The following is a 72,089-nucleotide window of genomic DNA, read 5'->3' on the forward strand; positions in this document are numbered from 1 at the left end:
TCACCCTTCCCTTTATACACATTTACAATTACACTCTTCAGCCAATCATCTGGGACAACACACTCATAAATAATCCTATTTATCAGGTCAGTGACTAAACTCACCCCTATATCTCGTGAGGCCTTCAATATTTCTGCAGTCAACCCAGACACACCTGCTGCCTTCACCACCCTCATCCTGCCTATTGCCTCACTCACAGTAGCAGTATCAATCAAAGGCCAAGGGCCAGACACTGGATCTGCTGGCTCCAAACCTTCTCTGTCCCAGTCAAACTCCTCATTCAACAACCAGCTATAATGCTCTCTCCATGCATCTTTAATATCCTCACTGTTCACCACTACCCTTCCTTCATCATTCTTCACACACTGCTCACCTATAATATCCCGATTATCCCTCTTCACTTGACCTGCCACCCTAAATATCATATTTTTCCTTTCCCCATGATTTAGGTTATCAAGTAATAGTCTCTGTGACTCAGACTTTGCCCTGTATACCTCTCTTCTAGCCCTACACTTGGCAGCCAAATATTCCTCTTTGCTACCACCCTTCTTCCATTCCCAGAAAAGCCTTCTTTTCTCCTTAACTGCAGCTTCTACACCCTCATCCCACCACCAAGTTACTTTATGTCTTGGTTGTCCTCTTGTCCAACCGCACGTTACATCAGTAACTCTCAAGAAATTGTTCTTGAGGGCTCTATACTGTTCATTAACGCCTCTGTCTACAGCTCCCTGTTCAGCCACCACTCTCCTCAACTCGCTATAGAAGGCATCCCTGACTACTTGGTTTTTCAGCTTCCATATTTTCCTCCTAGGTACATAAGTCCTCTTTTTCATCACTTGTTCTTTAAGCACCATATCACAAATCAATAGTTTGTACAGCTGCACACACTCCTCACTTCCTATAACTTTAACATCCCTCACTAACCTCCTATCAGCCCTCCTAACCAGAAAATAATCTATCTGACTGCTATTTCCCCCAGACTGTTACGTTATTAACCTACTGTCTCTTTTCCTAAAATGTGTGTTGCACACAATCATGTCCATTGCCTCCCCAAACTCGAGAATCCCTTAGACCATACGCCCCTCAAATTCAACAGGAAAAATACTACATACTGAATACCATACCATACAGTACTATGACATCTATTTTAATATGCAATACTAATCAAATAATTATATAATTACCTAGCCACATATATATGTCACTTCAGTTCAACTTACATTAAAATGCTATTTTGGCTTAATCCACATTCAAAAATAAAAAAATATTTATGCGGCACAATTAATAACTTCTTCACCCAGCATGTTATATAAATAACTATCCATCTATTTATGTCCAGATGTTGTATATGACCAAACTACTGTAAAGCATTTTTTTTTTTTTTTTTATGGAACTTGGCCACCCCCACAATTCATATATTTATTTATGGGTGTGTTAAATTTGATGAGCTGTAGTTATGCCATAGGAATCAGTGTCCTTGATTATGAATCACATTTTACTCTCCAATCTGATTGCACTTGGCCATCAGTTATGCTGAGGAGTCAGACGGGGATAAACATAAACATAATACAGTACCGGTATAAACTGAATTCCCATGTCTGGTACAAATCATGGTATACTGTATTGTATATATATATATATATATATATATATATATATATATATATATATACATATATTTTTACAATGCAGTGATAATTGGCCAACATTTTGGAGCCCTAAGGGCAATCTGGCCATGTTTAATATATCCCCAGTCATTTAATCTCTACTTACTTAACGTAACAATTCTAACTTAATCAGGGCAGCTTGGATGAATGGCTTTCATGGCCTGATCAATCCGTTACCTGGTGTGCTAGGTGGTGATCTAGCAAGACTAAGACGAAAAACATCCAGGTCACGGTGTGTTTAATAATACTACACCGATCCCAAGAAATGCTCATATACACTAATTTATATACAATAACCAGTATACACTGACACAATGGCCAGTGCAGACATAACCCCCCACATCAGCTGGTACCTGTACTGATACGTTAGTTCTATGCATCCGTAACTTAAATGTTAATTCGAAACTGAAACAGGCAAAGTACAGTACTGTAACCGATCAGACCCACAGGCTAAATGTTAAACTCCGGGGCAGGAGGAAAGTAACTTAGCTGTCATTTACTCATTTTAGGCAACCACATCTCTACCTTTACTACTGCACGTACCGTACATATTATATCAAAGTAATACCAATGTCATGTCGAATAAAACTCCAGTTTCAATACATACAAACTGATTTAATCTAAAAGACCATCGTCAGGGACTACAGACTGCTGCTGACTGCCGTAAAAGAAGGCGCGAACGGCAGCCGCTCACCTGTCAAGGGTGTGGGCCTTCTGCGTCAGGAGGTGGCAGTCGCCCTCAGGTGTCCCAGGACTCGTAACGGAACCCTCCCCTCTGGCCAGCTGAGACGCCGACACCGAACGTGCCACAGGCATTTCTCAGTCACCACCCTTGATTCCTTCACTAATTCACTGATCCACATCGACGCACATCATGGTTATAAGAGCATAAGACACAGAACACTTCCACACACGGCCGAGGCTCAGCTACTACTGTTGTGAGCAGGTGCATTGTGGGTAAACAAAGCCAGACCCAAGCACAGCCGGAGGTTCCATTTCAAATTAAAAATAAACATTTTGAATAAAGAATTTAAACTTGAGTGACGAGAAAAAAAGAAAGGTGTGGTTTTTAAAAAGTAAGTTTTATCTTAAAAACTCAAACAGTGCCAAATTGTCATACTCATTACTGTCCAATATCAGTATTGCTTTATTTTATATCAAACAAAGACAAATACAGAATTTTTTTATATTAAAGTAATTACTTCTTTTTTATCTAAAACTTTTTTTGTAATACAGCAAACGCAGATTATGGCTGAGGGCCTGAGACGAAGCTATTTAGAAGTGACGCTGGATATCGAAATCAAAATTATTAGAATAGTCATCGTATTATTTCATAATACTTACTTGCATTTGACTGAGTATTAATTTTAGGAAATTGATTTAGCTTTTGAGGACAATCTTCTCGCAATTATAACAGTATAGTCGTTTCAGTGTCTCAACATGGCGAAAAATGGCAGACAACTACAGAGAAGATTGCTGCCTTCCCTGAAGCCGAACACAACATTCAACTCGGCAAGGGCACTGTACAGTAGCTCTACCGTAGCAGAGGAAACCATGAGGAAGGAAGGTTCGTCATACGCCGGTCGACACCTTTAACCATTCGCCAAGATCAAGACGTAAAGTTACAAGATCATTGAGTTAATATAAAGTCATATGTAGGTTTTTCTGTTGGTTACTCGATAAACATTCCCATAAAATAAAACACTTCTGTTTTAAGTTATATCTACAGTTTCTAGTTTCATGTCGTGCTTATGTTTTTATGATAAATCGTAGACCATCATCTATTACAAGTACCTTAAAATTTAAGGATGGCAAAGAAGAAGGCTTAACATGGTATACTTCAGGGGAATGTGGAACCACCTCTTAAATGTTAGCAGCTGTTTTAACCTACCTTGAATTGATTCGGAGACTGTACGGTAAAGTGTACATAAGTGTGTTTTTGACTATGAAGCAGATCCACCAATAAACAAAATATGGTTATACAGCCAGTTGCATAGGTTAGATAAGGTCAGCATAAAAAGGTTAGGATAAATCAAGTTAGGTGTTGGAGTTCAAGCAGCAAGTGAAATAGCTCCTTGCATAGGTGAGTTAGAAACTAATTTTTAGGCTTATTTTGGGTGGTAAGCAGCAAGTGAAGTGAAAAATTACCAATTGAGATATGTTGGAAAAACTTGTTTTTAGACTTTGATGGGTGGGTGCCCCATGGCCAAAAATGTACCCCTATTGAACTCATATTGTATGGTAAGTGACTGGATATGCAAACACTCATTTTGTAATGACTTTTTTCAAACATATCGTAAAATGAGGGCATGTTGTACTACTACTGCTACCATACTACTTCTGGTACTAATTTTTAATCTTCACAGACCAAATTGTACCACAGAAGACTCAGTCTTGACAGCCATCTGGAAAGTTGTTCCACCTGTATCGACATGGGAAGGAGTATTGTGTAGCATCAACTCCACCAACTGTTACAGGAGAAACATAAGATTTAGTACTGGTAGGTCATGTTCTTTTTTGTATACAGCTAGGTTTTCTGTGCAGTGATATTTGGAACAGATTGTTTGTCATATATCATCATCATCATCATCACCATATCACATCATTTTCCTACCTGCAGGTGGGATGAGGTAGAGTCCTGAAAGCAAGGAAAAGGAAAGACTGTGATAATGAGGGAACTAATCACCAGCATGCCCAGTGAAATAGGTCACAAACTCATTCACCCATCACGCAGTCCCCCAGAATCCTAGCTCTACCTGATAAGTCTGGAAAGTAAGACAAGGTGATGAGCAGAGGTGGGCACTGCAAATTCAGGAAATTGCCTTCTACAACCACAAATTTGCAAAATTCTTGAAAGTTGCAGTTCCACAAATGCAAAAACACAAACGTAAACCATTTGTATCCCTTTCAGTACCATGGCATCAGTTTCATTGTATTCTGGGTACCATTAGAGAATTTTATTAGGTTTAGGATGGTATTTTTTCTTAATCAAGGGCTTAAAAATCATCTCTAGTTACTCATCCACTACAGTTATATCTTTATTTACTCTACTCTGACTAACAGTACATGACTATGAAGTTTGGAAGTTGTCTAAAGTAAGGAATGGGATATATAAAATTATAGTTATAGTACAAGTGCTTGTGGGCCCTTCAGGCCCCTCGCACTTGCTCCTGTGGAAGGCTCTTGCGCAGCTATAGTTTATGTTAGTTGTACCTATGGGCAAAAAATTCTACTGAGATCCTATGCTGGGCGCCTGGAGCGGCGTTTTTGGGTCAAAATGTGATCGCTCATTAAATATAGTAAAAGTCTTTCAATCGTGATGGGACCAAGTTTTTGCACATCAGCGAATTTTTTGCAATTTTTGTGCCAATTTTGGTGCGATTTGAATGTGTAGTTTCGGCTGCCCAAAATACTGTACACACACACACACACACACACACACACACACACACACACACACACACATACACACACACACACACAGTGCTATAGTATATTAGAAAACTAAAATATATATTTCAGTTATTGTTACTGGTATATAAGACAGCTTTTACTACAAAACAAAGGTAAATCCATCACTATTGTATATAAATGAATTAAATTATTACTCTTCACAGGTCACACTTGACAAGTTGATACACAGTCCACCTCTATTCCTCGGCTCAAACCTCCTCTGTCCTCACTCCTTAGTCACAGTCAGACTCAAACAACAGAGACAATTCCTGCATACAGTATATCTTTCTGTCTATCTGTCCACATTAATAGTGCATGGGGAAAGGTGGTTGTCTGGTAAGAAAAATGGAAAAATTGTGTTCAGTTTCATTTCGTACGCTTCTTGTTTAATCTGTTATGTATCTACCTAATGATTTTTGTTGAGATTGAAATACAGCATTGGCAGTGCTATAAGTCTGACAGTTTTAAATTTAAACTGTAGGTCATATTCTAGGTGGACTGGGAGGCTTTGTAGCACATCTATGTACTTTTCATCTTATTATTGGCTTGTATGCTAAACAAGTCTTTTTAGTATCAGTGTAGTTTACATCAGCAGCATACATTATAACGTCTAAGAATGTGTAAAATAAGCTGATCTTGAATTAGGCATTATATCCATCATCCATCATCATCCAATGCTACAGTGCCCCATGAGGAGCGTAGGAGCCTGGGGCTAGGCAAGTTGGTACTGACATTTAAGATGAGAGTGACCAGCCTCACTCATCCCTGAGTGGCACTGCATGAACCCCAACCACCCCTTGGATATAAACCTTCACCTGCTCAATCCGATTGGAGTGCTGTAATTACCCACTAAACCACCAGACACCAAAATTTGGTTATATGGTTACCACCCAGTGTAGTAAATGGTTTCCTGGTGTACAGGAAACCATTTGGCTTGTCACTTGGTGTAAGGTCAACCACAGGCAGAAGGAAGAGGAAAGAATGAAGGAAAGAAAGACAGAGGAGGGAGTGCAAAGTCACCCGTAGGCAGAAGGACAAGGAAAGAATGAAGGAAAGAAAGACAGAAGAGGATGGAAGGAAAGAAGGATGGAGGAGAGGGTGCGTGCCCCCACCTACCAAAGGCACTATATTTTTCTTTATTTATTGGGGGAAAAAACTTTTTTGCTGGCTTGTATCCTTAGATTCTCATTTCTTGCCCTCTCCCCAGAAAGAACATTCAGTATATCATTAAGATAATGTAGTCAGGAACCCTCCAATGTAAAGTAGAATACAACTTGCTATGATGATGTTACGCTTTATTATTTAAACACGAGTATGAATGTTGGCCCTTCTTGGCTTATACCCATTTTCATGCCTTTCCTGAGAGCTTGGTATGAAGCCAGTGAACATCAAAAAGAAATGAATCTAATCTTCAGCCATTTTCTCCCCCCCTCCTTCTCTCTCTCTCTCTCTCTCTCTCTCTCTCTCTCTCTCTCTCTCTTTCTCTTGATATATATAGATAGCTAGCTAGATGGGTAGATAGATAGATACTGTAGATAGGTATAGATATAGATATACTGTATTTCATTGTGAAAGAACAATACAATTATTGTACAAAATGTGTGATAATGAAAAATGCCTTTGTACACATACCCAAGATGAATTTATGTATATATACAATATTTATCATACACATGGCATCAGTGCGGGAGTGGTGGTAGGTGCTGGCAAGCCAGCAACTTGCCCAGACACCGCGTGCCGGGCTAGGCCAGGTAGATGTTCGTGGGCAGATTTGCGTTTGCGGAAGTGCTTCAGCAAGAGCAGAACCACGAATTTGCATAAAATTTTGTCACAAGCACAAATCCACACAAGGTTGGGTTGAAACAGGGATGTGTCGTGTCTCCATGGTTGTTCAATCTGTACATGGAAGGGGTTATAAAAGAGATACAAGGTAGGTCAGTGGATGTTGGAGTGGCCCTAGTGAGAGAGGGTAGTGTTTGGAAACTCCCTGTACTGTTGTTTGCAGATGATACTGTGTTGTTAAGTGAAGACAAAGGGGAGCTGCAAGGCTTGGTGGATGAGTTTGGGAGAGTGTGTAAGAAATGGAATCTAAAGGTGAATGTAGGGAAGAGTAAAGTGATGGTCTTTGAGAGAGGTGAAGTCAGGGAATGTACAGTGAGGTTGGATGGTGAGGAAATGGAAAATGTGAGTACGTTTAAGTACTTGGGTACTTTGTACCTCTTTTATTACCCCATCCATGTACAGATTGAGCAACCATGGAGACATGACACATCCCTGTTTCAACCCAACTTTCAAAGAGAAAAATTCACTTAGTTCACCATCCACACGCACTGCAGCCTTCGCACCATCGTACATACTCTTCACAGCATTCAACAACTTCCCATCTACTCCATATATTCTTAACACTTTCCACAATACTTGTCTATCCACCCTGTCATATGCTTTCTCCAGATCCATGAAAGCTGCATACAACTTCTTTCCCTTCTCTAGAAACTTTTCCACTAAAGATCTAAGAATGAATATCTGATCTACACAACCTCTTCCCTTTCTAAAGCCTCCCTGTTCTTCTCCAACTAATTTCTCTGTTCTTTCTCTAACTCTGTCAATAAGTATCCTACCATACACTTTTCCTATTATACTAAGAAGACAAATGCCCCTATGATTACCACACACTTCTTTTTCCCCTTTTCCTTTGTACAAGGGAATAATTATACCTGACTTCCAATCCTCCGGGACTCTACCTTCCTCCCAGGCCAATCTGCACATCTCCCACATCCATTCTACTGCTATCTCTCCCCCATGCTTCAACATTTCACTACACACACCATCAATTCCTGGGGCTTTCCCCGATTTAACTTTCTTCATTGCTTCCACAACTTCTATCCTACTGATTTCTTCCTGTCTTCTCACCTCCCTCCTGCTCCCAGCCATTCCCCAGCCACTTATACTCGCATTACTTCCATCCTCTATGTTCAACAATTCCTTAAAGTGTTCTCTCCAGCTGCTCACTTTTTCTCCCTTCTCCACTAGTAATCTACCATTTTTATCTTTCACTCCCCTGCTAACTTCACTTCCACCCTGTCTTACTCTTTTCACCTCTTTCCAGAACATTTTCTTACAGTCCCTCCACTTTACACTCAAATTTCTTCCAAATTCCTCATCCACTGTCTTCTTACTCTCTCTTACTAATCTTTTCACCTCTCTCTTTCTACATACAACTCTCTCTTCCTCCTCTCAACTTCTTCCACGCCCCTATTTCTCATCCATTCATTGTATGCTTTCTTCTTTTGTGCCACAGCCTGTCTCACCTCTTCAGTCCACCACGCTGTTCCTTGCACCCCCTTCCATCTCCTCTTCCTCCCACACACCACATCACATGCTGCACATATTTCTTCTATACATATCCTGCACACACCTTCCACGTCCCCCATCTGCTCCAATTCATATTTGCCCAATCGTTCCTCCACTTCTCTCTTATACTCTGCCTTTTTCTCATCCTCCTGTAACCCTTCCACTCTCCTTGCAATTACTCCTTCCTCTCGTCTTTCCCTTCTTCTATTCCTCTATCTTACTTGCATCCTAATTCTGCCCATCACCAAGTAGTGGTCAGAAAGTCCACTCCCCCAACCTCTATAAGCTCTTGCATCCATTACACATCTTCGCATCCTTTCATCCACACACACATAATCAATCATTGCCTTCCTTTCATTCAGTTCACCACCCACCCTTCTTGTCACTCGCCACATACAGCTCTTCTCAGGAATGTGGAGTCTCAGCTTTTCACCTCATTAGCTGTCCTCCTCTTGCTGGCTCCTATCAACCTCTGTCTCTTCGCTGCACTGTCGCATGTTTATCTTTTTTCTGTTGCTACTTCCATGTTCACTTCTCTGTGCTGTCTGCTTGCATCCCTCCAACATTACGGTAGGTGCATAGCTCTAATCCCCTTTCTGTCCAGCTCTATAATGCAAGAGTTAATCTTTATTCCCAGTCCTTTATGTATGCAGCAGGTCAACTCTAGAACTGTCTCCCTTTCCCTGTATTTCCCACTGCCTACAGTCTCATGTTTTTCAAATGCAGTGTGTCCAGATATCTCAAAATGAACAGATCTTGAATTTGGCTCTCTGTTATCTTGTTTGTTTTTTTACTTGGAGGGAACAGTTTGCAGGCTCCTGGCCTTTAGTTCCTTCTTCCTTGCATTAAAAAAAAAAAAAAAAAAAAAAAAAAAAAAAAAAAAATCCTGGGCCCCAGACACAACAAACTTGCTGGTTTTCTCGCTATTCATCACAAATAGTAAAGAACACTTGCTTCTGTTTTCTTTAATTCTTGCAAAGAAGAATGGATCCACACCACATGCACAACATTTAGAATTACCAGACACCACCACAGCACATGGGCATGTGACATTTGCTGCATATCACACACACCATCTTTCACACCAGACTCAGTCCACCCCATCCCCTCCAACAAATCCTGTACTCTTGTAACTATAGCCACTACAACTCGGCTCCTGTTCCCAAACACTACACCTACAACACAGACGCTTGCCAGACATATACCATCTCAGACCTGTAGCATAAACATATTACAACTAAATGTCATTGGCCTCAGCACCAAAAAAGAAAAATGAGAAAATTGTTCTTCATCACAACGTGCTGGTACACATTCCACTTCTACAAGAAACAAGGCTCACATGAACACAGAATAATCCACACATCAGTCAGTACTCACATATCTCCATAGACAGAACTGAAGACCATATAGGAAGCCTCCTCAGTTACATTTACCCATCTATCCTCAACAATTTCACTGCACAGACAACACATTCACTTTTCCAGAATAACACCACCTCAGAAATACAGTAATCCCTCCAAGATCCGACTTAATAGAGCCAAAGGCATGTCCGGGACTTGGGAAAATGACCCCTGGACAGGTACTTATGGACCCTAACCCAACCTAACTTTGAAAACCACCTTACTAACTCCTTACTGGACCAGCACAGCACCTATTTAAGACCCTATTCATACAAATAAGGGACAGAAACCATGAAATAAATGTAAAGGAACCTGAGAATGAGAAGTTAGAGGTTAGTACTGAAAATATTTAGCAGTGTACAGGGTACTTACGACACGTCTGTGGCTGTCATGAAGATTAACCCGCCTCCTTTATGGCTCTGAGAGTCGTGAAGGTGCACTTGAAGCATGTACAGTAATCCAGTATTGTGCTTCACTTAATCCTTTGCACTGTGAATTATAATTGTTTAACAATGCACAGTCCATTCCTTAAGGCTTAGGAGTGTTCTGTGCTACCTACATACATGTCGCCACTTCACCACTCATATCCATTGTCCATATTGAATACAAGTAAGAGCTTTCTCACTCAGGAATAGTTTTAATGGTATTAACGAGGGTGTTTTTATGACATTACAGTGGGTTGTGTGGAAGATCAGTAAGTCTGTTTTAACAGAATTCAATCAGCAAACTATTTCTGTGCTCCAGCCTGGGATTGAATTAACATCCCTTCAGACAACATCTAACCACTTGACAGTCACCACCCTTTCTTTAGCAGATTTTGAGAGGACCACCAGAATTTGCCATATAATGGAGGAAGAAGAAGGCACCATCATTATAGAAGTGAACAATGCAGACTGGCCAGTGAAAGAGGAGGCTGGTTACCAACAGTATCAGGTAGCTGATTGGGCATCATTGAACTATAATGAAGTGGATGGAGCCAAGAAGGATCAGGTGGGCATTGTGCATGATGCAGTGGAAGGAGCAGAGGCCAGCTACACACAGATCCTTTGTGATGCCAAGGAGATGAATTCCCAGATGGTTACATATGAATACATCCCTACAAGAGGTGAAGTGCATGAGTTTGTTGTACAAAGTAGTGATGTTACTAAGAGTGTAGTGCAGAACAGTGACACATGCACAGATCAAGCTGAAAATGGTGAGGGTGTTCAGAGTTCTGAATGTGAAGAGTGCAGGGAGGTGACAGAACATCCATCAGAGTTTACTTGCTTCTATTGTCCCATGAAGTATACAGATAAGTTATTGCTGAAGGCCCACTTATGGGTCCATCCCCAGCATGAGCCCTTTAAGTGCCAAGTGTGTAATAGCACTTTTAGAAACAAGATGGAGGTTGATGAACATGCCAAACAACACTTCTATAATAAGAATTTCTTTTGTCGATTATGTGGAGCATCTCTGTCTTGCAAGGCATCGTGTATAAATCATATTAGGAGGATGCATGGAGGTAATGACAGCAACATTGACATGTTCATGCTGAAGGAGGTTACAAACAGTGGTAAGATGGTGTTGGTCATCAGAACTGTCAGGAATGGCAAAGTTTACAAAAGAAAGTTTGCAATGATGAAACAGCAGTAAAAGTGTATTCCCTTTTCTAATACCAAAGAGTAAATGTACAGAAATGATTAACCTTAAAAAGCTGATGTAATATAAAATGTTCATAGTGATGAAAAGAAAGCATAAAAAATTATGCAATGCAATTACTAGAACCTGGAAAATCAATGATTCGTAGCTGATGTTAGAAAAGAAATACCTAAAAGAGTAACGAAGATCAAGGGCATTAGTAATGAAATTGTAGTAGTAATAAATGTAGTACACTTACCCAGAATAATTACCATATAATGTACAAGGGAAATCTAAACAGTATTCATGCCGGTACCTACTACAGTAATTTCTCATTTAACACTGTAGATGAGTTCCTAAATAATACTGTCCTAAGTGAAATTGCTTTAAATGAGAATCATGTTCCAGGAAGAAATTTTATCTTCTTCGTTGTTAATAAATCATATTCAGGGCTTCAGCTAAGTACCAGATTGATTGGGTGTCTCTGTATCGTTTCGTTTTTAAAGGCTCCAACATGCTTGCATGTGTCGGCCTTGGTCACCTAATGGCGGCTTTCCAGCTGCATGATCCATTGGAGCCTCCCTGTTCAGTCCCTTAACCCTAAGGTCACACTTAATGACCTCGTCCCATGTCTTTCTCGGTCTACCCCTCATAACCCCACCCCCAGTATTAACACTTCTCACCTTCCTCATCCAATTATCATCCCCCATCCTCTCCACATGTCCAAACCACCTCAATCTACCTCTCCTTATCACAACACCAATACACTCCAGTCCCATCCTACCTCTCAACTCTTCCATTGTAAACCCAGCCCCTCCAGGCCTTGGACGCAGGGACTCACTGCACATCCACCTAATCATTGTCATTTCTGTACGTCTGAGCCAGCGGATATCTTCCTCCTTCACTGCCCAGGTCTCACTGCCATACAGCATTACACTCCTAACACATGCTGAATACAAAGACCCCTTAGCAAGTAGGGAGAGCCCTGTCAATGTCAGGAGAGGCAAGAGCTCCCTGAACTTCTTCCAACCACTTCTCACCCTAGCCACAGAGCTAGCTCCAGCCCCACCTCCAGCACACAACATGTCTCCCAAATAACAAAACTCTTCCACACACTCAAGAGATTCACTAGCAAGTTCAATCCTTTCACGTCTGACAATCTCCACCTGCTCACCCCGGCAAGCCGTACACATAAAATCAGCATTATCTCGCAGTCTACCTCTGATACCGCTACATCTCTTATGCACCCATTTATCACACACACCGCACAAGATGGAATTACTTCCCACGCCCTTGTGGCAAACTGCACATGGCCACTCTCCCTCGTCTTTGACAGTACCGCCTCCAACCCTAGATATCATCACTTTTGTTTTATCTGCATTTACCCTTAAACCCTTTTGCCCCATACCATCTCTCCACTTCCTAAACCTTTCCTCTGCCTCCCTTTCATTCTCTGCAATCATCACCAAATCATCAGCATACAACAACTCCCATGGGAGTCCGTTTCCAAAGTCACATGAAAGGGCTTCAAGTACCATGATAAACAACGTGGGACTCAAGACTGACCCCTGATGCACACCAACATTCATGGAAAACTCATCACTCAAATCTCCATTCACTCTCACCTGGGTGTGAGCACCCACATACATGGCCATAACCACCCTAACCAGCCACTCCTCCAAGCCAAGCTTTCTCATTACCCACTTCACCACCTCTCTAGGGATTCTGTCAAAGGCCTTTTCCAAATCAACAAAAACAAAATAAAGATCCCTTCTCCTACCAATATATTTTTCCTGAAGCTGTCGAACAATGAATATGGCATCAGTGGTCCCCCTACCTGGCATAAACCCAAACTGCATCTCATCAATATTCACTCTTTCTCTAATCATACCTTCTAAAACTCTCTCCATTACCTTCATTATCTGATCTAAAAGCTTTATACCTCTATAATTTCCTCTTTCCAGGGCATCACCCTTCTCTTTATACACATTTACAATTACACTCTTCAGCCAATCATCTGGGACAACACACTCATAAATAATCCTATTTATCAGGTCAGTGACTAAACTCATCCCTATATCGCCTGAGGCCTTCAACATTTCGGCAGTCAACCCAGACACACCTGTTGCCTTCCCCACCCTCATCCTGCCTATTGCCTCACTTACAGTAGCAGTATCAATCAAAGGCCAAGGGCCAGACACTGGATCTGCTGGCTCCAAACCTTCCCTGTCCCAGTCAAACTCCTCATTCAACAACCGGTTATAATGCTCTCTCCATGCATCTTTAATATCCTCACTGTTCACCACTACCCTTCCATCATCATCTGTATGTATTAAATATTAACATCCATAAGCATGTCACTGAAAGAAAGTTACAGGTATGTATTGTATTGAGATAATGGTAGTGGTAGTGGTAGGTGGGGATGTTCACCATCCACTCACTCGATGTAGTGCTGCTCTCGGGTGTCTGTCCTTTCCTCTCCTCCATCATTCTTTTCTTCCATCCTCTTCTGTTTTTCTTTCCTTCATTCTTTCCTTGTCCTTCTGCCTACGGGTGACTTTACACTCCCTCTTCTGTCTTTCTTTCCTTCATTGTTTCTTCTTCCTTCTTCCTGTGGGTGAGTCTACACTGAGTGACAAGCCAAATGGTTTCATGTACAACAGGAAACCATTTACTACACTGGGTGGTAACCATATAATAGAATTTTGGCGCCTGGTGGTTTAGTGGGTAATTACGGCGCTACAGCCAGATTGAGCCAGTGAAGGTCTATATCCAAGGGGTGGTTGGGGTTTATTGCTCACATAATGCCATTCAGGGATGAGTGAGGCTGGTCACTCTTATCTTAAATATCAGGACCAACTTGCCTAGCCCCGGGCTCCTATGCTCCGTATGGGGCAACGTAGTATTGGATGATGAATAATGAATGAATGTGAATTGTATCAGCCATGATCCTTCATTAACCTACACTTCATGAGTGCTTAATATCTGTAATGAAGTGTCATACTATGTGAAAAGTGTCCTTATGTTGTTTATCATGTTTATAGTGAAAAATGAGTTAAGCATATTAAATGAGGAATTGCTGTTTTGTAATGTGGTACCTACACTCAAAACATGTGAGGTGTGTACCGTGTGTGCTTAGTAAGTGAAGTGTGGTTCTGGCTTATATTTGATTTTTTTTTTTTTTTTTTTTTTTTAAGCAACTTAACAGTTTTTCAGAAATAAATTTACCCATTAAAACAAAGCAAAATGAGATTCTGGTATAGCTGCCTGAAACAATTTAATGTTAATATTAGCTGTTAAAATGAAATACTTTGCAAAGAACTTTTTTGTTAGTTCACCATATTGAGATAGGTGCAGGTTTACAAGTTACCGTATTTCCTGTATGATAAGGCGCTACAAGTGCTAAGACACACCTTATAATACTCTTGGTATTTGGGGGGGAAATATTTGAGCTTACCGTACCATCAAGTCACGGCTGTGATTATACCCCTGTACGAAAATAAAGGTGAGAGAAGTGAGTGCAAGTATTATCATGACATAAGTTTATTGAGTGTGGTAGGGAAGGTGAATGGAAGAATTATTAAAGAGAAAGTAAGAGAGAGATCAGAAGTTGTAATGGGTGATGAACAGGGTGGCTTTAAGAGTGGCAGAGGATGTGTGGATCAAGTACCGGGTATTTGCAGTGAGACAGATAGTGGAGAAGGCTTGTGAGAAGGACTATAAGGTGTTTATGGTATTCATGGATCTGGAAAAAGCATAAAGTAGACAGAGAAGGATTGTGGAAGATTTTGTGCATGTATGGTGTAGATGGTAGACTGCTAGGTGCCATCAAGATTTTATGATGGTAGTGAAGCATGTGTAAGGGTTATTGGGCATCTAAATGAATGGTTCATGATCGGTTTGGGCGTGCATCAAAGTTGTGTGATGTCCCCATGGTTGTTTAATATATACATGGATGGGGTGATGAGAGAAGTAAAAATACAAGTACAGTAATGGAGAGGGGGATGGCATTGGTAATGAATGGTGATGGATGGAATATCTCAGATTTGTTGTATGCTGACGATGATGTACTACTTGCAAATACCAGACAAGAACTTGGTAGACTAGTGCAGAGTTTTACTGATGTCTGTGAGCATCGTGCCTTGAGAGTAAATGTAGAAAGGAGAAAAGTGATGGTTATTGAGAGAGAAGGTGACTCCCAGTGTGATGTTACAGTGAATGGAGAGAGACTGGAATTGGTGAGAGAGTTCAAATACCTTGGTACAGTGATAGAAAAATGAAGAAAATGTGCAAAAGAAGTGGAAAGTATAGAGTGACACAAGGAAGGAAAGTAGCTGGTGCACTGAAGGCCTTGATAAAAAACAGAGGCTTGAATGTTGCAGCTGCACAAGGCTTACATGAAGGAGTGTTAGTGCCAGCTTTAACATATGGATGTGAGACTATGGTGTGGCATGAAAATGAAAAGTTAAGAGTGAGAGCAATGGCAATGGGACTGCTGAGGAATGTATGTGGAGTACAGAGAGTGGATAGGATATGAAATAGTGTGATTCATGAAAGATGTGGAGTGCAGAAGTCTGCTGACACCAGAATGGAAGAGAGTGTACTGAGATGGTATGGGCATGGGGAGAGAATGGATAACAATAGAGTGGTGAAAATGGTATATCTGAGCGAATTTGAAGGAGGAAGGAGGCGAGGTAGGCTAGGGAGAAGTTGGAGGGATGTGGTGGATGAGTGTGTGAGGAAGAGAGGTTTGGAAGCCGGTGAGGCTAGGGAACTGACAAGAGATCGAGCTGGCTGGATGAATATTGTGAGGAGAAGTGCATGATCGGGGATTTGGCACCCCTTTTTAACGTGACAGCATCCGGACTGACTCTGTCGGATACATGTATGTAAAGCTACAGAACGTGGTGAATGTTTTTGGCGTATCAGATAGAGCCAGGATTCCGGGGTCTTGAATGATGAGTGAATGGAAGCATGGCCCATTGGACTGGGCAGATTTGGGCTGTCTGGACATTGCTACTCCTCACCCTGCCCTAAAGTAGGAAATGTGGTCCGGATGATGATGATTATGGTCGTACCATTCTAAAGTGGCGGTTTGGGTGGGGCACGAACCTCTGCACAGTGATGCCACGTTTTCCATACTCGCAATGCCTCTCTCTCTCTCTCTCTCTCTCTCTCTCTCTCTCGTGGGGGGATGTGTATCACCTTAGGGAATTTTGTTTCTTTTATGTCTTATAAACTTGTGCTTTCATTTCTTTATTTTGTTTTTAATTATATTATTGTTTTACATATGACGCCAGATGACCTAAGTGTTACGGCGCCTTTTCATACAATCATTCTCGCCCTCCTTCCTTCCCTCCCTTCATCTTTCCCTCAGCTTGACAATGCACTCAACACTGCCTCTTGCCTGCCTTCTCTCTCTCTCTCTCTCTCTCTCTCTCTCTCTCTCTCTCTCTCTCTCTCTCTCTCTCTCTCTCTCTCTCCTGGGGGGAGATGTGCTTCACCCTTGGGAATTTTGTTTCTTTTATGAGTGACTTATAAACTTGTGCTTTCATTTCTTTATTTTGTTTTTATTATATCTAATTATGTTTAAAAATAATATTGTTTTACATATGGCGCCAGATGACCTCATTGTTGTGGCGCCATGATTTGTTTTCATTCAGTCACTCTCTCCCTCCTTCCTTCCCTCCCTTCCTTCATCTCTCACTCAGCTGCACTCAACACTTCCCCTGGTCTGCCTTCCCCCCCCCTCTCTCTCTCTCTTTCTCGTCTGTGGTATTTTAGGATACATTTTGGTTATTTTCTTTTACGTTATAATGTACATATTGTAAATTTGACTTTATTTCCACACCACCCAGGAGGTTAAAGTCTTGGTGCGTTTTTTTTAAGAGGTGTCCCCAAACAGGCCTATTCCTCTATCCCTCGCAGATGACCAGGTTGGACTGGGTGTGTGTGTTGCCGCTCACGAGGGTTTAATGTATATATTTTTTTTTACTAAGAAACTGGCATATTTTTGCTTATATTCCTGCACATTATCTTATAATCATAATTGTGACATTATTACCAACCCCAGAAATACGGTAACAGCCAATAAAAGTGACTACTTTTTTTTAAGCAACACTGTAAAATAATTATGCCAATCATGCATGACCTGCTGTGACAAAGCATGGCCAAACTCTCTCAATCTACGGCTCTGCTTAGTATGTACCTACTCCCCCTTTATGTATCTCTTCCACTCACTTGCATATAGGATAGTATCTTGAGCATGTGTACCTGTTTTATGTAGATATTCAGAACCTGTAGTAGTATAAGTCAGATGTATAGTAAGGTACAGTAAGAGTTTAAATACCGTGTGTTTTGCCCACTTAACTAGCAGGAAAGGGAATCCCAGTTCACTACGGTCGACTGGACCGAGATGGTAGTCATAGCATCGTAATAATATACTAAGCAGCATGCCCAGTGATATGAACCACATCCATTCTTTCATCATTCAAGGCCCTGGAACTCTGGCTTAACCTCATAGGTACACCTTTCCATACATAGCTTTATAATGATCTATCAGGTTCAGTCCGGCTAATGTTAGGTTTAAATACGGATTCCAAATGCATGTCATGCATTCCTTCATGGAAAACTCATCCAACCAACTTGATCCCTTGTCAGTTCCTTTATCTCGTCAGCCTCCATACCTTTCTTTTTTACACATTCATTTGCTATATTCTCTTTATGCTTGGCCTACCATGCCTCCTCCCACCAGTAGACTCACTCACATATACCATTTTCACTACTCTACACAGCATACACCCATTTTCCGTATGGCCATACCATCTAAGTACGCTTTCTTCAACTCTCTTGGCCATGGATTTCCGTACTCTATCATGCTCTGCTATTTGTTCACTGAATGATGCAGAAATTTGAAATATTATCTGGTGCTGGTTTGATTTAAAGCAGAGATTTGGCCGAAATACCGTCTTTGTTATTTTTGTACCATTGACCATTTTTAAACCTCATGATTCAAAGAGGCCTTCCTTTTGATGGTGAGAATTATAATTGACAAGATAATACCGTGTTAGAAAGTCATCATCTAGTGAAAGCTTATTCATCATCACTTCTAACTCAGGGTCTAAGAGAGCCCCTCTATCTGGAAGAAAGTAAATGAAATACAGAAATGGTCATCACTGTGAGAGGATATTATAACAAAACAGATGTTGACCAGATTTATCATGTATACCTGAGAGATCATCTCTACATGGAGAAGTACAAACACAATTGTTATCGTATATGGTAAGGTATTAAAGTACAAACTGTACAAATATGGAATGGTAATCATGGAAATATAAAGTAATGATGTACTATAATTCTTTTTACATTACATAATACTATACATATATACATTGTTCCATAACCAGCCGTTTTGTTTCTCACAAATCTTTGTTATAAACATTCATTTGTCACAAAGCTAATGCTACCAAGCTAAAAATGAGAGTATCACATGCAACAAATAACAAAATATAAAGTATATAAATATATAAAAATAAAGCATATTTAGCCTTACACATTTATATTAAAAGTTTGTCTGTCTGTATCATTATTATTTCTGTCATTACTGTCTTCCTGAAAGGAAGTTATACTTTTGGCATTCAGGCTTGACCATTTGAGACATGTAAGGTTCAGCTTAACATCTCGCCAGAACTGCTCCAAGTCCTCCAGTTTTCTATTCTGTGTTTCTGGCAGTGACAGGGTAAAGATAGCCAAAATGAGGCACCCAGCTGCATAACCCCAGAAGCATACATTAAACCGGAAATCTTCTCTAGACGCCATGTACGTGAGGCCAAACTGGATTGAGCAGAGCAGAGCATTAGAGATCCCGGATCCAAGGCCACGCACTGCACCAGGAAGCAACTCTGTGATCAACAGACTGACAGGCGGGCCAATCCCACCTCCATAAGCTACCACAAACATCAACAAAGAGACAAAAGGAATCCATTTAGGCCACAACTCTCCAGATTCAGTGGCATAGAAATAATTTGCAAGAATAAGCATAGCAATACCCGCTGTAAATGATGAAATGATTATAACATAACGGCGTGGGAAGCGGGTGAGGAAAATTAAAGCTATCAAGTTTGCTCCAAATCGGGCACAGCTAACCAACACAGACGTCCAGAGTGGTGACAGTCCCATATCAACCTCCCTGAAGATGCGCACAGCCGTTACGACCACCATAATCTGACCTGTTGATTCCTTCAGCAGCACCAACACCAAAACAACCAGGATAGGAAGGAAAATATGGATCTGTTTTAGTAAACTGCTCAGAGGAGTGGGTTTAAGCTCAGAGGAGCCACACAACTGGATACTCAGTATCTCTTTTTCCACATTGGAATCACTGGATCTGATGTTTCTGAGGACGTCGTTTGCTTCTCTAACCTTGCCTTTGTGGATGAGCCATACTGGAGACTCGGGGACAGCATAAATGATCAGGACAGCAGGAAAAATGAAGCAGACGGGGATGATGAGCAGAACAGTGGACCAATGGAAGAGCGAGGCCAGCAGATGTGCCAGTAGGAAGCCCAGGGAGAAGCAAGCATCAGGGAGTGAACCGATCAGCCCCCGCCGTTCTGCCTCCACCACCTCGCAGGGATACACATACACACCAAGCCCACAACTTGACACCAACACACCCTGCGGGGAAAATCATAATTCCTTTTTGAGCTCTTATGCAATAGACAACAGCAAAACAAAGTTTGCACTGGAAAAAAAATATATTTGCACTGGATTTTAAAAAATGTCTACTAGACTGCTCCCTTGCATGTTGACCTACACGGCATTTCACATTCCAGTTAATAGCAGAGGGTGACTGCCATCATCGTAAGCAGTACTACCACATACCTAAGTGCAGAGTGAGGCTGAAAGTTTGGTAACTGATCCCACTCAACACACCTTGTCCCTTATGCAGGATACATAGCCACATACTTTCAGCTCAGAAATTCCTAGTACAGAGACTTGAACTATCACCCCTTATATAGATAAGGACGGAATGTTTAAGTAACATAATTAGATGGCCACTACTGAGAGGTTGCTTTAGACCATATACATGTATCAAACCACACCAGGTCTTACAGTGACTCATAATTGTTGTCATAGACTACACACTGTGCCACTCATTGTACTACGTAGTTATAATTTCAGTTTTACACAGAGTCCAAGCTGAGTCTTGTATCCTGCTGAGTTGCCTGTTGGACCACATGGAAAAATATAAAAATTTATTGACCGACATCTTTGGACCCATATGTTCAAGTACAGTTATCTCGTCGTTACGGTTACTACTGCTACTATTTCTACAACTGCACTGTACAGTTAGATCTCTGTTTACTTAACCCTTCGTTAGTCAGGTGGGGTGTTTTGGCACCCCAAATTTTTTTAAAAGCTCATATTTCCTAGCCGGTAATTCTAATATTTCTCTCCGTTCCAGTACTCTCCTGATTCAGTGAGGGGAGGGAGCATATGGATAGGTATAGTCCTGCCTATGTTGTAGAGAAAGAGAGGGGCACTTCCCCCCCCCCCTGGGGTGTCCAGTCACCCCGTCAAACTAACCATTTACATCATATTGTGATAGATTGTTTTTTTTTTAAATCTTATTTTTGCATATTGTTTATTATTATACTGATTTTAAAAATAACAAAATGTTTTTTCCTGTGCGTGTTTACCTGACAAATGAGATATGAGTCCATTTGTTATTTTTTTACTGATATTATAATTTACTGTATTTCATTATTATAAATTAATAAACACCACATACAAGGCATTCAATCTTTTCATTAGTGATTGCAGACAGATGCTGAAGCGGCAGTATGAATATATTTTACATGTTAGTAACACTACAAGTAATTTATGTATTGGGATGTTGTGACACCCCACCGGACTAACCACGTTTGAATGCCCCACAGGACTAACGAAGGGTTAAGTTTGGCATTGCCAGATTTGCAGTAACATGGCCGACTAGCTCATACAATTTTACCGTTCATTTAGAAAGTGCTTAATATACTTGTTTCATATACAGTATTAAGATATGACGGGGAAGCACCACTAGCAAAATGCTGGGAGTGTGTTTGGTTGAGGTCAGTCTATGGGAACCTGGCCAGTTGCCGAGGTCTGACCCAGCTTTTGCAAATGTTCATATTTTTGTGAATTCATCATAGCCTAAGGTATGCTTGCGAAGCACAAGGAGAGTGATACTGGACATTCTCCCACGCAATACAGTAAGTGTATTTTATATGAAAAGAAGGTGGAAGGAGAGTGGAAGGAAGTGAGAACGTCTGTGAATTGATAAAGTTTAGTTGTGTCAGTAAGTCTATAATGTGCAAAACAAGAAAGTTTTTGCCCTTCTTATCTACGTTGTTATTACAGATATGCCCTGTCCCACAAGGTATAGTGAAAGCTGTTAGTTGCACCTCAACATGGTGACACTTTAATTTTGATGTTGTAAAACGTAAAAGCCGTTACTGCCGACATTAATATGGAGGTGAAACAAGGACCAGACAACTTTCTACCTTATAGGCTGTAAAACAATGCAACTACAAACATAATCAGGATGGATTGGGCAAATAACAGAAATTAAATATATCTGGGGGAAAACAGAAGACAATATGGGGTAATATGTAGAACTGCCAAATGGACGAGGTGTTGAGGTGATACGGACACATTCTGAAATGGTCGAAGACAAGATGGCAAAGAAAGTCTTTGAATGTGATTTTGAGCGTAATGTTGGAAGAGGAAAACCGTAAAGTGGTGGGCAAGGAAGAGGAGTGGCAGAGAGAGAGAGAGAGAGAGGTATTATGAGGACAAGATAGCCTGGAGGGGGTTCTCTCACGCCTGCGTACTGCTGATACGTTCTTGGAATGGCGAGGTGTTGGTAATAATAGTAATAGTAGTAGTAGTAGTAATAATAATAATAATAATAATAATAATACAATTACAACAATAATAATAATATAAACAACAACAATAGTAATAATAATAATAATAATAATAATAATGGTGGTGGGTGGGGGCGCCCATCATCCACTCAATGTAGAGTGATGCCATATGAGCTCTACACTGAGTGACAAGCCAAATGGTTTCCTGTATCCAGGAAACCATTTACTACGCTGGGTGGTAACCACATAACCCAGATTCCCTTATCCAAAATCACTTAATCATGGCAGTCGTTTCAGAGAGCCTCGGAGGGCCCAATGCCTGCCCAGTGCCCCAACCAAATGGGAAGATTCGCGTGGCCATGTGGAATGTGAGAGGTGTGAATGAGGAGAACAAGAAGGTGGAAGTGGTGAATGTGTTCAAGAGTGCGAGATATGCCGTGATGGCATTGTGTGAAACGAAGATGAAAGGGTGCGAAGTGGAAGCGTGGGAGGGTGTAAAATGTGTAAGATCGGGCATGCATGGACGAGGAAGATGCAAGGAAGGAGTTGCTTTGTTGATGAATGAGGTGTGGCAGTGTAGAATGAGAGACTACAAATGTGTCAGCTCAAGGTGTATGTATGTCAAGTTCAAGTCTGAGAAAGTGAAAGTGGTAGTGATTGTAGCATATGCACCGTGTGAGGGCAGGAGTGACAGAGAGAGAGATAGATTTTAGGATGAGCTGGATGAAGTAGTGGGAGAAATGCCCAGGAGCTACAAGGTGATCATAATGGGGAATATGGATGGAAGAGTAAGCACTGGTCCTGAGGATGACATAATGGGTTGTTATGGAGTACCAGGAGAAAATGATAATGGGAAGTGACTAAAGGATATGTGTCAGGAGAGGAGGTTGTGCATTTGTAATTCGTATTTCAAACACAAAGATGCACATAAATGTACATGGTATAGAGGAAACGGGGATCGTGTTGAAAGAAGCCTGATTGATTACGTGCTCGTAGAGAGGTCGATGATGGGAATGGTTGCTGATACGAGGGCCGTGAGAGGACGATGTGGAGGTCTGTCAGATCATATGATTGTGGTATGCAAGATCAAGCTGAGAGGAGTGAGGTGGATCAGGAGAGAGAGGAGCAGTCAGGGAGAAAGACTGAAAATTGAGAAGCTGAGGATCAAAGAAATGGCAGATGACTACAGGACCAAAGTAGAGGAGGACTTAGAATCAGTGAATTGGAATGAAATGGATCTGGACAGCCTGTGGAATGGATATAGAGACTGCTTACTTAGGAATGCTAAAGTGGTGTGTGGTGTGGCAAGAGTAACAACAAAGAAGATAGGTACGGCATGGTGGGATGAGGAGGTTAAGAGAGCGGTGGAGGAAAAGAGGAAGAAGTGGCTAAAGTGGTTACAGGACAGGGGTTCAGTTGAAATAAGAACTGAGTATACTGAGAGCAAGAAGCACGTAAAGAGACTAATGAGGAGGGAAAAGAAGTAGGTAAATGATGATCTAGGAAGAAAAATGAATGCGAACTACTCTGAAAATAGAAAGTTATTCTGGAAAGAGGTGCGGAAATGTAGAAGTGAAAGCGGAAAGAAATGTGATGGTGTGAAAGATGCAGGTGGTAGATTATTAATCCATGGAAATGAAGTAAGGACCAGATGGAAAGAATATTTTGAAAGCCTGATGATTGGGAATAGAGAGAGCAGAGCAGCTGTAAACATGATTGGTTTTGGGGGTGTGCAGAGAAGGAATGCAGTGCTAGAAGACGTGACACTCACACAGGTGAAGAGTGCTATGAAGCGGCTGAAAAATGGGAAAGCAGCCGGGGTTGATGAGGTGTATGCAGAGAGTGTAGTGAAAAGAGTGGAATGAAGTGCTTGTTGGAGATATGTAAGAAGGCATGGATGAGTGAAACTGTGCCTGCAGAGTGGAAAAAGGCTGTGGTTGTACCCCTGTACAAAAATAAAGGTGAGCGAAGTGAGTGCAAGAATTATCGTGGCATAAGTTTATTGAGTGTGGTAGGGAAGGTATATGGAAGAATTATTATAGGTATAAGTAAGAGAGATATCAGAAGTCCTAGAGAGTGATGAACAGGGTGGTTTTTGAAGTGGCAGAGGATGTGTGGATCAAATATTTGCAGTGAGATAGATAGCAGAGAAGGCTTGTGAGAAGGACCATAAGGTGTTTATGGCATTCATTGATCTGGAAAAAGCATACGACAAAGTAGACAAAGAGGGATTGTGGAAAGTTTTGCGCATGTATGGTGTAGATGGTAAGCTGCTAGGTGCTGTCAAGAGTTTTTATGATGGTAGTGAAGCATGTGTAAGGGTTAATGGGCATCTATGTGAATGGTTCATGATCGGTGTGGGCGTGCGACAAGGTTGTGTGATGTCACCATGGTTGTTCAATCTGTATATGGATGGGGTGATGAGAGAAGTAAAAAACACGAGTAATGGAGAGAGGGATGGCGTTGGTAATGAATGGTGATGGATGGAACATCTCAAATTTGTTGTATGCTGATGATACAGTACTGCTTGCGAGTACCAGACAAGAACTTGGTAGGCAAGTGCAGAGTTTTGCTGATGTCTGTGAGCGTCGTGCCTTGAGAGTAAATGTAGAAATGAGTAAAGTGATGGTTACTGAGAGAGAAAGTGACTCCCAGTGTGATGTTACAGTGTATGGAGAGTGACTGGAATTGGTGAGAGAGTTCAAATACCTGGGTACAGTGACAGAAAAGAGAGGAAAATGTGCAAAAGAAGTTGAAAGTAGAGTGACACAAGGAAGAAAAGTAGCTGGTGCAATGAAGGCCTTGGTAAGAAACAGAGGCTTGAGTGTTGCAGCTGCACGAGGCTAGCTTACATGAGGGAGTGTCAGTGCCAGCTTTAACATATGGATGTGAGACTATGGTGTGGCATGAAAATGGAAAGTCAAGAGTAAGAGCAATGGCGATGGGACTGCTGAGGAATGTATGCGGAGTACAGAGGGTGGATAGGAATCGAAATAATGTGATTCGTGAAAGGTGTGGAGTGAGGAAGTCGGTGGACATCAGAATCAAAGAGAGTGTACTGAGATGGTATGGTCATGTGGAGAGAATGGATAACAATAGAGTGGTGAAAAAGGTATATCTGAGCGAATTTGGAGGGAGGAGGCGAGGTAGGCCAAGGAGAAGGTGGAGAGATATGGTGGATAAGTGTGTGAGGAAGAGAGGTTTGGAAGTCAATGAGGCTAGGGAACTGACAAGAGATTGAGCTGGCTGGATGAATATTGTGAGAAGTGCATGATCAGGGATTTTGGCACCCCTTTTTAACGTGGCAGGGTCCGGATTGACTCAATCGGATACGTTTATGTGAAGCTACAGAACGTGGTGAATGTTTTTGGCGTACCGGTATCTGATAGAGCCAGGATTCCGGGGTCTTGAATGATGAGTGAATGGAAGCGTGGCCCATTGGATTGGGCAAATTTGTGCTGTCTGGACATTGCTACTCCTCACCCTGCCCTTGGGTGGGAAAGGAGGTCCGGATGATGATGATGATGATGATAAGGATGATGATGATGATGATGATGATGATAAGGATGATGATGATGATGATGATGATGATGATGATGATGATAAGGATGATGATGATGATGATGATGATGATGATGATGATGATGATGATGATGATAATAATAATAATAATAATAATAATAGTAATAATTCATTCATTCATTCATCATCTAATCCACTGTTGCCCCATGAGGAGCGTAGAAGCCTGGGGCTAGGCAAGTTGGTCCTGGCATTTAAGATAAGAGTGATCAGCATCACTTATCCCTGAATGGCATTACGTGAGCAATATACCCCAACCATCCCCTGGATATAAACTTGCACAGGTTCAATCCGATTGGAGAGCCTTAACTGGTCACTAAACCACCAGGCGCTATAATGTGGTTAATAATAATAAAAATAATAATAATATTAATAATAATGATAATAATAATAATAATAATAATAATAATAATGACAAAAACAAAAACAACAACAACAATAATGATGATAATAATAATAATGGAGACGATGGTGATGATGACGATAATGATGGTGATGATGACTGTAAACCAATTCATGTTGAAGAATTGGGTGTACAGTATATTGTCAGCTAGTTAGGTGGTGAGAAACAAAGGCATATGTGAATTCTTGCTTATCAAGGCAGAAGACCTGTACTGTAAGGAAATGTTAACCTCACACATCGTGTAATTTCATCATCTGTTTGCAAATCACGTTCCCTGTTACCAGTGATAAGCTGCCGGAGAGTTTGCCTTGAGCTTTTTTTCTTTTTTATTCTCTGTGTCTACAGTTGTGGTGTTGATAAGTGCTACCGTTGTTACCTTATGCTACTTTTACTCGTAATACTACAGCTATTGTGCTACTACTAATGCTGCTGTTACTACTACTACTACTACTACTACTACTCCTGTTAATGTGGAAAAAGTATGAAAGCTTCACCCACGGCCACCCCTGTAACCCCTTAGCAACAGCTTAATGTTACTAGATCATTCTGCACCTTCCTTTTATATCCTCCTTTATTTTATTTTGTATTATGTATACCTCGTTGTCCAACCCTTCAGCTGCTTGAACCGCTGGTCAGTATGGCATGCGTATTCATGGTAATCCCTTCAGCCCGAAGAAGTAATTTTGTCAGTTATTCTTGTTGGTACCATATTGCTTTATTCAGCTTAGGAAGGCCATTGCTGAAGGAGTTACTGAACGTTTTCACTCCGAGAAGTCTGTATTACGGTTAATAAAATCCCCTGGTGAGAGCAAAAATATTAATTCTAAAAAATGCGCCATTGAAATGAGTGGTTAACTGTAGTTTGCCTGAGTCCCGCACTCACCTGGATAGCCCTGAGTGTGAGGAGTGCAGAGGCGTTGTGCGTGGCGAGGGTCAGAGGAAGCCATGAGAGGGCGAGGGCAGGCAGCAACAACAGCAGCAGGCGGCGGGGACCAAACGCTTGCATCAGCACACCTCCAACACACGACCCGGGGATCGACGACAGGTACACCACACTCCCTATTCATATGTATTACAGAAAGTGAAAATGTAGCAGTGGGAATATATATATATATATATATATATATATATATATATATATATATATATATATATAATCAGCAGTAGCAGTAATAGTTACTGTAGTGGCCATAATAAAACAGTGATAGCAATATATAAATACTGGTATAGAATAAAAGGTTACAGATACATTTCCCGCCCTATATAGTACTACAGTTACATTATTGAAGACTTTGATCATGTCAGCATGTGTATGCTCTGGTTACCTGATGGTCGCTCCCCAGGTTGCTGCATCATTTCATCATCTCTGGTTTGTCTCCCTACCCTGAGGTCTTTACATAAGGTTCACCTTGTGTCTTCTTAGGTCTCCCCATTTGCACCCTTGCCCTCAACATTTACAGTATATCCAACATCCTCCTCATCCAACCACTTCCATTCTGTCATTATGTACGAACCATCTTGGTCGTCCAGGACGTACCTCGTGGCCGGTACTGTTTATACCCTACTCGCCTCATGCACCACACTTTCACTACACACACAATCCTTCAATATAACCTCAACAAAAGATTTCTGAGAACGACCGGTTGAAGTGTCCTGTTTCCTGCCCTCGATTGGCTTTACATCCAGGTGAGCCTGCGGTTGCAACAACAGCAACATTACCAAACCGATCCCTCCGTTCCGTACTGTTCAACCTATCTCTCAAAGAGGTATTTTTCATCCATCTCACCAAGCAATAATGAAATAAATTACGACTGACCGTAGAAATTGTATTTTAGTCAAGTAATATTTATTGTGTCCTGAAAATATTATCCTATTCTTAAAGAGGTTTCTGTCACATGCATTCATAAGGTAAGGCCAGGGAGGGTGAGTAGTTCCCTCCTAATATCCCAGTATTTGACTCGCTTCTTTGCATCATTCATTCATTCGTGAGAGAGTACACACAGATCACATGTTCACCTTCTGTGTTACTAAACTAGTAACTTGACCCTCACCACTGCCCCAGTGATGACCATATACAGCTTTTATATTCCAGCAAATCAAATACAAACACGGTTAGAGGGTGATTGACGGGACTCGAAGCTTCTATGGTTCACTGAGCTCCAGTTCGAGATAGATTTTTAAAAATGCAAACATCTAGAATAATATGCTTGAAATCTAGTTTTGTAGTGATGTACCCTAGTTCTTGATGTATTATTATTTACTGAACCTGGTAGTTGTTTACATCTTCACCCACATTTGAAACACTATAGGAACAGTGTCTCTGAAACACTCGGGTCAGACTTCTGTGCAACTTTATCATTAATCAATAGCAGGCTTGAAAGAAAATTGCCTGTCTCATAATCTTTGCCTCCCTCGGAGTGCAGGGGACACAAGCTAAGCTACTGTACTCCAGAACATTTAAGGATAGGAGACCTCCCTATGTCCGTGGTAGCTTTTTAGATCATAGGGAAACCTTCAGTCATCTGGGACTTGAAACAACGCGTAAGTCACAGTCAGTTCAAACCAAAAAGTTATACCACTTGGCCACGAGGCATTAATTCATCAGCGACTCAATTATTAATCAACCAAAATGAAGCAACCTTAAATTAAGACCACCTGCATTGTACTTACCAAACCACTGAGCCTGTGTGAGTGAGAGCGTGACGTCACCTTGCACCATCCAAGCGTCCAGGGCCAGATTGGGGTAGGCCAGCACCACCCCCAGCACACACCCGACCCCCGCCACCACCACACCCACCACTACCTGCACCGCCACAAGAAGATGACTTACATTAATGCCTATCGACCACACGATGATCAGTAAAGCAAACTTCTGTTACTCTTTGAACAGTTGGCTCAAGTTTTGGTTTGTCATTTCCCTGAACTGATGCAAACATTGCAGGAATACATTTATATAACCATACTATATAAAGATCAGTATAGTGAATCTCAGCAAGGACTTTCAGAGTTCGTATCATAACGTATCGTTTTTAAAGTACCCAACACACTTGCATGAGTCGGCCTAGCAATTTCAAAAATATGAAAGTTCAGCGTTGTTTAATGTCTATGTATTTTGATGTTCATTGTTCAAAATTTTTTCACTCAGTAGTTGTTGAAATGGAATACTTTGAAATCCATCCACAACACTAAAACTTTTACACACAGACTCACGCTGTGAAAATTTCTGGGAAGCTCCAGATACAATGAAGTACCCTTTTAGTCATGCTAAATTGTTAAAAGTGTTGAATTTATTATTATGAGAACACCTATGTATGTGACTCAACGTTTTCTTTCATGAATATAATAAAGAATAAGAAGAGCTGTAGCCTCAGCCAGGATCGTCTGGGGCATTAGCACATGAGTTTGGAAAAGATGGCCAGGACAGTCCGGAGTCAAGGGTCTTCCTGAAGCACTAAACTAGAGAAGCAGATGTGGACACAGTTTAAGAAATGTAGGGAATGTGTAAGATGTTTATATACATATGGAAGATAATGAATCCTAAATAGGATTTTTAAATATCTGATAATTATTTATTTCACATAACGTGTGATATCATAAGCAGTATATTATATCATGAGGGATGTAAGATCTGTAACTGAAACACAGTACACGTAAATTACTTTAGTCGCAGTATTTACATTTCATTTTATTGGACTGAGTATTTCATTTGAAAATTTATAACGATGTTTTCTAAATATTTCGGAAATGATGGGTGTTCATCTTATTCAGAAGTCTGGTAACCCCTTTCCTAGAGTAAGGTACGCTAGTGAGGCAATAATCGAATTTAAATCCAGGTCCCCAAATATACCCAGCCATCATCACAACTGCGTTCACATTAAGACAAGAAGGCATAGATCAGTGCCCACCTACTACACGAGGATCAGCCTCTTTCATTAAGTCCCTGTCTTCCTCTCGAATACGTCACCCAGCAATCGAACCTACACTGAGGTCACCAAAAGTGTTATTGTATGGTGAACAGGGGCACAAGGGAACGATACACCGACTTTGAGTAGGATCCACCCCAGATGTGAGTGGGAAGAACGAGTGTTTATAACGGCGTACTGTTATCAGGAACTTTTTTTTTCCCATGATCTTTCACTCAGCTTCAATCATTTTAACTTGGCGGAGATTTTCGTCCTTTGCAGCCCATTTCACGTAGCTCAGTGTCAGAATAAAACAGTGCTACGGCTCCTTATCCATGCCACACCACTTGTTCGTCACTAGCACCATATTCTAGTGTTAAAGGCTTATTACAGCTCAGCATTGAAGATGGAGAAGTGACAGTTTTATGCCTAATTAAAAAAGAACAAATTATAGTCACTTTAGTTTGGTTGTAAAGTGTGTATGGTTGTTGCACGAGATAACACAAAAAAGTATTAACATTGGTACGCACTACTTAAGGTCAATATAATGTGTAAATGCGGATCTACATAAATGTATCCATCACACGCACACCTTAATTCTTCCACAGCAACTTGACAGAGATTTTCACCATTTGCCACCTTCTCCGGTATTTCACTGGCAGAACAAGACAGCACTTCTTCACTTCACCCTTTCCGTAGCACTTAGTAACTCGTATAATATTCTGATGTTAATATTTGATTGTGGTTCAGTGTTGGGGTTGGAGAAATGGCGGTTTTAGGCCAAGTTAAAGTGGTCTGAGTATAGTTATTCTTGGTGTTATTGTTGTCGTGGTCTGTGATTAACACTGTCTTGACCCCAGTGCAATATACCGGCCATTTTACATCAGACACTGTATCTCATTTAAATGTTTAATAATAGGGTAATTAGTTTTGGAGAGAGAGAGAGAGAGAGAGGATGATGATGATGATGATGTTGTGATGAACAGATTAATGGATGAGGTTCTGTGGATGGGAAAAACATTTCTCCAGACCAACTTATTCGTACAAACTCCAGACGAGTTTATTTATCTTAAAAGACACTTTTCAGACTCGAGGAGTTATGTATAGCCTTCTTATCCCCAATATCCCTACACTCGGGGACGCCTCCAAATGTAAATAAATCGTCTGACAGTAGCAACAATAAACTTCATAGTACATCATCGGACTGATAGTGTTAAATGAGTCCAAGTGGACTTATAGATTTTTTTTTTCCCATGCAGCCAATTAAAAGGTTGCTATGACAACCTTTTAATTGGCTGGTCGTGAGGGTATGGTGGCTTGCTTGCGTGAGGTGCGGCCAGTAGCAGGATGCAGTATTTAATGAACTATGTCTTGATACGGGATTTTTGCCTGCGTTGAAGGCTGCCGGGGATATGTGAGCAACGCGTCTTATCTGCTTATGGCTGTTGGAAAAATCTTTGAAACGAATAAAACAAATTTTCACGGGGTAAACTCTCATGGCCCCTCCTCACCCCCACCACAGTTCCAGCTCTTCCCATTGATTTCTTTGTCTCCCACACCCATATCCTTAACCCCCCTTTTCACATATAGAAGATATTTTGAATTAAATATTTACAGCACTCGTATCACTAATCCTACAACATCCACATTCACCGCGAAGATTTTCATACTGCAACACCACTATCCACTAAATTTCCAGCCCATTCCACGCATTCCTTTGACCACCACGACCATCTCTTTATTATTTCCCAATAAGTTATAGCTTGTTGGGGGGAAATGCTGATCTCTTCATATTTTTCTGCACGGCGAGAGTCACGTGTGTATTACCCGAGGGAATGACAGATGACCTAGCAGACTCGTGGATGGTCAATTTTCTTGCAAACCAACTTATATGCAGACACAAAGAGGGCTGTATGATAACACTGAAACTCAAACTGCTCAACATAAATATTTAACAGTGTTCAAGGAAGAATGATTAAAAAATGTACAATTGAAACTTAAAGTACTCATAAAGGCCAATGCAAGAACTCTTCGTCCTTTCATTCTGAGCACATCATTTTTGCTATACTCTTGCTAATACCAGGTGAATTATTCAGGTAAGAGAGAGAACTTTAGTACTGAAGGAGTGAATGAAGACTATATCCAGCCACTTCAATTCGAAAAAGTCTCCCTAAGCTGAATACAGTGGCCTGGTGGTAGAATAGAAAAAAGATAACATCATGAGAAAGAAAGGGTTAAAAATGATTATCACTGTCCAAACTGCATAAATGACCAAGGAACAGAGAGTTGGTGGATGGGAACGGAGGGAATGAGACACGCTGGGGACAAAGGGAAACACACACACACACACACACACACACACACACACACACACACACACACACACACACACACACACACACACACACACACACACACACACACACACACACACACACACACACACACACACACACACACACACACACAGTCTCTTGCATACTTACCCATTTCAAGGCACCATGTTCACCAGAAGAAAAGAGAACACAAAGAAACAGTCATAGTTTTCAGTGTCACTCACCTGTCTGTGCACGGGGGAGAGGACAGGTTCACCCCTCCGAAGTTTGCCTAGCAGAGCAAACACGTATCTAACCAAGGCCAAAGCACGATACTCTGACTCTGTGTTGAGGTATTCTTCATCTTTTCCATATCCCTCAATGTCCACACTTACATCCATCAAATTTGATCACCTATTAAATTAGTTATCGGTACTTATTTTCCAGGAACACGCTTATAAAACAATATTACTAGTCTTCTTTGTGATGTTACAACCGGTTACTCCCCCGTGTGATGGAGTTTTATATTTTCCTAACAATATTACAAGGAAAACTTTGTACCTGTGTGACTTAACCAGACACGTAGGCCAAGTTAGAGATGTATGAGAAATAAATAGTGCTATGAGTAATGATAAATGATACTGCTTAAGCTAATTTGGTGGTATATAAGTTTTTCCTAGCCTTAAAAATGCTTTACACTGCTGGTGGGATGGGTTTAGGGGCAGTGCAGCGTTGTGGCCAGGTGACTGAGGCTTTATACCCTCTGGCACAACCCCCCATAGGTAACGTACCCCCTTTACCATCCCTGTCTGCTCTTCTCTAGACTCCCCTCCCTCTTCCCACCTCTCCCCTCACTTACCTTTCCCCTCCCTCTTCCCACCTCTCCCCTCACTTAACTTTCCCCTCCCTCTTCCCATCTCTCCCCTCACCTTTCTCCTCCCTCTTCCCACCCTTCCCCTCACTTACCTTTCCCCTCCCTCTTGCCACCCCTCCCCTCACTTACCTTTCCCCTCCCTCTTCCCACCTCTCCCCTCACTTACCTTTCCCCTCCCTCTTCCCACCTCTCCCCTCACTTACCTTTCCCCTCCCTCTTCCCATCTCTCCCCTCACCTTTCCCCTCCCTCTTCCCACCCCTCCCCTCTCCTCCCTCTCTTTCCCCTCCCCTCTTGTTGACTTCTTCCATCTCTCCTCGACACTTTACTTCCCTTCCCTCCTCTTTCTCTTTCACCTCCCCCTCCCCAGTTTCCTTTCTCTGTCTCTATGCCTCAGTGAACTTACCCCCCCCCCTTCTCCTCCTCTTTCCCTTCCTTTCCTCACTTTTATTCCTCCCTTCTATTTTCTTCCCCTCTATTTCTACGTTGGTTCTGGCTTCCCTCCCCCCTTTCCCTTACCCCTTTCCTCTCTCCCCTCCCCCTCCCTCTTGCCTCACTCATGTCACCCCGCCTCCCTCACGTGCCTTCCCCTCCTTTCTCTCTCCCTCCCTTCCCCCTGTTTCCCTCTTCCTCCCCTCCCTTCCTTCTGTTTCCCTCTTCCTCCCCTCCCTCCCTCCTGCCTTAACCTCTTCCTCCCCTCCCTCCCTCCTGCCTTAACCTCTTCCTCCCCTCCCTCCCTCCTGCTTTACCCTCTTCCTCCCCTCCCTCCCTCTTGCATTCCCCTCTTCCTCCTCCCCTTTTCCCCTTACCCCTCTCTCGTTTCCTCCCTAACTTTGCCAGCCGTCTTACATATACACTCCCTTCCCCCCTACTCCCCCTAACCCTCGTTCCTCTCCCTCCACTGTCCCTGCCCTTCCCTGTTGCTCTATCCACCATCATCCTTGCTCCACTTCCTTTCTCTCTCTCTCTCTCTCTCTCTCTCTCTCTCTCTCTCCACTGCATCTTTGCCTCCCCTCACCTCTCCCCACCTCCTGCCAAGCACCCCTCCCCTCTACCTCACTTCTTTCTTGTACCTTCCCTTTCTCCCCACCCCATTACGTTTCCTCTTCTCTACCTTTCTCCTTCTCTTCCTCTCCCCTCTCTTCTTACTTTCCACTTCCCTTTTTTCTTACCCACTTTCCCTCCTTCTCTCATCCTCCTCTTTTCTTCCTTTCCCTACTTCCCTCTCTCCCTCCTTTCCTCTCATTCTTCTCCTTCCTTCTTCCCCTTCTCTTCCTCCCCACTTTTCTTTATTTCCGTTTCCCTCCCTCTCTGCCTGGGTTATTGTCCTTGTTATGGCTCACGCACCATCCACATTAATTATCACCTATTCCTTATCAAGCATCCTTGTAAGTGTGTTTCTCTGTGCTCTCCTTTGTACTCCTTCCTTCACGCCTTTTTCCCCCTCCCATCTTTCCTTCCCCCTCTTCTTTTCTCTTTCTTCTACCTCATTTTAAATTCCCCCTCCCCCCTCCGCACGTAACCTCTCTCTCTCTCTCTCTCTCTCTCTCTCTCTCTCTCTCTCTCTCTCTCTCTCCACGAAAGTTCCCGCAGCCTCTTCAGTGAATCTCTCTTGTCCCCCCCCCAGTCCCCCTCCATTCGCTCCTTTCTCGTCAGTAATGTGTGTGTAAGAGAGAGAGAGAGAGAGAGAGAGAGAGAGAGAGAGAGATTCTGGCTACCACTCAAAAAGCGATATTCTTGGGTCAACCCTGCCAGTAGTGAGGCAGGTGGTAGAGCATGAACGTAATTGCGCAGGCACTCGCACTCTCTCTCTCTCTCTCTCTCTCTCTCGTTTACCGCATTAATTAGCTTTTCTTACCCATACATTCTCCTTTACCGTCTTTGTCCATATACTGTATTATCTTATCCATTCTCTTGTTCACTATTCGTCCCTTATGTATCACGATTCCTTCTCTATCTATATCCTTCATCTTCAAACATTCCTTCATCTTGCATCTGTCCAATTTGTATTTTACAGCAAACAAGGCAAATAACTACTTCTGTTCGATGACGTGATGTTTTTTTTTTTCATTTTATTGTTATTACCGTCAAACCATGTATTCAGCATAGGCTAGACTTCTCTTACTGGACTGGTTAAAAAGTCTCCATCAAATTACCGTACCTGTATTATTTCTATCCTCCCTCCAACTCGCTACAGCTTTAGTTAGAACCTTTGTGGTAGCCAAACTCTTATGGGAGTGCAAGGGCAAGGACAGATCATAGACGATGACACACGAGACCGTGGCAGTACACAGCGTATGGTACAGGTTGGGTTATTTAATTGCTGCGGACAGGTGCTAACTTGTGAGCCTCCACTCCAAAAACTCGGTGGCAGTGGGACTCGAACCCACGTCAGAGCATTGATATCAGTGCCAAACATACCAAACAACCGAATCGACCCCTGCCTTAACGCCTGCAGTACCATGATGTGATTTATTCTATTGCTACAGACAAATTACCAGTCCCAGTTATTAGAGGGAACTGCGGGGGATAACTGATGGATGACTGATGATGGATGGAGTGATGGATGGATGGATGATCGATGATGGATGAAAGATGCTGATGATAATGAGTGAATGGATGGATGGATAATGCTTGGATGATGGACTGATGATGCATTAATAAGTTGATGGACTGATGACTGGTGATAGAAGAATGATTCGTGGTGGATGTATGATGATCGTGATGATGATGATGGTAATGATGAAAATGATGGGTGCTATTATCATTTTCTTTTTCTCAGCAATGGAAAGGTACTTCAGGGACAGAATATTTTTTCTTTCTAGCCTCCCTGACCTACAAATGTCTGTTTCCTCAGTATTAACATAGGAACAAGAGTTAGTCCCGGAGTTTCTAAGCTACTGAACTTCCTATTCGCTTACGTATCCAAACATGTCTTTTTTGTGTCAGGTTCTTGTCAATGTCAGCAACTAAACTTCACAAATAATTATCTATTCCTGTTGGCCTGCTTCTGGTGATTTTTTTTTCTTAATTATAATGATAAGCTTTTACCGGATGTTTGATATGCAGCCTTGATAGAGATTTGCAAAAAAAGTAGGAACTGATCCGGTCGGTACTTTGGCATCTGTTTTGCTTTATTGTTGCTCCTTCCATACAGTTTTATTCAATTAGGGGAGACTCTTCTGACTGGAGGGGTAAACTGTCTCTCTCATTATCGCATCTAAATCACACTGTTTGATCCGTTCCTTCAGAGGACATCTGTTGTATTTTTTTCTTGGCACTGTCAGACGCTTTCATTCCACTTAAAATTGACCTCTAGAAGTGAAACGAAGGTTATATCAAGTCCTTACGGTTTCAAAAGTATCTTTGAAATAAAGGTTAATCATTAGGAAATACTAAGAATGAAATATATAAAAAAGAGGCACTATCTGTTTGAACAGGTTGAAGAAAGCAAGGACAACAAAGAAAAACATAGGCGTTCGTCGTCCACCAATCTGCCTCATGGTGTGAAACAAACCAACGCTTGAAATTATTCGTTATTTCAGCTTTACCTGGTAATCTGCATTTTGTTGTCTTGTGATTAGCTTGTGAATTTCTGTTGGGATTTCATATCAGGTCAGTTCAGGCTTAGTCAGGTTAGTTAAGGCCTCGTAGCTTCAGTTAGACCAGTTCAGTCAATAAGATCCATTTGGGCTGCGGCAGTTCCGTTCAGGTTCTGTTAGGTTCACCATTCGTCACCCCAGACCCAAGTCAGTTAAGTCCATTTAGGCTAACTCAGGTCAGGTCCGTTCAGGCTATTGCAGCAGCATCCAAGTTTACTTACATTCATGCAGGTTCAGTCAGGTCAGTTTAGGTCCATGCATGTCACTCTAGGTCCATTGGTTCAAGCAACGTTAGTGGAGTTCCTTTCAGGTCATATAAGGTCGTTAGATCAAATAAGATCTAGTTACGTCAGTTAAGATAAATTTAAGTCACTTCAGGCTCAATCGATCACATCCATTGAAAGTGAGTCAGGTCCATGAAGCCCTCTCAGGTTATGTTAGGTTCCTAGAGGAGTGACAGTATAGAAATGTAGATGATATATGAGTGACAGCACCTTGTAGGTTAGATCTTGTTGCTCTCATTATAGGTTAAATAGAGCTGAGGAGAGTAGCCTGTTTGTTGTTAGAGTATGGCAGGAGATTTAATGAAGGACTTGAATGTGCAGATGTTCAAAGAAAATGACAAAGATTTTTGTTTTGTTTACTCTTATTTAGCAACAGACAGAAAAAACTAAACAGGATGTAATCATAGATATCCTCGAGCTCTGAGGATATACTCGGAGGGGTATTTGCAAGAATGTGACTACCTTTAAAAGATTTTCACTGACTTAATAATATCCTTCCTACTTCAGTCTCAGAGTGAAGAGCAAAGCCATGGCAATTAACCAAAGAACAGAATGCACGATAAAGTTTAACAAAAATAATGGTTCCCAGAGAACTGACTGTCACAGAATGTTTCCCGCATAATGTATGAAACAGGAACAAAAGTAGTGAGAACTGCCTCTACCACGACTAGGAGGCAGGTGAAGCGTTGGGGGGAGGGGAAGATGGTCAAACAGGGAGAGCCTAAGGAGAGTGTTTTATTGCGTAGCATGTTGTTGTTGTTGTTGATCAACACCAGTCTGTCTGCCCGAGCAGACCCATCAACCACAGGGAAGCAAACGCCCGTGCATGGCTGTTCCGCTCAGCGAACCAATGTTTTCTTGCGGTTAACAACGTCTCGCTAAGTGAGGCGCGAGGAAAAGTGTGGGGGTTTGGTTCTTGGGAAGATGTCCCATTTGCATCTCTCCATCAAGTTAACAGGGGCACCATAGTGCACTCCACTTCACCCCGTGATTTTGGTTAAATAGTTACCTCCCAGCGTTAATTGCTTCCTGAGTTGAAGGGAACTATTAGACTTGTCACTCACTGTAGAGCCACCTGAAGTGAAAAGAGAAATAACAAAAGACAGGAAGGAATGGGAGAAAAAAGAGAGAAAGGCAAACACAGGAAAAGAATGATAAAGGTGAAGGAAGAAGTGAGTGGATGATGGTCGCTGCCACCCATCACTTCGTGTACTATGTAAAGACTGAGTGATCGTATAGAGGAGAATCAGTTCAATGAATAGAAAAAGGAATGAGTATAAATACTGTATGTTCTTAAGACATTTAATTTAAATAATGCAAATGTTAAACATAAGTTGGATACTGACCATAGAACTGACTGGTAAGAAGCTAACCTCATTATATATGACAATTTTATATGCAAGAGCAGGTGCTTAGAATCTGCCTGTACTGTACTGAGACATTTGATAACTTGAACAAAAATAAAGGATTTTTTTTGGTTATGTTAGCAAAAACGACTGAGATTCTTTTTAACTAAGGGGAAACCAGACTAGGTCAATTACATTGTTTCGTGAGCACTGTTGTTATGGTTTTTGCCACTGGTGCCCCGAGTCACGACTACTGAAGCCGTCTGTTGCTACTACTGTGCGTAATTCCTGAAGAAGCCAGCTTGGCGAAACGTTGAATAAAACGGGCCTCTTCTCTGCATTTGATGCTTTTTCTACATAATGTCACTGCCAATACAGAGTATATATACTATCAATTTAGGTTCAGTCCGACCACCTCAGGTTCAGCTAAGTCAATCTCATTTAGGTCACTGCAGGTCCGATTAGGTCAAATGAAGTTCTTTCAGGCCACTTCAGGTTCATTTAGATCAACCTAAGGTCATTCACATCCATTTAAATCCGGCCATATAATTTCAGACACACGTTAATCAGTACAGTCTGATCAGGTCCAGTTCATCATCATCATCATCACTATCAGCCGTTTGAGTATCCACTGCAGGACCGGCCTATCCCGATCGAAGTGGGGACGATACAGTTTATGTTTCTCTACCAGATGGCTTAGGCTGTCTGGTAGAGATTGTATGGTGGGTGAGAAGTGCTTGTAAGTGTAATTATAGTGTTGGAGCGGCTTTTGATGTGTGTGTAGTCTGTGAACCGAGTGTAATCGGCCCGCGCAAGCCGACTGGGTGCACGTACTTTATAGTATGTGACACTGGTTCAACCACCACCCCTTATGTCCGCCAAAGCAGTAGCCTACGTGGTCGGAAGAACGCTCCCAAAGTTTATTACCCTGGCGGGGCGAGCACTCTCGTTCTCCAGTGTACGAAAACGCACACTTTACCACTGTACCACAGAGGCTCCTAATGTTGGGTCAGTTTAAATCCCCGCTTGTCATTTCACATCATTCAAGTAATTTACAACCTTTTTGGCCAAGTCAGATCCACTGAAGTCCATTTAAGTCATCCACTAGCTGTCATTCACATTCGTTCAGATAAGCTCATATCCAATTCATTTCAGTTAGGTCAGATCATGTCCAACCAGGCCCTCCACACTTAATCTGGTCATTCCTGCTCCATTCAGGTCGGCCCAGGTCAGCCCAAATCTAGTAAGGTCACCTCCACTTCATTCTACTCGAATCTGTTCCTCCCTCTTTTTTTTTTTTTTTTTTTTTTTTTTCTGCAGGAAGGCGTTGTATAGTCTTCAGTTACCCTACAAAACGAGGTCTTTCTCAAGGTGATCTAAATCGCCTGGAGGTGGCAAACATTAATCATAACATCACACGCCATTGGATTGAAAGGACCAAGATATTTTCAGGCCCATCCAGAGCCATTTGCATCCGTGCCGGCTTGTGTAGGTTTGCTTAGGTTATTTCAGGTCAGGTTAGGTCAGTGCTGGTCCAGTCAGATCATTGCAAGTCCAGCCAGTTGTCACATCGTCATCACCATTCAGGGCATCCTAGAACCAGTTTAATCATATTACGTCGTTTCAGCTACAATCAGACTCTGCTCATTCCTGTCACTACAAGTCCGTTAATCTGTTTACTGTGATGAGGTATGTTTGTGGTTTCTTATTTGTGGGGCCAGACGATTTTATTCAGCTTAAAAGACCGTCCCTGGTAAAGAAGAGTGTATTGACCGCTGCATCTAACTACACCAATTCCTAAAATCCCTCCTGAATAAAATTGTCTAGATATTGCTAAAGTGAAATAAAAAATACGTCATCGTATTAGACAAGTTAAGGAATCAGTTCAGGGCAGACGGCATCACATTTTCATGATATTTAGTCCGAATTAAGCTGACTCTGCTCTGTGTAAATTCTCTTGTTCTGTTAGATCCTTTGAAGACCTTTCAGGTTTATCATCCATTCAGGTTTGTTCGGATCTGTTCGAGTCAGTCGTATGAGGCCATATGAAAATATCACATCTATGCAGGCAGTGGTTTCTGAGACATCAAGCCTGTATATATTTAATTATTTATTACACTCGCACGCCAAGGCGAGAGGAGGTTATGTGTTTGGTTCCACTTGTTTGTCTTTTCTGCTGTCAGTTATTCTGTTTGTTTTGCTATCTGCTTGTCTGTCTGTCTGTCTGTTTTTAGAATGATTAAGGAAGAACTATTAGATGGATATACACAAAATCCGGCATAGTGGCTGAGGATCATCAAGGGAACATGTGACCAATTTTTGACCGAAAAAGGTCATAGGTTATAAAGCAAGGTCAACTCACACAGTTTTGATCTGATTTAGACCAAACTTGATGGAAAGCTTGAAGGACAGGAAAGGAAGTGAGTCAGTTTTGAGAAAAATCGATCTGAGGTAAAGGTCACAAGCAAGGTCAAAGTTCAGCCCATTAAGTGAAACAGTTTTAATTCAATTTCGATCAAACTTGGTGAATGGGTTTTAGGTTAGACAAGGATGTAATTATCTTATCTCGCTTTCTGAACAAGAGGTCAAAAGTCAGGGTTGCTGGGCAAGGTCAATTTAACACTTTTGATTCGATTTGGACCAAACTTGGTAGATGGACTGAAGGTCAGGTAAGGATGTTTCGATTTTGAGAGCAATCAGTCAGAAGTCATGGGCATAGGTCAAGGTCAGAGGTCCTGAATTAAACCGATTGTAGGGCGCAGGAGCTGCACTCTCTGGATGAAAATTCTTGCCTTTATTATGATTTTTTCAAGGGAAGGGAGAAAGAAGGGTGGAACGGTAAGAGAGACAGGCATAACAGAGCAGGTGGAGGAAGTACACGCTGTGAGGATAGCCGTTATAGATGTGAAGGGCTGGCGGGATGAAGATGGTGTAATAGCCTTCGCCAGCATCAAGATGTATATAAACCTGCACCGCCAGAGTACAGCCACACACAACTCTCATTTATACCAGGAGTCTGTTAACGAGTGTGTCAAGAGAACGAGGGAAGCAGAAGTTATAAATGGATCTACAGTTGTTATTCTCTCTCTCCCTCTCTCTGGCGTAGAGTGGGAGAGAGTGGGGAGTATGAGGGGTTGGGAAATACCATGAGTTGTAGTCAAGGTGCGCAGTGCTTCCCTTAACTTACCCATCTCTCTCTCTCTCTCTCTCTCTCTCTCTCTCTCTCTCTCTCTCTCTCTATCTATCTATCTTTCTCTCTCTCTCTCCACCACTTACGGCGTATATGTTCATGCATCCCTGTATGTGCACATGTAGCCTACTGATACGTATTTATGTGATCAGGTATGTTTATTATTATAAGTGCCTATAGAAATAGATATGAGGAAGCACTATACGTACTTAAATGCATTAATAAGTGAATGTCTTTGTGTGCAAGTATGAATGACACTAAGCCTGGAAACATTTGCACTGTGTATAAGCCCATGAACAAGATTCGCCAGGAAGTTACTTAATGTTTAAATTTTTTTGTACCTCTTTGTATAGTGTAATGTACTCGTTCGTAGGTGTATTTTTGAATGCATTTGTCTGTATGTTTATGCATTTCTTTGTGTTGTTTATTTACATTACCGGTATGTGTGAATATGTATTTATTATGAATATGTATTCTTGCATCCCTCCACCTCTACGACGGGAGCGGAGCACCCGTCTAGCAGAAAACTCTCATCCCTTTTCTGTCCAGCTCTCTAATGCAAGAGTTAACCGTTACTCCGAACCCTTCATTTATGCAACAGGTCAGCTCTGGAACTGTCTCCCTCTGTCTGTATTTCCTGCTAGCTTCGATATTCAGTCTTTCAAACGCAGTGTGTCCAGGCATCTCGAAATGATCGGTTCTTGAATTTGGCTCTCTCCTGTATTTTGTTTTTCTCTTGGAAGGAACAGTAATTACAGGCTCATGGCCTTTAGTTCCATCTTCCTAGCATAAAAAAAATGTATGAACGCGCTCATGTGTATGTATAAGTACTCGTATGTGTGTCTTTGTGTGCATGTACAAGTACGTTTACACATTATCCATATATATATATATACATACATACATACATACATATATATATATATATATATATATATATATATATATATATATATATATATATATATATATATATATATATGTGTGTGTGTGTGTGTGTGTATGTGTGTGTGTGTGTGTGTGTGTGTGTAGCTGTGTATGCATATGTACTACTAGTGAATAAATGTGTCCATGTGTGTAGGTATGAGAAATTATACTGTATAACATATTGTATGCATGTGTTTACATATGCATGTGTATGTGTGTGCGTGTGTGAGGTCGTGTACTTTGCCAAAACTGTCCCGGGGCCGCGGAGTAGGTCACAGTACAAAGGGTTAAAGTAAACAGGGAGAGAGAGAGAGAGAGAGAGGGGAGGGGGGGGGGATAACCAGCTGTCTTACAGTTTAGAAATAATAATAAAAATAGTAATAATAATAACAATAATAATAATAATAATAAAACAGTTACCGAGCGTTTATTTTTATTGCTTCTATAGTTTTTATGGAATTGTAATCCAGCGTACTCAGCATACATGTGCGTGAATGGCAAACCACTATTCCCGATCGAGACTACATGATGAATGCCTGATGTGGCTAGTATATAACTTCACTATCAGAGTATCACGTCATTAACATAGGAAAATGCTTTAGCCATGATTGTTTGCACTAGGCGATAAGTGCGTGTAATCGTTTGCATTGAATAATATTGGTGCGTTAACACTTTGTCAATGATACTCGCGTTCTTGTTACCAGCCGCGATTGCGAAGCTGATATTATTTTCAGTTTATCTGTCTATCTGTGTGTCTGTTCACACGATAACTTGGCAGCCGCTCAAGATACCATCACAAAATTTTACAGATGTGTAGAAAGGATGCAAATCTCCTTCGAGTATTGTTTTCAGTTTGTTTGTATGTCTGTTAGCACGATAACGTCACAATCACTCAAGATATAAGCACACAATTTTGCAGGTGTGTAGTAGGGATGAAAATCTCCTACGAGTTAGAATTGGTGAAAGTAGGTCAAGGTCAAGGTCAAGGTCATATTCCGAGCCGCGGTAGATATATATGGGCCCGCGGTTGGTGTGATTCCCTCCTTGGGGGAGGGGAGGGGCTCCAGTTACTAATTGATGTCGATCTAGATTATTCCTGAATATGTATGGTGATATTTTCTACAGTAAATTCACAGAATTTGTTTTTACTGGCAGATTATAATTAGAAAAACAGATAGTGTCTGAATTTGCTTGGTGCACCCTATGTGTCAGTCCAATCTCACCAGACACCGCGGGGCGCAAAACAGCCCATCTTGGGGCCGGTCCCGAGTCCGGATAAATGGGGAGGGTTGGCGTCAGCAACGTCATCCGGCCGTAAAACAGGTCAAAATCAGAATGACAGGACCAAGCTGTATGACGAAGACTGGCCAAACACACAGACCCCATATAGAAGAGGGAAGAGATAAAGAAGAAGACTCTCTGTATCAGACCACTGCCTTGGGTTGGAAGCGATGATGCAAGAGTAACCGCCTTTCTCTCATTATGTTTGTTTAACCTAGACTAACGTTTTGACAGGGTAAAGGTCGAACTCATTCAGTATCACGACAGTGTTAGGTTCTTGCATGCTTCACTGAATTTTTGTGAAAATTTTTGGTCGTGTGAATGTTACCACATAATCTCTGAAGCAGGAATTATGTCTGAACTATTAGCACCATCATTTCGTACCTGAATTTCTCACTAAGGTTCCCCGTCAGGGGAATCTGATACTAGCTAACGTTGGAGTGGTATATCCCACTGTGTTGGCCGTTAATGACTTTTACGAAAGTCTTGAGGCACTGACAAGGAGCTTACATATGGAGGCACTGTGCATCCTGAGTGGAGCAGCTGCGTTGTCCACTCGGGAGCAAAACCTCCCTTGCACCTCGCGTGGGGAAGGGCCCTGGTCTGACCCTGGTGGGGCAGTTTACCACAACGAGGCGCCAGATCCTTACACAATGTACTGTATGTACTATACTGTACATGTAGGACGGCCCCATAGAAGAAGTTGCTCAGCTGTGGTCGACGAGTCTGCACGGGCAGACAGACCCGGGTTAAGCAGCAGCAACATCAATGATCACTGAGGTCCTGTAACATAGTTTGACCGTCTAAGTTATGACTACAGTGCCTTGTTCTGTCATAAACAGAACTTACATATATATATATATATATATATATATATATATATATATATATATATATATATATATATATATATATATATATATATATATAATATATATATATATATTACTTTTTTTTTTTTCAGAGTTTCGCGCACAGGATGGAGATCCAACAGGCAATGCAGATGATCACACTTACCAATCAGGACTTCCAGATCTGCCTCCAGAAGTGGAAGGAGTGAATTCATCACTGCATTGTGGCCACTGGAGATTATTTTGATGGTGACTAAAGCTTCACTGTAATCCCTAGAGAAGGGATTTTATGATGTAAATCAGTTCATTGATGTACTTTACTATTCTTGTTGCCACTAGACGATTTTTTATTACTTAGAATACCGTTCGAATTGTGAAGGAGTTAACCCCTCCAGTATCTCGAAAACTGGATGAAATCGCCTGATGGTCTTAGTAACAGAATGCAAAAAAGGTCATCGGATTGAAGGGGTTACTCACTGCACTCCCGTGAAGCATTCTGTATTATTATTGCTACCATCAGCCACAGTTAAAGGTTTTAAAAAATACCCGAATTCTGTCATGCTTTCCTACAAGTAAGGGTAGGTGAGTAAGGTAAACAGGTCGTTAGACCTGGTTCATTACATCTAGTGTAGATATATGATATTTCTTACAATGTAGCGGATTCCTAGTTGCCGCTAGTTTGAAATAGCTGCTTAAACTCCTGCAGGCCAGATGAGTGATTTGAGAGGAGCATGTACAGTTACGTGGAGGGACAGGCAAGAAACAAATGACGAAGCGAAGGAGCGTTGTGGTGATGAAGTGGGTGTCACTGAAATCGGTAGGTTAAATTCTTTGAAGTGGGGTGGTCATGTAGAGAGAATGAAATACTATCTAGAGGAGGTATGTCGACGAGGGGGAGAGGGAGAGGGGGAGACTAAGGATGAGATAGGGGGACTGAGTGGAGATATGAGAGAAGGAGGTGTGAGTTGGAGAGGGGACGACCAAATGGCATAGGAGAAGAGGCATGAAGTTGTTTGTGGCCACTGTTTACGGGACTGAGTCGTCTGGCTATAGATATATGGATAGGTGGATAGACAGACGGCAGATGGTTGCTGCTTTCACCTCGCATGGCAATAGACAGGGGTGTGATGTGTGTGTGTGTGTGTGTGTGTGTGTGTGTGTGTGTGTGTGTGTGAGAGAGAGAGAGAGAGAGAGAGAGAGAGAGAGAGAGAGAGAGAGAGAGAGAGAGAGTTCCAAGGTTATATAGGTATGGTAACATAAGATCTGAATATAACTCATCAAACATTGTTAAATTACACTATCCAATTTTTTCTTTTCAATATTTCTTCGTGTCACTCGTTTCGTTGCAGTCGACACACACAGACAGGCATTCCCGAAGCAGTAAACCTGCGTGCCACGGCTCCATCCACTAACTTCCTCACCTCATCATTCTCGCGTCTCCTGCTGCCTGGCTCCGCCCCTCTCCCCCCAAAAAACGATAAAAGTATCATCTCTTGCTGAAAATTACTAAGGTGAGCCTGAGTACTTATGTCTTAGACTGTATATATAGGTCTCATTAACCCTTTCACTTCCAGAGGTCTGTCCTAAGTTTAATAAAATCATCTGGTGACAGCAAGAATTAAAAGAAAATGCATCCTCTGATTGAAGGGTTCAGTCAGTGTATCCCTTTTTCTTGTACATGAGTGGAAGTGTTAATGGATGCATGTTGTTTTTCTGAATATTATAACTGAGTTTCATCTTTTATTCTAAAGGGCAAATGGTAATGTTTCGATAGTGCAATGCCACACAGGTCATTGGCTGGTCATCTGAATATTCTGGATTACGATGGCTTAACTTCGGGCCTTCTCATCTGGAAATGAGTAAGATGAGATCGGTTGTAACTATTTTGCAGAGTTGTAGTTGGCGCAAATCTTTCAGCTTTTTTTTTTTTTCCGATTCTGGGCATAAGCTTCATAGGCCGTTCCCAAGGCTCAGTAGTCCTCCTACATACCATACACCACCACATGTCACCACTTCGACATTAACACCCACCGTCCATATTGAATACATGCTAGGGCTGCCTCATACAGGAGTGGTGAATTGGTATTAGCGGAGGCATTTGTACATGTCGGCGAGTATTCTGGTAGATCAGTAAAGTCTGCTTTATGAAATTCAAATCGTTAAACTGTTACCATGTTATCAGCTGGTTAGCCTGAAGCCTGATGTTACGAGTAGTTTATTTAATTTTGGCGAAAAACGATTCTGTTCATCACTGGAAACTTCTCAAAGTCTGAGAATGAAAATAAATTGGTTCAATGTATGGGGAAGGGAATGCAAGATGGTCCAAGCCTTAGTGCCCTTACCGTCCTCTTCTCAGTTTACCGCTACCAGTCTGGAGTTGTACTGAAAGTGGCTTTGGAGAGTCCGTAGCATCACTTCCTTAATGATTTATGGGGCACATTATTCCTAAATATCCTATGTATTACACTGATGCAGACTTTGTCGATATTAGAACGATACAAATAAGATGCAAGAGAATGTTAAGGTGATATATGCCTAATGAAATCACTATTGCACTGGTGTTACGATACCGCCCATAATATTCAGAATACTGCCGCAGGTCACGATTCACTAACAAGCTCCTAGTCACGTCCCCCTGGTAAGTGTAATTTGTTTTCCCAGGAAGGGCAAGGACTAGGGAGTATAGACCCTTCCCATGTCTCTTGTTCTTCCTGCTAATAAACGGCTATCAAAAATTCCATGTCCATTTTCAGACTGCTTGGTACAATATGATTTATAACACCGACGTGGGACTGAGTGTATTGACGTTTCGCCTCACGGCTTCATCTGAGGAAGCCGTGAGGCGAAACATCAATACACTCTTAGTCCCACATCGGTGTTTCTTTTTTCTCCAATTTGTCAACAAAAAGTTAATCATGATTTATAACACTATTAACATTATATTTAATTAAATCATTTGATATAAAATAAAAGTTAAATTTGTTGTGCCCTTGTTAAAAATTGTAGAATTATGTTTCGGTGTGCAGTACATTCAGGATACTTTTTCTTCATATCACTTAATGCAAAATGCTACTCAAGTGCACAGCGGCTTTTTATTCACCCAATATTAGTATATAGCAGAAGAGTAAAATTATCAAGCATCTGAGTGTAATTTCTGACGGAAGGTGAAGGAAGAGAAAGTGCAGAACTTCCTTAGTATCCTGTTGTTCCTGCTGATTTAATCAAGGCTATTTGAGGTCCCTTAGTAGGCATCGAAGCTCCTCTTCCTTAACGATTTGTTTTGTATTTTATGCGTGAACAGTCTCTTGTATGTGTTAATATATCGTTTTAATATGGACATAGTTTGCAACGATAACATGTAAGAGGATGATGAGGCGCAGTATGCATAATAAATCGCTAAGAAAGAAGTGTTACGAAATCTCCAAAGTCAACTGAGATCTGACAGACACGCATGACTACCCAAAGAGTTGGTGAGCTAAGCGGAGAAAGTAAAGGTGATAATACCATGATTTTGTCAAGTTTAATTTTTTCTTCCTAAGATGCTGATCGTGTCACTTTCACTTATTTTTGTACAAAACTGCAATTGCCAGTTGAGCGGCAGGTGGTTTTTAGTGAGACGGTGAGGTACCCAGTATGTCACTCGTTATAATTGTACTCTCAGTAGGTCAGTCGGTCAGTAAAGTAGTCAGTTCTTCAATCATTGTTTTCCATGGTTCTTTCACCTTAATGTGATTCATATTTTCGTCCTTTTCAAGCTTATTTCATGCAGTTCATTGGCAGAAAGAAGATAATACTGTACTACGGCGCTACATCTTTTCCTTAACATTTATTCATAGCTAGCTTCATTTTCTAGTGTTAAACTGTTGCTCCAACTCTTCATTCCTTGTGGAGATATAACATTTATAGGACAAGTTAAAGTATAAAGAGTAGAGTGGAAAGCATACCTAATCAGCTAATTAGTCAGATAATAATCCTTTGTGCCCGAGTAAGTCATTTAATTATATTCTTGGAATCACCAGATTACTATACTCAGCTAAAGAAAGAAATTACAAACTGGAGGAGTTACTTGCAGCCTTCATTACCTCCCTTACAACAGGAAATCTTCCCTAACTAAACATTTCACCGACATGAACGCACCTTTGCATATTAATGAGACTAACCTTAAATCAGTTTATTCAGTTGTGGATAAGAGACAGTTTTCAACCCTCTGACCACCAGAATTTCCCTCAACTGTACCGTCATCTTGTGGTAAGCCGAAGAAAACAACTCACTGCGTCCAAAGAAGGCAGAAGAGTTGACCCTCTGGCTGCGATGAGTTTCTGTGGTAGGAGAAATGCGTTAGCAGTTAGTGAAACGTTTAGTCATTTGGTCAATTATTAAGGCATTCAGTTAATCATGGAAATATGGTCAGTATGTTTTCATCGGGCAGAATTGTACCATTCCCCCGACATAACTACTAAGACGTAGTTGCATGAAACTCACTGAGCCTAAGTTATGAGACAGCAAATAGTCTTCTTGACTGGTACTTAAACTGACCTTCCAGTCTAACGACACTTGGTCAGCAACTGAGCTGACTGGCTTAGAGTCTTTGTCAGGTTAGAACAGATTCTCCAGAGTCACTTTGCGACTCATCTGAAAATATATGACAACAGTTAGTAACTAAACCCTTCAAGTCGATGATGTATTTTTCATTTTGTTCTTACTGTCTTCGGACCATTCTATTTAGCTTTGGAAAAAGGGAAAAAAAAAAATAGTCTTCATACCCCTTCACTACAAGATGCTCCCAGCAGCTAAAATCAAGTCGTCTGGAAACAGCAAGAATAAATCAGTAAAAAAAAAGTCTATGAAGCGTTAAAAGAAATTCTAAGTCACTGACGTAATAGAACACAATCCTCTGAAGTCTAATATAGCATTGCTGATATCTCGGAAGGAACACGGATTTGACGTTCTAAAGAAGTTTGTGAATCCCGGTGATCAGTGAAGTCATACCAGTCAGATGCAACCATACTAAATAGACTCACTATTAGGGCTTAGATGATAAGCATTCCCCAGGCATAACTACCAGGAACCAGCGACGCCAGGTATAGGCTCAACCCTCCTCCTTAATCAATTTACGTCCCACCAGTACATCATTATTTAAAGCTGCCGTACCAATCCTCCCCCTCCCTCTCTCTCTCTCATTCAACTACCTAACTGGTAATAATGAAAATATTTTCTTATAATAACCATTATTACTGTTGATCCTGTTATATTGACCCCAGGCTCAAGAGAACTATCACGCGCGCTTTAACAGAAAGGAAAGTGTACCACGCGTAAATGTTACACAGAAAAAGAAAAACAGGTATAGGTAATCCACGTGTACTTTCCATCATAAGCCAGTGGTGATGAAGAAAGTCACAAATTTATGAAGAAACAATGAAAACGCATGAAAAACAGCATATATCTGCCATGAGACCGTTTAACAGAGATATACGTAGGACATAATTAGGTGATGCAGCAGAAGGGCAACTGACATTAGATACCCTGATTCCAAAAAATGATAATGCGAATGATTTGGCAGAAATGAACAGCCTTGTAATGATGGGTATCACTAATTAGAGGAGAGATAATAGAAAATGGATTTAGAAAGAACCAAAAGGTGGCACAATGAACAAAATACCTTTCACCCTCATTGTCATATCCCATACAGTTAAAAAATGTTGTTGCAGTGAAGAGAGATGTTTGAAGTGACAACAGGATGGTGATAAATCAGGCAGTATGAGGCTGATCACTTCTCCCATGCAAATCCAGCGAGAGAATAACCATTTCCCCTCCCCCCCCAAAAAAAAAGGATGAGGTGGGCGGAGAGAAATTATCAAAACTGGCTGAGATGGTATTGGGTGGTGGAGGACAAGGATTCTCTCTCTCTCTCTCTCTCTCTCTCTCTCTCTCTCTCTCTCAACATAGAGAAATTAAGCAAGCGTTAGCCTACATTCTACATTCATACACTTGACATCTTGCTAAGGAGATTAAAAGTAAACACAACAACCATCACCATCACCACCTCAAGGACTACTGCCACCACACCCACAACCATCACAACCACCGTCACAGCCACCAACTCACCCACTACAGTCACCACCACAGCCACTACCACCACAATCAAGACATCCTCCGCCACAGTCAGTAATTACCACCACAAGGCAATCACAAACAAAAACATCAGCCACAACCATAACCACAGATTCAATCACAACTACTTCCACAACAATCACAGCCACCACTACAGCAATTACAGTCATCTTCACAACAGTCATAACACCATAAGTCACAGCCATCACCACAACAGTCACAAGAATCACCACAACAGCATTCGCCACTACCACCACCACCACCATCGCAATAACAACCACCATAACCATAGCAGCATCTGTCACCACAAAAATTGCTACACTTACCACATCATTGCAACAAGAACAACAGCCACCATCACAGAAACCATCACTGTTACAGCCACCACCACCACATCATCAATACAACCACCACCACCACTGCAGAAATTATCAACATCGCCACCACCAACGGCAACAGTCGCCAGGCAAAGTGACCCCAACTCGTCCTTGTAACCTTACCGACGACCTTTACTCCCCGTCACTGGGTCACTCGACTAATTGCACCTTTTGCCCAAGTACCTATTGACCCATGCACTGCTAGGATTTATTTATTTATTTTTTACTCGTGCTGCCGCCAAGCGATGTTATTCAATTATGAGCAGAATTCTCCACTAACACCTTAGCAAAGACGTTGTTTTATTAGTCTCCACCCACTACATAGGTGGAGACTATTGTTTTTGCTGGTATTGTTATTCCGGCCTCAGAGTCTCGCAACGATTTCAGGAGAACCGGAGATTGTAGAAGGAATCTGAAGGACCCAGGTTATGTTTCCAGGCATGGGTCATTGCTGATAGAAAAAAACAAAATCCAAATCTTTTACAAGCAGTGGAAGGGCATGGCAGAAAGAGTCATATCAGTATTATGAGTGAAGTTGGTCGTGTCTACTGGAGATTTCAATTCGCCCTGCACAAAGAATCTGAAGACGAAACATAGCGAACCAATTCTAAAAGTTTATTTCGTTTTATTATTAGTCTCCAGCTACTATGTATGGGGAGACTATTGTTTTCGCTGGCATTGTTAGTCTCCACCTACTACATAGGTGGAGACTATTGTTTTCGCTGGTATTATTGTTATTATTACTCCTCCCTCAGAGTCTCGCAATGATTCCAAGAGAACCGGAGACTGTACAAGGAATCTGAAGGGCCCAGGTTCTGTGTCCTGACATGGGCCATTGTTGACAGAAAAAAAATCCGAATCTCCCCAAAGGGGTCAAGTCATTGTAAGAAACAGTAGGTGGAGTTTAGTGACTGTCCACAGGACAGTTACAGAGTTCTATTTTCATCTTGTTACCTGCAACCTATTTAACTTAGCTTTGAGAAGACCTTTCGAGAGAGTTCATTAGAAACAGTGACTTTTTAGTCCTTCAGTGCGATAACGTCTCATCTCTTCGTGCTGTAGCTGGACGATGTCACGGAATTTAGCCCTTGCAACCCAATGACGTCTTTATAAGTATATTTTTGTTCAAGCCTATTATACTTAGGTGAAGAGAGAATTTGCGAGTTTATTGTATGATATCCCCTCTAAGATGAATAAAACTATCTGGTATTACCGGTACACACACACACACACACACACACACACACACACACACACACACACACACACACACACACACACATACATACATATATATATATATATATATATATATATATATATATATATATATATATATATATATATAATGGATGTCCATAACCGTTTGATGGTAAGATTGCCCAAATAAAATATTATAAATAGTTATTTGCATACATTAATTTAAAAACGGGGCCTCACAAAGTTTATCAGATGGCCTAGATACGTGTGAAATTTTGAATTCTCGGGACACAAAACACGTCCATGTAAAGTTTTATGAATACCTTGAGTTCCCTCCCCCCTCCATGTTCTGGCAAATTAAGGTAAATTGCGTCATTACCGCAACACTATGTAAAATCTAACCTAGTAAAACATCGGAGTTTCAGTGAAAAATGGCTGGTAAACACCGGTGAAGAAACTATGTCACCGTCACTTTTAAATATCCTGCAGCCCATACCTTGTCACAACTCTGTTGTAAGTTGTAACTAGATATTCGAAACTAAAAAGATAGAAAACTTACTGATGATGCGAAAGAACGAGTAGAAAGCATATAATGCAAACTGATGTGACAGCAAAACACTCTCATGTAAATCTGAATATTCGTCTGCTTAGTCAAGTGGGACACCCCATGAGCGACCTACCCCCTTCCCCATCCGTCATTCATCAAGATTCAGGGCGTATATTATATTTCATTGTACTTCTGTTTTACTAGGTTATATTATACAAACTATTGCAGTAATGGCATTACTTACATTAATTTGCACGAACATGAGAAAAGAATATCAAGGTACTCACCAAACTTTGCCTGAACATGAGCAAAAGCAAGAGTCTTGTCAAATTTTACCTGGACGTGTTTTTATAGGTTCCGAGAATTCAAAATTTCACATGTATCTAGGCCATCTGATAATCTTAGTAAGTCCCAGTTTTTCAATTAATCTATGCAAATAACAATATATAATATGTTATTTGGACAATCTTATCATCAAACGGGGTTATTAACACCGGTATAATGAATATAATTTAAAATGCATCGTTAATAATGAATGCACCCGGACAACCAATTAGCTGCCAGCCTTCAAAAGCTTCAGGCTCGTCTCTTCTCAGATCATATTAAATAGGCTATAGTGTGGAGGTTTGGTTCTTGGATGGACACCTCATTTGCGTCTCACAACTCAGATAAGAACACCAATAGCAGGATCCACGTCACACATTATTTGGCTATATGGTTAACACCCAACGTTGTAAATGTCCCTTCTGAGCTACAGAAAATAATTTGGCTTGTCACTCAATGCAGAGCCACCCAAAGTAGAAAATGTGACAGGAAGGATGGGAGATACAGGAAGAGAGGAGGTCAGGCACAGGGAAAGAATGATAGACATGAAGAAGTACAGTAGGCATCGCTACATCAGATGGGCGCCCCCACCTACCACCAGGTTATGAGCTGTATGTTGGCTCCGTAAATGAAGTTAAAATACACAAACGATCTTACGCATAACTTTGGCTCAAGAAAGTGTGTAGAAGTATGAACTCTCTCTCTCTCTCTCTCTCTCTCTCTCTCTCTCTCTCTCTGACTATGAAGCACCCGCTGTACCCTAATATGTCACCTGTACACACACACACACACACACACACACACACACACACACACACACACACAAGCACGCACGCACACACACACACACACAGAGCACCTGAAGCGATCCGGTTTTTGTGGGGGTCAGCTTATATTGGGTAATTGGGTTTTTGTCGCACCCTGCCCTGCCCTCCCTCGTACACACACCCGGAAAAGTATCGCTACGCCTCTTGCACCAAACAAAGTGACACCACGAGCGAAAGATTTGATACCAGGCCCACGAGGAAATGTTCTCGCGGGCGTGTTGTCAAATCTTTAGTTCGTGTGTCACTTTGTTTCGTGCAAGAGGCGTAGCGATACCTTTCCGGGTGGGCGGGTACATGGATGGTGACGAGAGAGAGAGAGAGAGAGAGAGAGAGAGAGAGAGAGAGAGAGAGAGAGAGAGAGAGAGAGAGACCACACCCTGTTGACGAGGCTTAATGGGTGCTTCGGCCTAAATTCTAACACTGTATCATATCGTCATTTCACAGATGTCTAAAAACAGCATAGTAAAGGAAGGACACACACACACACACACACACACACACACACACACACGCAAAGGCAGACAGGGTGTAGGTGAGACGGAGGCAGAACTATGAATAATAAGAGGGGTAGGGAAGAGGGGTAGGGAAGAATTTACTAGACAGGTTCGGTCTTATGGGTATTATGGGTATTTGCTGAAGTGAAGCACCACACGGCAGTCGCTGAAGTGAAGAATCTTGCCTGTGAATATCCTTAGGGGGAGACAGTGAAGCACCCATGATACTTTATTGGAGTGAAGCACCATATGAGGCTTTATTAGAGTGAAGCACCATATGAAGCTTTATTGGAGTGAAGCACCATATGAGGCTTTATTAGAGTGAAGCACCATATGAGGCTTTATTGGAGTGAAGCACCATATGAGGCTTTATTGGAGTGAAGCACCATATGAGGCTTTATTGGAGTGAAGCACCGTATGAGGCTTTATTGGAGTGAAGCACCATATGAGGTTTTATTAGAGTGAAGCACCATAGGAGGCTTTATTAGAGTGAAGCACCATATGAGGCTTTTTTAGAGTGAAGCACCATATGAGGCTTTATTAGAGTGAAGCACTGCATGGGATCATCCTTAGGGTGTAAAAGTGAGGCACCATACAGAGCTGTGTTAGAGCGAGACAACTAGCATGTGAAAATCTTTCGGGCGTGGCTGACCGACTGGGCCGCTCTTGAGATGCACCCGGATCTAAATATCGAGTCAGAAAATGGGTTAGACGTTAAAACTGAGAGAGAGGGAGAGAGAGAGAGAGAGAGAGAGAGAGAGAGAGAGAGAGAGAGAGAGAGAGAGAGAGAGAGAGAGAGAGAGAGAGAGGTGGCGTGACAGGTGAGGTGAGAAGATGGGTCAGAGGGAGGGGGGGATGGGAGAGAGCCAAAGGAGGGAGGGATGGTGGCGTGAGGGGAGAGACAAAGGTAAAAAGGGAGAGGAGGGGTAGGGTGGGGAGAGTAGAGGGGAGAGGGAGGGTTAAGATGCCACAAAGGGACGAAATAAGGGGAGGGAGAACAGGAGGGGAATGAAGGAGGGAAGAGGGAAGGAAGAGTACAGAGAAAATGAGAGGTGGGAGGAAGAAAGAAGAGGGAGCAGCAGGGAATGGAGAAGAGGGAAGAGAGAGAGCAAAGAAGAAAAAGAGAGGAGGAATGAGGGTGGGATGAGGAAGAAGGGGGAGGAAGGGAGAAGAAAAAAATAATTGGATTGCTATTGTTTGCTTTCCCTTATACTCCTTTGAGAGGAGGGAAGAGGGAGAGGAAGAGGGAGAGGAGGGAGGAGGTAATAGGAAATGGAGAGGTCAGAGAAGGGAATGAAGGAAGAGCGTGAAGGAGAGTAATAGAAAGAGGAGAGGGTAGGGAAGTAAGAGTGCAGAGGAAAGAGGGGGGCTGGGGGTGGGGAGGTGTAGATGATGGAGGAGGGTAGGGTATGGAGGAAGGGAAGGGAGAATATGCAGGGGAGGGGGGCAGGGAGCAAACCGGTAGTCTCTGGTTATAACTGCACCTGTGAGTATGGTGTGCCAACTGCTCACCTTCCCCCCTGCTGTCCCCTCTCCCTTACGTCAGGCTCTTCCTCTCGTCACCGCCTCGCCGTCCCTCCTCATACTGTCACTCAACTTCCTTCTGGCTGTTTCTGTGTTCTTCTTGTCCTTCTCTCATCCCTTATGTGCCCTTTTTCACCTTTCCTTTCTTTCTCATATTTCTTTTTTTTTTCACCCTTCCCTTCTGCTGTTCTCAGGCTTTATTTTCACTCAACTCATTACACACACACACACACACACACACACACACACACACACACACACACACACAGCACTGGATATATATATATATATATATATATATATATATATATATATATATATATATATATATATATATATATATACAGTATATATATAGTGAAGAAATGAACAGTCCACAACACAATCGACACATAAAGGTAATTGAAAATTTTAGTAATCATCATTATCTTCAAAGATCATAACATTACACTACAGGACGGACCTCTGTTACAGAGTGGTCCACACTGGCCTACAAGGTTTGAACTGAACCATTAATGAGGTCGGTATTTGATGAGAGAAGACTAAAGATCTCCCACACCGCTGACTATAAATCCAGACGACGCAGTTACGCTGTACTAAGCAGGCAACGAGGTGTCTGCAAGAAATACGATAGCTTACTCATTATTAACACCAGAACGTAGAGAATGTTGGTGGCACCGGAAACAATGCAGACTGGCCGGGTAACCTTTGAACCGGACCCAAGCGATGTGATGAAGCGCATTGTACGGTACTATAGCACTGGGTAACTCAGGGCACTTTTTACGTGTTAGTTCCCTGCTACCCTAGTTTGTTCCTCCTTTAATTATGTAGTCTTCCTCGCTCCCTGACTTCCTTGTCTCTCGCTTCCTCATTCTACTTCTTTCCCTCCTGCTCTCCTTCACACACACACACACACACACACACACACACACACACACACACACACACACACACACACACACACACACACACACACACACACACACACACACACACACACACACACACACACACACACACACACACACACACACACACACACACACACAGAGCACTTTTCTTCTACTTAAACTGTATATTTATATAACCTAGAAGTCTCTCTGCTTCTTCTCCACTTCACTGCGTTGTTTGGATAACTTAAGGTCTCTGCTGATTAGTGCACCTAACTCTCTCTCCATGTAAGTACTGCTAATCTCAGTTCCTAACAAGGAGTAGCTGGTTCTTGGAACTGCATGACTGATGTGCATCACCTTGCACTTGTTCAGGCTAAATGGCATTTGTCATCATTCAGATCACTCCCTGATTCTAACCAAGTCCTTACATGGTCTTTTTATCTTCTCAGATGATAAGACATTACCTCCCAACTTTGTGTCGTCCGCAAATATTGCAATCCTTGTGACGATGCCTACATACTATATACAGTATATCATTAATATAAATGATAAACAATACTTATGTTAGAAATAAGCCCTGGGGAACTCCACTCTAATGTTTAGTCAGAAGTTGTTCCATTAACTACAACTCTCTCGCCCAAGTCAGTCAGCCAATCTAAAATCCATGAAGCTAGTTCTCCCTAATTTCCCAGTGCACAAGTTTTTTCCATCAGCCTATTATGAGGTACTTTATCGAAAACCTTCAGGAAGTCAGTATTATATATATATATATATATATATATATATATATATATATATATATATATATATATATATATATATATATATATATATATATATATATATATATTTATTTAGAGAGAGAGAGAGAGAGAGAGAGAGAGAGAGAGAGAGAGAGAATAATAATAATTTTGAGGCATCTTCCTCATATCCTCATCTCTACCTTTCCCTGTTACTTCTTCCTTCGTTCTGCGTGTCTTTCTCAGTTCTCACCTCATGATTTTTCGATCTCCAGACGAATTTGTTCAGCCTTGGAGGATGTGTAATACTGCAACGAAAAGAATATATATTCCCGGAGTGAAGGGGTTCAACATTCAGAGAGAGAGAGAGAGAGAGAGAGAGAGAGTATCCGGTGTTACCAATTAAGTCTGGAAACAATAAGGCCGAGGACAACACAGATCATCAGCCTGTTGTATCAGCTGCGCCAGGGAAGACCTAAATCAGATGAATATCGTCAAACACTTAATTTTCGATCTACTCTTATTTTCCCGGCAGCCTGTGCTTCTTCTGAAACGTTTTTGGAGAATTAAAATTTACTTCAAAGGATGATAGACACTCTTATCAGCGCTATATGACCGTTATTATTTCACAGGCAAGAATTTACAACGTACACATCCCAGAAAACAGATTAGAAAGTATAATAATGATAAAAACGAATGGTCTGCAAAATTTATCGCTTTATTACCAGTTTTACGCAGCGTATAGAAGTGAAGTAAAGACTCTTGACATGTTCATTATTTTGAGCGAAAAAATCTATATTCTACCGACAAAAACAGACGAGATGGTAATACAAGGAAACGTTAATGAAGATGATCAGTGGATGGTTTGTGAATACGTGTTGTTGCTGTGCGTTTTATTATCATCCTTATCAAGTTATCATCATTATTAAGTTCGCCATCTTTATAATATCTGCGAATGAAGTTAGGAGGAGTTGTCACTTTTGCATGATTGCATCCATACGCCGTGCGGGGATATTCAGCATGTCTGTTGTCTGGGTCTTCACATACCCAAACGACTGAATGGCTTTTAGTGGAACTCCAAGACAGCTGTCGTTCATCCGTCTGCCATTAGAATCTCTCTAAGAAACTTTGTGGGTATTAACGAAACCTGGGATGCAGAATGAGTTACCTAATCGTAGTGTCAGTCACACAATTCATAAAATCCCTTCAACGCCCTGCTTGTCCTCTGAATTTCTCCTATTTTATGCCTTTCATAAGTTTTTTTAAATTTTATTCAGAAGTTTAACCAGATTTTGGAGATATATGTTTGTCGTCTTAAAATGACTCGAGAGATTATAATTATTATGTTAGAAATAAAGGTTGGAGGATAAGGTGAAAGTTTATCGCTTTCTGTTGTCATTTTACCATTTGTGGGGATGGAAGCTTTAGTCTCTCTCTCTCTCTCTCTCTCTCTCTCTCTCTCCACACGCCTCCTGACGCCTCACAAATAACTCAGCGTCAGCAGGTGTAGAGCGATCTGTCTGGCCCACATCATGACAGCCGTAACAGGGTGCATGGTATTCTGTCACCAGCCATCTGCGTCGGGAGATGCAAAATGACGCACCTCGCTCACCACAACTCACCCTTTGTGTTTGTGTTCACGTTTTGACACATATTCGTGGAACTGAATTTTGGGAGGCTCCTGATCCTGATACTAGTTCTTATATTCGCATAGCTTCCTGTGGTTTACTTAGAATATCATTTGGTGTTTCCAGTCAGAATTATTATACTTGTATCTGTATGTATATCAGTCAATCATTCAATGAACCAATCTTCTTACCTCTCTGTCTGTTTATCTATATGTCTATCTATCAGTCTGTGTGTGTATGTATATATGTATCTCTCTCTCTCTCTCTCTCTCCATGTATGTCTATGTATGTATGTATGTATGTATTTATGTGGAGGGGGAGGGAGTGACTAGAAATATGGCGCTAAGATATAAAAGTGGGATGCATCAATATATCTGTATCTATCTGTCTATCTATTTACCTGTCTGTCTATCAGTCTGTCTGTCTGTTTGTCTGCTTATCTATCTATCTATATCAATATCTATATCTGTCTATCTATCTATCTACCTATATACATATCATCCAATCCTTATTGCCCCACCCGGAACGTAAGGGCCCGGGGTTAGGCTGCATACTTCCGACAGTTAAGGAGAGGGTAAACAACCTCACTCTTCCTTGAGTAGCACTATATAAGCCGTAAACCCCCACCACACCTAGGATGTAATCCTTATCGGCTTATCTGGTTGGAACGCCTTAACCCACTACAACACCAGGCATCATTTGGCTACATGGTCACCACCCAGCGTTATAAAGGATTTCTTGGGCTACAGGAGCCACTTGGCTTGTCACATAGTGAAATCATCTGACGGCAGTACTACATCAAATGAGTGAATGGTGGTTCCTTCAAAAACTTCTCGGCCTCTCCCAGAAACATCGCGAGTAACCACAACTTTTGGTATGACTTTGAACCACAAAGACTCACACGACTATACAGACTATACACAAGAATTCAGATCTTTATTTGTTTGCATGTGAGGCCCTTTGAAATTCGGCAGGTTAGAGCAAAATCCAAAAATGGACAAGAATAATACCCGTGCTGTGATAAAGTATCTGCAAAAAAAGAGTATGACCCCCCCCCCACACACACACTTGGCGAGGACAATCCTTGGTTTTCCACGATAGGGAAGTGGGCTGCTAATTTCAAGCGGGGCAGGGAGGGCACTGAAGATCACCCACGGTCGGGACGCCTCAAATCATCCACCACGGACAATCAGGTGATCATTCACCGCATGGTGTTGAATGACAGACGTTTGTCTGTGCAACACATAGTCGACACCATAATATCAGTGTTGGCTCAGTGCACACTGTTCTGACTGACATGTTAGGTATGTGCAAGCTGTCAGCATGATGGGTGCCCAAAATGTTGACACCTGAACAGAAACTGACTAGAATGGAAACATCAAGGACACTTTTGGCTCATATCCAGGCTGATCCAGCCAATATCTTCCAGAGATTTGTGACCCAGGATGACACATGGGTTCACCAATTAAAGCCTGAATCAAAGAACTAAAGCAAGCACCTCCCAAAATATTCAAGCAAGTGGCATCTGTAAGCAAGGTGATGGCCTCAGTGTTTTGGGATACTGAGGGAGTTCCCATGATTGATTACTTGCAAAAGAGTCAAACTATTAATGAGGCCTATTATGCATCAGAATTGCAACAGTTGCAAGAAGTAATCAAAGAGAAACGGAAAGGAAAACTGCGAGCGTGCTGTTGCTCCAGGACACTGCCCCTGTCCACACGGCACAGGTGGCAGTGGCTGAAGCAGCCAACTGTGGCTTTGAACTGTTGCCTCATGTTCCTTGCTCACCCGACCTGCCTCCGTCTGACTTCTACCTGTTTCCCCAAACTGAAATCTCATCTGTGTGGTCATTGTTATAGGAGTGATGAAGCCGTCAGTGCTGTTGAGGCGTATTTGGAGGCTCAAGATGTGGCCTTCTTCCGTGACGGGACAGCAGTGTTTGAACGTCAGTGGGTCAAGTGCATTAAACCTCTGGACGACTATACTGTGAAATAATGCAAGAACAATCTTTCTCCTGTGATTTTTTTCATTCGATGAGGCAGAGAAATCGCGCGAGCGCACACACACACACACACACACACACACACACACACACACACACACACACACACACACACACACACACACACACACATTATTTATCTATCTGTCTATTGCCAGACGCCTTAATCCTGTAAGGGGTGCCCACAAACAAATCGCCTCCATGTCGCCCTCCCCCACCATTTCATTGCTCTGCTCCCAGCTCGCACCCCACTCTCTCATATACCTCTCCACTCCAACCCTCCATCTCATCTTTGGCCTCCCCCTCCCTCTCCCCCCCTCCATCTCACTCACATACACTCTCCTCGTCAGTCTCTCGCTCTCCATCCTCTCCACATGGTCAAACCACCTCAGTGTATTTCTCCTAACGCTTCCTATCACATCCACATCCACACCACAAGGCTCCTTCAATTCCTCATTTGTCAGTCTGTCTCTCCATGTGACTCCACATGCTCCTCTCAAATAACTCATTTCCACTGCTCTCACTCTTGACTTCTGTCCCTCCAACTAGGTTCAAGCTTCACTTCCACACATAAGTGGTAGGTGGAGGCGCCCATTATCCACCCACTTAGTGTAGTGGTACTCTGTTTTTTAGGGTAGCTCTACACTGAGTGGCAAGCCAAATGATTTCTTGTAAACCAGGAAAGCATTTACAGCTTTGGGTGGTAACCTTATACCCAACCAACACGTTTTCCTTACGTGACAACAAATGGGTTGGCGGAGGGTTAGTGCCCCTACCCGGAAAACAACAAAAAACACGAACAAGACATACATTATCTACCAATCAATTTACCTACCTACGAATATCAATCTGTCTATCAAATGTGTGTGTGTGTGTGTGTGTGTGTGTGTGTGTGTGTGTGTGTGTGTGTGTGTGTGTGTGTGTGTGTGTGTGTGTGTGTGTGTGTGTGTGTGTGTGTGTGATACACTGATTCACCTTCAGAGAACCTTAACTTAATAATATGTTGCGTCAGGGCCGTGAGCCGGATTTTTGGAAGGGAAGGTTTTGAAAAAAAATTATGACAGTTTACTCACTTTCATTCATTCATTCATCATCTAATCCTGTGTTGCCCCATGAGGAGCGTAGGAGCCCAGGGCTAGGCAGGTTGGTTCTGACATTTAAGTTGAGAGTGACCAGCCTCACTCATCCCTGAGTGGCATTACGTGAGCAATAAACCCCAACTACTCCTTGAATATAAAACTGCACATGCTCATTCCGATTGGAGTGCCTTAATAACCCATTAAACTAAGTAATGCAATACGGTAAACTTAGGTACTGTAACTGATTAAAGGACTGAAAGGGTACAACCTCAGGGTAATTTACATACTGAACTCTACAGAACCATGGAGGTGAAAGCATTGTGGATATCAATGGATAAAGCACCTGAGAAGGTAGGGCAAATCAGAGTGGATGAGTCTCTGTTATGAATATGGGAGATGTTTCAGAATATCACAACTTTGTCCTAACAACTAACACATTACAATGCTTGACATGTAACAACGGAAGATTAATATATCAGTACAATTTTTATGCAGTTTACTGAGGCATTAATATTTACCAAGGCAGTAATAGAACAACAGATCATCAAAACATGTGTCCTGAAGGGAATTACCACACTTCACTTACCTTCAACTATGATGTCTTGATCTGTTCTCGTTACCTCCAGATTTTCTATTTAGAGTACAAAACATGTCACGTTCATGGGGCTAACAAAGGCTACACTGAAGTTATCAGATGAAGACTGGCAACTTTTGGGAGTTTGCGAACGCTCCTACTTGTTCTTTCTTATATTTCGTATAACTTTTTAACTTTTTTTTTTTGTCTCGCAACATTCTTAACAGGATTATATCAATCTAATAGGTTGTGTTTGTAGTATTGTTTTCATTCGAATTTTTTCATTCTTTCCAAATGGGGGGTTAAACTTCCACCACTACCCCCGTGTGCACGGCCCTGCTCCTTGATCTCCAAAATAAACTTAATCGCATATCCCTGAGTGACGTTATGGGATGAATGATTCCCAGTGAGCCCTCGGACGTAAACCTTCATACGCCTCAACCGGTTGGAGTGCCTTAATACACTAATTCACCAGACACTTGTTTATCTTATCACCCACCATGGTAAACAGTTTCCTGGGTTACAGGAAACTATAGATGAGGGAGGACGGCTTGGACTGGCAGGCCGAATGCAGGTGACGGTGAAGCTTGGAGACATTTACGTGGCGGACACCTTAATGAATCGTGAGATTAGGCGTCTGAGACTAAGCAGAGAACTTTAGCCTCTTCAGTCCTTGTGTCGTCTCTTATTAACTTGTCCACATTACCATCAGGCAGCTTTAATCAATTTATTAAAATCCTCTCGTATTTAAGGGTTTGCTGAAGCTATAAACCCTGTAGTTCAGCAAAGATCTAAGTTTATTGAAGTTGTCTGGAGATACAACGCATGAGCTAAAAAGTATGTCGTCGAAGTGAATGAGTTAACATTATGGTGTTTTTAAATGTCTGACTTTCCTAGTAGTCTGAGCTATTTATAATGACTAAAGGGCAGCCAGCTGTGAGTGGCGAGGGGGAGGGGGAGGAAGAGAAGGGGAAGTCTAAAAAAAGAGACGAGAGAGAGGGCGAGACAGAGAGAGACGGAATAAGGGTACAAAGGAGTATTGCATTTACCTCTGCTAACGAAGTTGGACGGAGGTTATGTATTCATTAATATCTGTTTGTCTGTTTGTGTACAAGATATCTCAGGAAGTTGTTGTCAGATTTTAGTAAAACCTGATGGATAAGTAGGTATTGGGTCAAGGGAAAGGTGAGTAGATTTTAAGGTGGATCCGGATTCGGATACGGAATGAATAATAAATTTTATTGTCACTGACGGAGGTATGCGCTCTCTGCCTTTGTGTAGCAGGGCAGACTAAGATTTTAGAACTAACTGACTCTGTGAGAACGTAAAGGTATTCGTCTTGTAGGAGAAAGCAATTACAGCAGCCAATCATTAATAATGCGTTGGCGGAGGGATAAGCTTAATGAATGCTAGTTGTAACTGTAACTGCAACATTGGTATAATTATGATGTCCACACCAGAACCAGGCATTTTCGAAAGGAGAGTATCAGCCCGAAGTAACCCTTCTCTATGCTGGCGAAGCACGACCTGAGACTGCATGCCTGTAGTAAAAATGATATAGCGAAAGTGGAGGTGTTGAAATGGCAATGCTTTCTTGTGTATGAGTCGATATGTCATCGATAAAGCTGGCAGGGTGTGAGCATATGCAGCAGTATGATAGAACATACTACCAGCATCCACCTTCACTGTCTGCTACGGGAGTTTAGAATCCTGTTATACGGGGTAGACACAGAACGCGAGGCGAAAACACGATCACCACAGCCCCACAAAGGAAAGAGAAAGGAAGGTAAATAACAGATCTATTTGCCGTTTCAAGGCCATTAGTTGTGAGGGAAATGTTTGGGAAGCTTATGGCTTTGGAGATTTCGTTAGTACATTTTATTTATACAACACCCTATTCTCTTGTGTTATTGATGTAAACTGTGTAGATATTAAAGTGACATAAATAAAGTACAAAATAATGATAAAGTGTACTAAGCAAATTAATGACCAACGAAGATGTGCTGCGAAGCCTCCTGTGCCAGCTAGAATAAACCCAATAACTGTTACCAATAAGTCTCCCATTCCCCACCGACCACTGGACCCTTGTGCGGAAAGCAACAAGGAAGAAGGCACGACTCTACCAGCTGCCAGCCTCTTGTTCCTTGTTTGTGGCATATGGAAATGCGGTGTGGGATGAATAAAGGAAAGGTCAAAAGATAGGAAAGAAAGGAGAGGAGGAAAAAGCTAAAAATTAATCTTTCGAATACACGCGTCATTAAATTAGTCTTTTTTTCTCTCTTTTATTTTTCTTTTAGCCCCGGTTTTCCCCAACATTACAAGTCGCAGTCCTTGCCGTCTGATCTACGTCCTCATTTGTACTGCTGAATTAAGAGAGACAAGGGGAAAACAAATTCTGTCCAAGAGTCTGATCGGCCCGACACTTAAACTCCAGTTCCACGTGTTGCATACTGGACGTGCTAACCAATGCACCACTTCCCCCTTCTCCGCCTCTCCCCCCGATGAAAAGGGCTGAGGAAGGAGGGGGAGGATTGAGGAGGGATAGGGAGGAAGGGAGGAAGAGAGAGAGAGAGAGAGAGAGAGAGAGAGAGAGAGACGAAAGGGCATAACGGTGATAAGGAGAGGAGAGGAAGAGAGGAAAGAAAGGAGAAACAGGAGAGGAGATAAGAGATGGAGAAAATGGAGAAAGGGGCAAGAAAGGGGGATATGAAGAGAGAAGAAATGTAAGGGAGGGAGAAGAAAGAGAAGGCCAGGGAGAGAGACGCTGAGGGACTAAGAGGGGAGAAGGGAGGAGAGAGAGGAAAAAAAAAAAACAGAAATAACTTATGATATTGTGAGAGAAGAGAAGAGGAGGGAAAGAAGGAGGAAGAGGTGAAGAGAGAAAGAAGAGACGGGGAGAGTAAAAAAGTGAAGAGTAAGAGGAGGTGCAGAAAAAAGGGGGAGGAAAAGGGAGGAAGGAAAAGAAAGAGAGGGAGGGAGGGAGGTGGAAGAGGGGAAGAAGGAGATGTTGACTGGGGAGAGAGGAAAACGGGAAGAGGGAGGAGAGGGACAGGAGAGCAGGAGGAGAGGGAGAAAGGGGAGGAAAAAGAGGGAAGAGAAAGAAGGAGGGACAGGGGGGGGTGGATGAAGGAAAGCAGCGATGCAAAGAGAGAGAGGGAGAGAGAGAGAGGGGGAGGAAGAACAAGGGAAGGAGGGGGAGAGAGGGAGGAGAGAAGTGACAGCGAGGGTGGGGTGGGGCGGGATTGGGGTACAGGGAGGTAGGTGGGGGTGAGGGTGGGGGTGGAGTGAGGGGGTATGTGGGGAGGGGGGAGTGTGGGGTGAGAGGGTACTGCCAACGCGTCTTTGAGAACGAGTCAGTTGAAGAGAAAGTGGTTCAGTTTCTTGTGTGTGTGTGTGTGTGTGTGTGTGTGTGTGTGTGTGTGTGTGTGTGTGTGTGAGAGAGAGAGAGAGAGAGAGAGAGAGAGACGCCACCTTGAACTCTACTGGCGATCTGTTACGAAAATAGACAGATAACTCAACACACACACACACACACACACACACACACACACACACACACACACACACACACACACACACACACACACACACACACACACACACACACACACACACACAGTTCATGTATAAGAAATGTCACGGTCAAGCGATGAAAAGAGGCTAAGATGGAGGTGGGGGGAGCAAAAAGGGGAGGAGGTGAAGGAGGAGAGAAAAGGAGCGGAGTGAAAAAAGGAAGAGACGGAGAAGAGAGAATGGGGTGGGGAACTGGAGGGGAGTGAGAGGGAGAGGAAAAGAGAAAAGGGAAAGCAAGGGAGAGGGAGGGAGAGAAGAGAGAGAATGGTTGCGGGAGAGTGGAGAGGGAGTGGAGGAGGAAGGAAATATACAAGAGTAAGAATAACAGAAGAGGAGAAAGAGGGAAAGAAGAGGAAGGGGAGGGAGAGATAAAAAATAGAGTAAGCTTGGGAAGTAAGAGAGAAGTAAAGGATGGAGGAGGGGAGGGGAGGAGAGGGGAGACAGAGGGGGGGGGAAGAGAAAACAGGGAGAGAGAGTGGATAAAAGATGTAAGGGAGGCCAAGGAAGCGAACAGGAGGGCATGCAAATAGAACAAAGGACAAAGAAAAACAGAAGGATATGAGAGAGAGAGAGAGAGAGAGAGAGAGAGAGGACGGAGTTGAAAGGGAATGTAGAGGTAGGAGAGAAAGAAGTTAAGAGGAAGAGGGATGAAAGATGGAGAGGGAAGTAAGGGAGGAGAAAGAGGGAAGGAGAGCAAGGGGATAGAGCTAAGGAAGAGGAAGAGGAAGGGGAAGAAAGGGGATAAGTGAACGAAAAAAAAAGAAAGAGGAAAGAGAGTAACAAAGAATAACCATGAGGGATATCAACGGAGAAAGGGAAAGAGAAATAACGATACGGTCTGGGAGATGAAAAAAGGGTAGGTAAAGGAAAGGAAAGAGGGAAGGGAAAAGCAAGAGTATGAGGCAGGAGAAAAGAGAGAAAGGAGAGGGGAAGGCAAGAAAAAGAAAGTGGGGAAAGGAGACAGAGGAAGGGAAAAAAGGGAGGGAGGGAGGGAGGGAGACATGAGAGAGAAAATACGGAGAAGAATAAAAGTGAAGGGAATGATAAAGAATGAAAGGAAGAAAGAAAAAAGAGTAAAGGAAAAGCGAAGGAGGAGGAGTAGGAGGAGGACATGGAGGAAAGAGAAGAGACAGAGGAAAGAGAAAGGAGGATATGAGAAGAAAATCTGAAGAAGTGAGACGAGAGTAAGAGGGAGAAGGAGAAAGCAGGGAGGAGATACGGAAAGGGGAGGCGTGAGTGATAAGGTGAAGGTGACGTGAGGCAAAGAAAAGGTCAAAAGAATGAAATATGGAGGAATAAATTTCGGAAATGGGGAAAACGAACAAAATATGAAAAATCGGGTAAAAAGTCGAAAAAAATGTATTGGAAGTCAAAGGGAATGGGAAAAATTAACCCTTTCACGATCGGGACAACTCTAGCATAGAACTAAGATATGATTCAGGTAAAGTAAAGGAGACTAAAGTGTTGTTCCTGTCACCATAACCCCTCTTGTGGTCAGGCTAACTTTAGTATTGCCCTAATTACGAGCGAGCGAGCTATGTTTACTTTCAGTTACCTTCGGAAATGAGCGTCCTGGCCCGACCCGTCCCGACCCGACCGTCAGTCTAAGCAGAAGCTAATAACTTTATTCCTATGTGATGTAGAGTTGAAATTCTTTCTGCATGTGATACATTCATTCAGTAAATTGGTTGTTAACCAAAAACTCGCCCATAAGGGCGTAGGAACCCCTTGGCATCTCGAGTTTCCAAGGGAGTGTTCGGCTCTAATCGGTGAACGCCTCAATTACTAAATCAATTTTCCGTCGTAACACTGTGTTTTTGGCATCGGCTCTAGCAATTGAATATTGGAGATTCCGCCTATAATTTTATATAAGAGGGAACTTGTGATAACATGGCGCTCGCTCGCTCGTCACGCGCTCAAATAGCGCACTTTACTGGTTATAATAATAATAATAATAATAATAATAATAATAATAATAATAATAATAATGATGATGATGATGATGATAATTATTATTATTATTACAACAACAACAACAACAACAACAACTACTACTACTACTACTACTACCACCACCACCACCACCCTCTTGCTTTGGATCTGTGGCCTTTAGCAATGTACTTCACATAACGCCTGATGATTATACTTGACTGAGAGTGAGTTCAAAGAATGGGATATTTTGAATAAGAGGGAGAATGAAGAACCATTGAAAAAAGAGCATTGAACTGAATGGAAAAAATAAACTGAATGGAAAAAGTAAGAAACGAAAGACAGGAGATAAGTGAGAGGCAAACAGGTATGCTAAATGGTGATGAATGACGGGAGAAAGCTAGGACTGAAGGCCACATGACAGGGAGATAATAATAATAATAATAATAATAATAATAATAATAATAATAAGTAAACCATCATACGATTTTATTTCAGTTTAGGGTAAATTTTTCGAAATCGAGGGGCAAGATGTGGTTATAATTAATCTCGCCTGCCAGGGAAAGGTTTCTTAAGTTGAACAAAAATATTCTTCTGATATTCTGATTAGCAGGAAATAAAAAGTAATTAATAGGAAAAGTAGTTCACCCTGGTGCAGTGAAATGTAAAAAATAAAAATAAAAAGGAAGAATGAAGGGCCACGAGAATAGTGAAATAAGAGAATGTAAATGAAGAACAAACACAAGCCAATATTAACACGTAGATAAAGATGAATGACAGAAGAAGGCTAAGACTGAGGGCCACAAGTCCAAAGCAAGAGGGTATTAAAAATAATAATAAAAATAACATGCAATTAAATCCATCCATCCACTGACGCATTTTAATTTCATTCTTGCTATGTCTCCAGACGGTTTTATTCAGTCTACGTGGCCTTCATTAGTTATTTCTTTCACTACTTAGGTGTTCACATAAGCTAAAAAAAGAAAAAAGTCTGGTAGCAACAAAATTAAATATAAATCCTCTGGCTGAAGAGGCTAATGGCTAGGATAAGACGGAAGAGCAAGAAATAACCAAAATCATAAAAAAAAAATTGAATGGTGGGAAGAACTAACAATTCTGTGAAAAAAAAGAACTGTCACAAAAACTGCACCGGAACAGAGAGAAAAATAAAATGCGAGTGATGACTTTGATCTAAAAGACGGATTAGTAGACAAGGAGCCAAAATCTAAAAAAGAATAATAATAATAATAATAATAATAATAATACAAAAAAAGAACCAACAGCTCAGCGTAAACAAACACCTTCGGCCATGAAAAAAGTACTGATACTAATATAAATAATAATACTAATAATAAAATGAGTGATAGCAATGATCGTAAAGTCAGAAAAGCAAATGAGGAGCCAGAATCAGAAAAAAAAAAAAAAGTATTGGCCAAAAGCGTCAACAACTCGGCGAAAACAAAAACCCGCGACGACAAAAACTGCGCCGCGCCCTTAGAGGAAAACACTGGGCTACCACCGCGTCCACACTCATAAATTACCCACTAACCTCGCCTATTTATGAAGCTTTGACCCTCGACTTTATTTTCACTCGGTACGATCGACCTTTTTTGCGGGTATTTATTATTTTCGAGGAGGTGATATCCGGGGAGCTACGACACAACCCTGACCTAGTGCCCCGCTACGTAGATACACAAGCCTTGGGTCCTCTCCCTTTCATAACAAAGGCTGGTATTCACAAACATTTGGTTCTTTCCCTCTTATTACCATGAATTGTTTTGCCTGGAAGCGCAAGAAAGGAAAAGTGCAGATTCTTCCCTTGTATTGTTCATCCTACCAAAAAAAAAAAAAAAAGTATGAAAGCACTGTTGTTTATTCACTCGGGCCCCACGCTCAGTTCCCTGCAGTCACAAAGATCTGTTGTCTGTAGGAAGGACAAGGACAAGGGAGAGCAGAGTCATCTAATTTGTTGTCCTTCCTGCCCAATAATGTCTTTGTTATGAGGGGAAAAGTATTGCAACTATATTATGAATTGGAAACCAGGTGGCGTGGTGGAGTGGCCCAGGGAACTCCCTTTGTCCCCTGCTGGCGATACGTTGTTGTCACGGTGCGGGTGTCTTAATTTAGCCACGCTCAACCATCAGGGATATTTACGTCACAAACTATCGATGTCGGCAGAGTATATCTATCATCCATCTATTGTCCGACGCCGCTTCCTGTGAGGGCGTGGTTTCTTCAGAAGCACCTCCAGCCTCTTCTTCACTCAGTAACAACTCCTCTTCCCACAATACACCATCCTCCCTCATTTGCTGTCCACATAAAAATAATATCAAGTCTTAGACCTGGGTTGATTCCTCTGTGTCGTGTAAAATCGTCCGGAAATAGCCAGAATAAAATGGATAAATGGTTAGAAGAGGCTTGAGAATTAAAGAACTTGACTCCAGCGTCATGGAGTATGTCTCTTTACTACCATGAGGATTTTTTTTTGTTAATTCTTGTCCCCATGTACAGTTTTATTTGGCAAGTGGGAGACATCTTCTATAAGCCTCGAAGCATATGACAGGAGATATAAGCATAAAGAAACGATCTTATACTTAACCACTTCACTAACGTCTTTTTATTATGATTCTCTCTGTCTTCAGAAGATTTTGTCCAGCTAAAGAAAGAAAATAAAATCGAACTTCAGGGATAGGTACAGCGTTCTTCACTCTCTGTCAGGATACTCTTCTAAGCTGAATAAAGCAGTTTGGCAGCAAGAAGAATAAAACATATTACGGCACGCTTTCATGCTAGTAAAGTTAGCACGGATCAGTTTTATATCGCATTTTTCACTTTATTAATCACTCAGGCTTGGCTGTGAGGTGTTTGGCAGGTGTATGACATTAGGTAACAGTATAAACAAACGATGTAATTGGTAGCGTCACCCATTCACTACGATTGTCTCGTTTTTTTCACTAACGCTATCTCCAGACGATTTTATTCAGCCTAGGAGAGATGTATCAAACTGGAGAACTTAGATACAACCTTCAATAATTCCTCTGAATACAAGAGAAGTCTCCGAAGTCGAAAATCCGTATGGTAAAAACAATAAGGATGTGTGTATGTTTATTTAGAGAGATATTGGTATTATTTTTCCTTTTTCCCCCCTTTCTGTCCGAGTCATCAGCCCATTCCCTAAGGCCCAGCAGTCTTCCTACATGCTACACACCTTCTCATGTCGCCACTTTAGCCCTAGTAGCCTACCCACTGTCCATAGTGAATATTTGCTAGGGCTGTCTCATTCAGAAATGGTGTGATGGTAATAAAACTGACTGGCG

General features: G+C 41.8%; 3 protein-coding genes across 3 annotated transcripts in view; 1 reads left to right on the plus strand and 2 right to left on the minus strand.

The window, feature by feature from the left end:
- Positions 1 to 2,514, minus strand: part of LOC145407880 (uncharacterized) — a 424,248-nt gene extending 421,734 nt beyond the window's left edge. Inside the window, exon 1 of the mRNA XM_080278745.1 lies at positions 2,362 to 2,514. Coding sequence (XP_080134871.1) covers positions 2,362 to 2,483 — 122 coding nt within the window. The 5' untranslated portion in view covers positions 2,484 to 2,514. The remainder of the gene's footprint in view (positions 1 to 2,361) is intronic.
- A 1,601-nt stretch (positions 2,515 to 4,115) lies between these two features.
- On the plus strand, positions 4,116 to 11,966 carry LOC145407863 (uncharacterized). Its single transcript, XM_080278720.1, has 2 exons — positions 4,116 to 4,167; positions 10,686 to 11,966. The coding sequence occupies exon 2, from the start codon at positions 10,718 to 10,720 to the stop codon at positions 11,501 to 11,503; it is 786 nt and encodes a 261-aa protein (XP_080134846.1). The 5' UTR covers positions 4,116 to 4,167; positions 10,686 to 10,717; the 3' UTR covers positions 11,504 to 11,966.
- On the minus strand, positions 11,613 to 32,998 carry LOC145407651 (facilitated trehalose transporter Tret1-like). The gene is made up of 5 exons (XM_080278522.1): positions 32,843 to 32,998; positions 29,051 to 29,183; positions 27,264 to 27,439; positions 19,117 to 20,164; positions 11,613 to 11,635 (listed from the first exon to the last, which is right to left on the minus strand). The coding sequence occupies exons 1-5, from the start codon at positions 32,996 to 32,998 to the stop codon at positions 11,613 to 11,615; spliced, it is 1,536 nt and encodes a 511-aa protein (XP_080134648.1).
- Positions 32,999 to 72,089: the final 39,091 nt, after the last annotated feature.

The sequence above is a fragment of the Coenobita brevimanus genome, chromosome 74 (genome assembly GCF_032717465.1).
Source record: "Coenobita brevimanus isolate Jiangsu-jjx chromosome 74, ASM3271746v2, whole genome shotgun sequence".
Lineage (NCBI taxonomy): Eukaryota > Metazoa > Arthropoda > Malacostraca > Decapoda > Coenobitidae > Coenobita > Coenobita brevimanus.

What these genes read in the sequence shown, in the direction of transcription:
- LOC145407651 (XM_080278522.1), bottom strand. Translation starts at nt 32,998, where the DNA reads ATGGATGTAAGTGTGGACATTGAGGGATATGGAAAAGATGAAGAATAC. An exon ending in CACACAGGCTCAGTGGTTTG is followed by an intron (nt 27,440 to 29,050) that starts GTAAGTACAATG and finishes ACATATGAATAG; the next exon opens with GGAGTGTGGTGTACCTGTCG. An exon ending in TCACACTCAGGGCTATCCAG is followed by an intron (nt 20,165 to 27,263) that starts GTGAGTGCGGGA and finishes TTTTCCCCGCAG; the next exon opens with GGTGTGTTGGTGTCAAGTTG.
- LOC145407863 (XM_080278720.1), top strand. Translation starts at nt 10,718, where the DNA reads ATGGAGGAAGAAGAAGGCACCATCATTATAGAAGTGAACAATGCAGAC.